Source organism: Ranitomeya imitator, chromosome 1, assembly GCF_032444005.1.
Source record: "Ranitomeya imitator isolate aRanImi1 chromosome 1, aRanImi1.pri, whole genome shotgun sequence".
NCBI classification, from domain to species: domain Eukaryota; kingdom Metazoa; phylum Chordata; class Amphibia; order Anura; family Dendrobatidae; genus Ranitomeya; species Ranitomeya imitator.
Window position 1 is genome coordinate 266989387 of NC_091282.1, and position 72089 is coordinate 267061475.

Sequence of the window (72089 nt, forward strand, 5' to 3'; positions counted from 1 at the left end):
GTGATTCTGCTCATGCTATTTCTGATTGCCCTAAGCATACTAGGAGGGTCCCTGGGCCTGTTACTATTAGTACTGTACAGCCTAAATTTCTCTTGTCTGTTACCCTGATCTGCTCATTGTCGTCCTTTTCTGTTATGGCATTTGTGGATTCTGGCGCTGCCCTGAACTTAATGGACTTAGAATTTGCCAAGCGCTGTGGTTTTTCCTTGGAGCCTTTGCAGAGTCCTATTCCCTTAAGGGGGATTGATGCTACGCCATTGGCCAAGAATAAACCTCAGTATTGGACTCAGTTAACCATGTACATGGCTCCAGCACATCAGGAAAATATTCGCTTTTTGGTGTTGCATAATTTGCATGATGTTGTTGTGCTGGGTTTTTCCATGGTTACAGGTACATAATCCAGTGCTGGATTGGAGATCTATGTCTGTAACTGGTTGGGGTTATCAGGGAATACATAGTGATATTCCTTTGAGGTCCATTTCCTCATCCCCTTCTTCTGAAGTTCCTGAGTTTTTGTCGGATTTCCAGGATGTATTTGATGAGCCCAAGTCCAGTTCCCTGCCTCCTCATAGGGACTGCGATTGTGCCATTAATTTGATTCCTGGCTGTAAGTTCCCTAAGGGCCGACTTTTCAATCTGTCTGTGCCAGAGCATGCCGCTATGCGGAGTTATGTAAAGGAGTCCTTGGAGAAGGGGCATATTCGCCCGTCTTCGTCACCGTTGGGAGCGGGATTTTTTTTTGTTGCCAAGAAGGATGGCTCCTTGAGACCCTGTATAGATTATCGCCTTCTCAATAAGATCACTGTCAAATTCCAGTACCCTTTACCTTTACTTTCTGATTTGTTTGCTCGGATTAAGGGTGCCAGTTGGTTTACTAAAATCGACCTTCGAGGGGCGTATAATCTCGTGCGTATTAAACAAGGTGATGAATGGAAAACAGCATTTAATACGCCCGAAGGCCATTTTGAATATCTTGTGATGCCATTCGGGCTCTCTAATGCTCCATCGGTATTTCAGTCCTTTATGCATGATATCGTCCGAAATTATCTGGATAAATTCATGATTGTGTATTTGGATGATATTTTGGTTTTCTCCGATGATTGGGAGTCTCATGTGAAGCAGGTTAGGATGGTATTTCAGGTCCTTCGTGCTAATGCGTTGTTTGTGAAGGGGTCTAAGTGCCTCTTTGGAGTTCAGAAGGTTTCTTTTTTGGGTTTCATTTTTTTTCCCTTGGCTATTGAAATGGACCCTGTTAAAGTCCAGGCCATTCATGATTGGACTCAACCTACATCTGTAAAGAGCCTTCAGAAATTTTTGGGCTTTGCCAATTTTTATCGCCGCTTTATTGCTAATTTTTCTAGTGTGGTGACCTCTGACCGATTTGACGAGGAAGGGCGCTGATGTGGTGAATTGGTCCTCTGCGGCTGTTGAGGCCTTTCAGGAGCTTAAACGTCATTTTACTTCTGCCCCTGTGTTGCATCAGCCAGATGTTTCTCTCCCTTTTCAGGTTGAGGTTGATGCTTCTGAGATTGGGGCAGGGGCCGTTTTGTCTCAGAGAAATTCTGATGGCTCTTTGATGAAACCATGTGCTTTCTTCTCCAGAAAGTTTTCGCCTGCTGAGCGTAATTATGATGTCGGCAATCGGGAGTTGTTGGCTATGAAGTGGGCATTTGAGGAGTGGCGACATTGGCTTGAGGGAGCCAAGCATCGCGTGGTGGTCTTGACTGATCACAAGAATCTGATTTACCTTGAGTCTGCTACGCGGTTGAATCCTAGACAGGCTCGGTGGTCTCTGTTTTTCTCACGTTTTGATTTTGTGGTCTCGTATATTCCGGGATCTAAGAATGTGAAGGCTGATGCCCTTTCTAGGAGTTTCTTGCCTGATTCTCCGGGAGTTCTTGAGCCGGCTGGGATCCTCAAGGAGGGGGTGATTCTTTCTGCCATCTCCCCTGATTTGCGGCGGGTACTTCAGGAGTTTCAGGCTGATAAACCTGACCGCTGTCCTGTGAGGAAACTGTTTGTTCCTGATAGATGGACTAGTAGGGTAATTTCTGAGGTTCATTGTTCGGTGTTGGCTGGTCATCCTGGGATTTTCGGTACCAGAGATTTGGTGGCTAGGTCCTTTTGGTGGCCTTCCTTGTCGCGGGATGTGCGTTCATTTGTGCAGTCCTGTGGGACCTGTGCTCGGGCTAAGCCTTCCTGTTCCCGTGCCAGCGGGTTGCTTTTGCCTTTGCCTATTCCTGAGAGGCCCTGGACGCATATTTCCATGGATTTTATTTCTGATCTTCCTGTTTCTCAGAAGATGTCTGTCATCTGGGTGGTTTGTGACCGGTTTTCTAAGATGGTCCATTTGGTGCCATTGCCTAAGTTGCCTTCCTCCTCTGATTTGGTTCCATTATTTTTTCAGCATGTGGTTCGTTTGCATGGTATTCCAGATAATATTGTGTCTGACAGAGGTTCCCAGTTCGTTTCTAGGTTTTGGCGGTCCTTTTGTGCAAAAATGGGCATTGATTTGTCTTTTTCTTCAGCATTCCATCCTCAGACAAATGGCCAAACGAAGCGAACCAATCAGACCTTGGAAACCTATTTGAGATGCTTCGTGTCTGCTGATCAGGATGATTGGGTGACCTTTTTGCCGTTGGCCGAGTTTGCCCTTAATAATCGGGCTAGTTCGGCTACCTTGGTTTTGCCTTTCTTTTGTAACTTTGGTTTTCATCCTCGTTTTTCTTCAGGGCAACTTGAGCCTTCTGACTGTCCTGGTGTGGATTCCGTGGTGGACAGGTTGCAGCAAATTTGGACTCATGTGGTGGACAATTTGACGTTGTCTCAGGAAAAGGCTCAACGTTTTGCTAACCGTCGTCGGTGTGTTGGTCCCCGGCTTCGTGTTGGTGATTTGGTCTGGTTGTCTTCTCGTCATGTTCCTATGAAGGTTTCTTCCCCTAAGTTCAAGCCTCGCTTTATTGGGCCTTATAAGATTTCTGAAATTATCAATCCAGTGTCTTTTCGTTTTGCCCTTCCAGCTTCCTTTTCCATTCATAATGTGTTCCATAGATCCTTGTTGCGGAGATATGTGGTACCTATGGTTCCCTCCGTTGATCCTCCTGCTCCGGTGTTGGTTGAGGGGGAATTGGAATATGTGGTGGAGAAGATTTTGGATTCTCGTTTTTCGAGGCGGAAGCTTCAGTATCTGGTCAAGTGGAAGGGTTATGGCCAGGAGGATAATTCTTGGGTTGTTGCCTCCGATGTTCATGCTGCCGATTTGGTTCGTGCTTTCCATTTGGCTCGTCCTGATCGGCCTGGGAGCTCTGGTGAGGGTTCGGTGACCCCTCCTCAAGGGGGGGTACTGTTGTGAATTCCGTTCTGTAGCTCCCTCCTGTGGTTGCTAATGGTATTTTTGTGAGTTCTGCCCTTGGGCTCCCTTTGGTGGTTTCGAGTGGAACTGCTGCTCCTTTAGGTAGCTGTAGCAGCTGCCTTCACTAATCGCCTTGCCTGGGTTTGTTATTTAAACCTGCTCTGGGCTTTAGTTCATGCCTGCTGTCAATGTTCTTGGCTGGATTTGGTTCTCTCCTTGGATTTCTCATATGGCCAGTCCTTGTCAGCAAAAGATAAGTTTTTGCTAGTTTTTGTTTGTCCATTTGTTTGGACTCTATTGCTTTGCATATTTGTCTCTTTTTGTCCAGCTTGTCACTATGTCTTATTCAGGCTAGCTGGAAGCTCTGGGAAAGCAGATTTGCCCCTCCACACCGTGAGTCGGTGTGGAGTTCATTTTTGTAAACTCTGCGTGGATTTTGTAGTTTTTAATACTGACCGCACAGTATCCTTTTCTCTCTGTCTATCAAGTTTAGCCTCCTTTGCTGAATTCTTATTTCATTTCTGTGTCCATCATTTCCCTCTCCATTCACAGCCAATATTTGTGGGGGGCTGTCTTTCCTTTTGGGGGTTTCTCTGAGGCAAGATAGCTTTCTATTTCCTTCTTTAGGGGTAGTTATTTCTTAGGCTGTGAAGAGGTGTCTAGGGAGAGTCAGGAACATCCCACGGCTATTTCTAGTGTTGTTGTTAGGATTAGGGACTGCGGTCAGTAGAGATACCACCTTCTCAGAGCTCGTCCCATGTTGCGTTTTAGCCACCAGGTCATATCAGTGTGGCCTCTTAACCACCAGGTCATAACAGAGGTCCTCATTAAATCTTCAATTCCAAGCTGTAAATGCTGGGCCAGAGCCTGATACCTCATGCATGGCCCATGGATGACTGCTTGTGTGCCATTATAATAGGTTCTACTGTGAGTCAAATGATCAGTCAACTAACTGTGTTACTATTCTTACATTTTTCATTCAATAGTATTCTCTAAAATTGATGTTTGTGACTTTTGAGTGTCAGTCCAGGGCTGACTGCTGCTATGCCATTTGCATATTTTAACTGTGGGTCAATTGATGTCACTTATCATGGTCTTTGCCCCTAATTTTAGCTGGTTGGGATGCTTTTTGTCACCCCTTAAGGTGTTGTCTATGCATTTATTTTTGCCTTCCATGGAATCTAATGGTGTGTTGGTACCTTCATCGAATCTTTCGGCAAACTGTTCGGCGAATGGTGGTCCAGAGTGGAGGAAATGTTAGATGCAGAAGTTTGTCCTGCAAACCACAGCGATTCCAAGACTTGAGGAACAGCCCCTTGACCACCTGCCCCCACAGCCAAAAGAGTCACCCAGTGCACAGTCAGTGAGATGTAGCGCCCCAGCCCATGTTTGCTTGTGCAGGTTTTCAATGGTGAAAAGCACTCTGTTAGGCATAGATTGTTTTATGAAATGGGTGATGCTGTCTGTGACATGCTAGCATAGCAAAGGCACAGCTTTCTTAGAGAAGTAATTGTGACCGGGCAACTTGGTACTGGGGGACTGTGGCAGTAATCAACTTTTGGAATTTGTCTGTAACCACCAGGTGGAAAGTCAGCATTTCCATGACCAACACATTGAAGATGGTGGAGTTCAAGCTCTTAGTTTTGGTATGTGTAGGAAGGAATATTCTTTTAAGTGACCACAACGGCGGGACCGAGGGCTGGCTGATGTGCTGACAGAGGGCAGAGTAGGGTAAACAGGACAAACTGATGGACTGTGAGTGAGGTGCAGGCGGAGATGTTAGGGTGGATTGAGAAACATGTGCTGTGCTAAGTGGCACAAAAATAGCAGTCATCTCCACTTCTGTAACAGCTCTCACTCACCTTACCTGTAGGAGGTAAACAAGTGGAGTTTCTATGGCCAGAAACCTGTATGAGAACACTTGGGATGGTGACAGAGGAGGAAGAAGCAGCATATGTGGTTGATGGGACAGCCTGTGGTTGGCAAGACCCGCTAGTCTACATTTTAGCACAGTGAGATTCCCAGATAGGGTATGTTGATTGCGCATGTGCCCGTTTTATGCATGTAGTAGTCAAATTATTGCAATTTTTGCCTCTGCTGAATCTTTTTTTGCAAACTTGGCAGATATCGTGACTCGGGTCATCCTTTGGGGTCTCAAATAAGTCTCAGGTTTCAAATTTGATCATCGGCTAATGATTGCCAAGTGCTGAGCACCCAAATACTGAAGTGATATCTGAGTATCAACGAGCATGTTCGCTCATCCCTAGTTTCCATATCACAAATGCATATAAATGCACACAGCTTTTATAAAACTGTAATACTGTTAAATTAGTTGAAGCTAAGTGGAATAAAAAACAGTCAATTAAAGAGCAAGTTAAAGCAACTATATACGAGTTTATTTAAAAAAAAAACAGTTTTACATATATGAAAAAAACTGATTTTCATTATTGTTTTTAATCAGATTTTCACATGAGTTTAGTCAGAGAGTTAGTTTCTGTCCTCATTTGAGGGAGAGAAAGTGGTGGGTTGTGACTCGGCTACATCCATATGTTGAATTCATGAAAAATGACAGCGTTTCTTACACCAGAAATGTTACTCCAGCTTCTGACAGATATAACATTTCTGACGAAATGCACGGAAGTGCTCAACAATGGTAAAACTGTACACCGAATTCTTTAAGTGGTGTGCGCCTCTTAATGAAATTAACGCATCTTATTTCTCCACGCCCCTCATTAAGACTGGCGTATGAAACACCAATCTTAATGAATTAGGGCTTTAGTAAGATAAGTATAGAGGTTTTAATTTAGCATTTAAGTTGTGAACTTGGATCTTTTCTTGTCCATATTTCTCTCTCTTGGATACCAAATTTAAGGGTAGACTTCTGGACTTCACTACTGAAACTAGTAGTAGTTGTAGCTGTATAGATCTTAGCACGATAATAAAATTGCTACCAATTATGTGATATTCACATGCGCCTGTGATGGCACATTAGATTGCTGCAAAACAGATATCTTTATTTTTGTACTAGGACCTATATAGTCATAGAACATTTTTTTGCAGTATAATCTCCTAGTCGGTCAATCTTAGCTGTGCACACTGTATGCGCCTGGCAATGTGGACAGACGTTTTGTGGACTGAGCCTTACTGATTCATAAAACTATTTAATCATACACAAGAAATGGAAAATGTTTAAGAACATCCTAAATAGGCACTGTAAGCGGTTTATACCTTGTGGGAATAAAAGGACTAGAAATAGGAAAAACCCAATGTGGCTAAACAAAGAAGTAAGACAGGCAATTAACAGTAAAAAGAAAGCATTTGCACTACTAAAGCAGGATGGCACCATTGAAGCTCTAAAAAACTATAGGGAGAAAAATACTTTATCTAAAAAACTACTTAAAGCTGCCAAAAAGGAAACAGAGAAGCACATTGCTAAGGAGAGTAAAACTAATCCCAAACTGTTCTTCAACTATATCAATAGTAAAAGAATAAAAACTGAAAATGTACGCCCCTTAAAAAATAGTGAGGAAAGAATGGTTGTAGATGACGAGGAAAAAGCTAACATATTAAACACCTTCTTCTCCACGGTATTCACGGTGGAAAATGAAATGCTAGGTGAAATCCCAAGAAACAATGAAAACCCTATATTAAGGGTCACCAATCTAACCCAAGAAGAGGTGCGAAACCGGCTAAATAAGATTAAAATAGATAAATCTCCGGGTCCGGATGGCATACACCCACGAGTACTAAGAGAACTAAGTAATGTAATAGATAAACCATTATTTCTTATTTTTAGGGACTCTATAGCGACAGGGTCTGTTCCGCAGGATTGGCGCATAGCAAATGTGGTGCCAATATTCAAAAAGGGCTCTAAAAGTGAACCTGGAAATTATAGGCCAGTAAGTCTAACCTCTATTGTTGGTAAAATATTTGAAGGGTTTCTGAGGGATGTTATTCTGGATTATCTCAATGAGAATAACTGTGTAACTCCATATCAGCATGGGTTTATGAGAAATCGCTCCTGTCAAACCAATCTAATCAGTTTTTATGAAGAGGTAAGCTATAGGCTGGACCACGGTGAGTCATTGGACGTTTATACCAAGGAAGGTGACGGGCACAAGGGGGCCTTCTTTGCGTCTGGAGGAAAGAAGGTTTTTCCACCAACATAGAAGAGGATTCTTTACTGTTAGGGCAGTGAGAATCTGGAATTGCTTGCCTGAGGAGGTGGTGATGGCGAACTCAGTCGAGGGGTTCAAGAGAGGCCTGGATGTCTTCCTGGAGCAGAACAATATTGTATCATACAATTATTAGGTTCTGTAGAAGGACGTAGATCTGGGGATTTATTATGATGGAATATAGGCTGAACTGGATGGACAAATGTCTTTTTTCGGCCTTACTAACTATGTTACTATGTTACTATGTAAGATCAACTTGAATCCATTTTTTATTTGATTGTATATGGAATGAAATACTATATTGTGTGCCTGGGTTGCAGTCACTCCCCAGCTCTGCAGCCTGTGGAGCCAAAAAAGTTGCTTTGGTCCATAGGAGAAGACCAATACTATTAAAGACCCGTAATGGTTAGCGGCTCGGTGGTAAACTTTACATTGGGTCTGCGACCTTCAACTTACGCCTGTGAAAGGAATGTTAGAGACATATTTACAACTCGTGTCTATTTTACACAGAGTTTGGAAGTAATTACATTCATTATCCACAGCAGAACCGCTCCTGACTTTTATTGAAAAAAACCTGAAACATTTACAAAATATCATCCTCTGTAGTTAGTATATTCAAGGCAATTTGTGACTTCAGGGCTCTTACCCAATGTCATGCAAATATGTACTAGAATGTTGGCAGACATGGCCTTGTTCTGTCTGAATAAATATCTGGAGTTCTAGCTTTCGATGTTGTTCCCCACAGCTGTACTATAACATGCATCAGATGTAGCTAATATGCTAATGACAGCGTTTAAGGCCATTGGCTAATAATTATTCACCTGGCTAGTGCACTAGATTTCCTATAGCTGAATTTGGAAACACTTGTCATAAAATTCAGAACTAAAACTTAAAACAAGGTATTTCTGCATAGCAATTGTCACTTCAAATTACATTCCCAGTACCAGCATAGGCATGCTCGTGTGCGAGGTTTCTTTCATTTCTCATTTATTGTTTATGCAACACTTTTCTGCAGGTTTAGCTACCACAAGCAGAAAAAATAAAGCCCATACACACAGGAGGGGAAACAAACAGAAAAGGTCTCTGTGCTGCAGCCCCCGGCTGTCAGCTTTATATTGGCTGGTTATCAAAAATAGAGGGGGCCCATGACTTTTTTTTAATTAAGGGGAGGAATACTCAGATTTTTTTATTTTTAAATTAATAAATTGGTAAAAGTGGGTCAGAGCGTGTTTATTTCAATTAAAGGACTTTTTCCTGTGTGTGGGTCTTTCTTACTTTTGATTTCGGGGTTAGTAATCGGGGTTCTTATAGATGCCTCTCCATTACTAACCCCTAGGATTGGTGTCAGTGGGCATAAAACAGCTGACATAAACCCCAAAACTATTACCCCAGTTGCTACCTCACCAGGGCAACTGGGAAGAGCTGGACAAAGCATCAGAAATGGCGAATCTAAAAGAATTTAAAAAGGCATGGGACCCATCTGTTTTTGATTACCAGCCAAAATAACACTGAGCTGAGGGCTGCAGCCTGCAGCTGTCAGCTTTACCTGCTCTAGTTATCAAGATTAGAGGGAACCTCACTCCATTTTCTTAAATTATTTATTTAGTGCCAGCTGGTGAATACTCTCATTATCGTATGCACGCCACATCTTGCTATATGCAAGATGTGGTGTTAGATAATGAGAGTAGTACTCTCATCAACCAATGTCTGAGACCAGAGGAGGGAACTGCAGCGCTTCGAACAGCGGTAACAAACTTACCACCAATCAGAGCTGGTGTTTTTTGCCCATGTCATAGAGATGACAGCGTGGTAAACTCCGGGGTCCAGGTTTGAGTTCAGGAACCCATCCTGATACCCAAACTGAACTTTTTTTTGATGACCTGAATATCCAAGGGTCCACCCATTTCTGTTCATCTTCCAACAAGACAATGATCTAAACAATACTGCTAAAGCAACACTGGAGTGATTTAAGTGGAAATGTGTAAAAATTCTCAGTGGCATGATGTGGGATGCTCATAGAGACTTGTCCAAAGTGAATTCCAGCTGTAATTGCCACAAAAAAGGCTCTACAAATTACTTACTTTATGGGGGTGATTAGTTATGGGCACTGAAGTTTTCATTTATTTTGTTGTTTGTTTCACAATAAAAAGAAAACCAGATGTTCACAGTTGTAGGCATGATCTTTACATGAACTAATGCAAACCGTTAAAAAAAAAATTAAAATTAAATTCCAGGTTGTGAGGTAGCAGAACACGAAAAATGCCAAGGGGGTGAATTGTTATGATCTGGTGGTTTAGGAACAACATGGAACGAGCTCTGAAGGACATGGTAACTGTACTGACTGCAGTCCCTAAGCTCAACACAACACTAGAAGTAGCCGTGGAATGCTCCTAACTCTCCCTAGGCATCACGTCACAGCCTAAGAGCTAACTACCCCTAAAGATAGAAGCAGGAAAGCTATCTTGCCTCAGAGAAAATCCCCAAAGGATAGATTAGCCCCCCACAAATAATGACTGTGAGTGGAGAGGGAAAAGACATACACAGAATGAAACCAGGATGAGCACAGGAGGCCAGTCTAGCTAAATAGATAGGACAGGATGGAATACTGTGCGGTCAGTATAAAACACTACAAAAAATCCACGCAGAGTTTACAAAAATCTCCACACCTGACTAAAGGTGTGGAGGGTAAATCTGCTTCCCAAAGCTTCCAGCAAGACAGAATTAATTCATACTGATAAGCTGGACAAACAAAGAAAGCACAGAACGGAAAAGTCCACAATCTATGGACAGAAAAGAGCAAGCAAAAACTTAGCTTTGCAGAACTGGTCAGGACAACAGGGAAATCCAAAGAGATGTGAATCCAACCAGGAACCATTTACAAGTGGCACTGGCTGAAGGAAAGAGCCAGGCCTAAATAGCAGAGCAGAAGAGACGATAAGTGGAGGCAGCTGATGACAGCTAACTCCAAGGAGCAGTCATACCACTTGAAACCACAAGAGGGAGCCCAAGAGCAGAACTCACAAAAGTGCCACTTACAACCACCGGAGGGAGCCCAAGAGCGGAATTCACAACAGTGAATACTTTCACAAGCCACTGTAAGGCAGAGTCAGTACCTGTAAGCTCTATGCGACAGTATTCTAGAATGGTATCTATATATCCACCATGTGTTCTCCTTTAGCCAAAAATAGCCTTTATTATACTCACCTGGGGGCAGACCGATCTTATGGGTGTTGCTGGTTTTAATACATTGCTTTCTCTCCCCTTGCTTCATGTGAATGAAGCTTTTATGATAGGACAGCAACTCACGTGGAAAAATAGGTAACACATTAAAACTGCAACTGACCCTGCTTGTTCCTGTACAGACTAGAGAGCCTGACCCCGCAGTTCTTAGTGGTTCCTGTGAGAGCTGAGATAGCCCTAATCATAGACTAGACAATGAGAAGTCAGACCGATGCTGCCTGAAAGGCTCTTAAGCTCTTTATAGAGCATAGTGGAAATTACCTAAATAAATAAATAATAAATAATCCTTATTTTTATATAGCGCTAACATATTCCGCAGCACTTTACAGTTTGCACACATTATAATCGCTGTGCCCGATGGGGCTCACAATCTAAATTCCCTATCAGTAGTTCTTTAGAATGTGGGAGGAAACTGAAGAACCTGGAGGAAACCCACGCAAACGAGAGGAGAACATACAAACTCCCGCCTAGAGTAAAGTGTGCTAAAATAGAAAGAGCTCCTAGATTGAGTAAAGCAAACAATGAAATACAAATTAAGTATGTACTGTTAGAGAATATGCTGCCTACTTCATAAAAAGAAACAGAGGATAGGTGCAGGGTAATGAACATAAACAACAGAGAGATAAACCCAAGCTCATCTTTAACTGACTGGCTTAAACTACAGCAGAATGGCTGGGCGTCCAAATGAGACTATCATCAACAGGAAATACCAGCAGGGGAAAGTATATAAAGCCACTTCTGAAAGGTGATAGGACAAATGAGTAAATGAAAGCACCTGTTGCCCTAAAAAGACTGCAGCAAGGATAACATAAAGTAATCACCCAGAGAAAAGGTATATCGGCCATGGCACCGCAGACAGAGAAGCCACCCATAAGCTCAAGGGTTTGAACCTAGAACCATGACAGTCGAATTCTACATCATCATCCTCACTGTGTCCTCTGCATCGTGCTCCAGCACAGGCACACTTCTCTGCTCTGTTTAAACACTACATTTGCAATTTTCACAAGAGGAAATAGGAAGAAGAGGAAACTAATTTTTGTATGTAGTTTCTCCCAAATGCAGTGATACCCCACATGTCAAAAACTAAAGTTTGGGCACATTGCATATTTTTAAAGCAAAAAGCGCTATTTAATTTTTGAGCACGTGTTTGGTAATTGTGTTATATTTATAGAACACCTGAGGTGCCAAGAAAGCATAAACACCCAAAAGTGACTTCATTTGGGAAACTTGTTTTTGTTTTTTTACTTGTTGTTTTAAGTGTGATTTTAAAGTTATTTAATAAAGATAAATTTTTATCTCATATATAGTTCTCTTCTATCGGCAAAAAAGGAATGTAAGTCCAAATCTGGTTATATGTTATTGGAAGTGCCATCGCATTCTAAGATATGGACACCATTGGATAAACTAAGGAAAAATGTTCGCCTTTTGCAATGGCCAAGCCAATCACCTGATTTAAACCCTCTAGAGCCTTTTTTGGAGGAATTAGGGTGACAGGTTGGGGCCCGTGCACATAGCAAAAAAGATGAATTGTTTGCGGATTTGCAAATGCAATGGAGCAAGATCTACCCTAGTGGCTTCAATGCCCTGTTGGTGCAGTGCAGTAATTAAACAGGTAATGCTACAAAATACTAAGTTAAACAAGACCCCAGTCCAAAGCCTCTCACCTAGCCAAATTAGTTCTCATGCTTCGCACTGATGAGGGCCAACAGCCCGAAACACCATGTCTGCGAATTGAGATACTGATTTGGCTTTTATCCTAAGTCATATTGCACGACTCGTTAAAGGGTTGATTGTGACTTGTAGGATCGCTACTTCCAACAGGTGGCGCTATAGAGTTTAAGTCCTCTTTTTCTCAGAAGAGGCAATTTGCATATTATATTTCCCAGAGGAGCATTGCATGGCAAATAAGCCTCCTTACCTTGACAAGCCAGAGATGGTATGTCAATGACAGAATAAAGATACCAGCGCAGTACTAGTAATATACCATATTTAAGAGGGGTGCAGAAGAGTGGTAATATACAAGAGCGAAAAAAGGGAGGAAAGACCCACTCTAAAACACTGCACACCACAAGACGTATATAGAATATATCAAAAAGGCAAACTTTTATTGATGCATAGATAAAAACATTTAAAACAAGTGAAAAACACCAAAAATCCCCACAATGATCCGCCAAAGTAGTAGTGGACAAAACAGGGGCATGTATCCTACAGGTAATACAGAGGTGATTGTTATGTTTGCTAATGACAGGTGTTATGAAGGCAATCCAGAAACACAGTGTGCTTAGCGATCAGAGCGCACACAGTGATCTGACAAATACCCAAAAATACAAGAACGAGCTCTGAGACGTGGAAACTCTGTAGACTGCACACCTGATCCTATCCTAAACACAACTAAAAGCGGCTGTGGATTGCGCCTAACAACTACCTAGGCAACTCGGCACAGCCTAAGAAACTACCTAGCCTGAAGATAGAAAAATAGGCCTGACTTGCCCCAGAGAAATTCCCCAAAGGAAAAGGCAGCCCCCCACATATAATGACTGTGAGTAAGATGAAAAGACAAAACGTAGGGATGAAATAGATTCAGCAAAGTGGGGCCCGATATTCTAGGACAGAGCGAGCATAGTAAAGCGAACTTTGCAGTCTACAAAAAACCCTAAAGCAAAACCACGCAAAGGGGGCAAAAAAACCCACCGTGCCGAACTAACGGCACGTCGGTACACCCTTTGCGTCTCAGAGCTTCCAGCAAAACAAAAGACAAGCTGGACAGAAAAAAAACAACAAAAAAGCAAAAGCACTTAGCTATACAGAGCAGCAGGTCACAGGAACAATCAGGAGAAGCTCAGATCCAACACTGAAACATTGACAAGGAGCAAGGATAGCAGCATCAGGCGGAGTTAAGTAATGAAGCAGTTAACGAGCTCACCAGAACACCTGAGGGAGGAAGCTCAGAAGCTGCAGTACCACTTGTGACCACAGGAGTGAATTCAGCCACAGAATTCACAACAGGTGATATGTTATAAATCCCAAACAACATACATATCTAAGCGGTAAGTCAATGTAATGAGCATACACTGGATACAATGCATAAAGATAACCCTGTATAGCCACGCCTCCAGACCACACACACACTCCCAGAGTAACAAATGTATAGCAATGTACATAGAGGTCAAGATGAAAAAGAGACCCTATCCAAGAGCATAAGAAAAAATGACAAAAAAGGTCAGTACCTGTATGTCAGCAAAACCACCCAAATGAGGCAGGGCAAAAGAAGGGTCAAAAGATAGAGGCGGAAGCGCCAAGTGCTCTACATATAGGGCTGCAGTGGCCATATGCCTAAAGCATGCAGGAAGGTCCCAGGTCCAGCCATATGGAGCAGTAGGAGCAAAACCGCCAGGAAGGCAAATAGTAAGGAGTCAGGGATCAGTGTGGGGAAAGACCCCACGCGTATCGCTGTTACAGGGACGGCTTCGTCAGGGGAAGGGTGTCACTCTCCATAAGGAGAAACGATACCCCTTAGACCCCAGTCCAGAGCCTCTCACCTAGCCAAATTAGTTCTCAGGCTTCGCACTGACGAGGGCCAACAGCCCGAAACACCGTGTCTGCGAATTGAGATACTGATTTGGCTTTTATTCTAAGTCATATTGCACGACTCGTTAAAGGGTTGATTGTGACTTGTAGGATCGCTACTTCCAACAGGTGGTGCTATAGAGTTTAAGTCCTCTTTTTCCCGGAAGAGGCAATTTGCATATTATAAGTAAAACAATGAATTAGTCTCTATGTAGTGATCAATAAATAGTATAAACAAAACTTTTGGCAGTCAGTTTTCTTTAATTAAATGACCATACCTATATTCTAAAGCATTTTGATTCAAATTAAGGTCTTGCATGATGACAACTTCATGCACTTTCAATTCATCATCAAGAAAATGGCAGCACAACAACCAGACAGAAGTAATCACATTTTTTTTTTTTAAATGCAAACGTTTAGGTCACCACTGTACAACTATTTCTTTACTTTTCTTAGCATATGTCATCCACATTACATTGTTACAGCCATTTTCTTTTTTTTTGTTTTACCTTGTCAGCTCTGTCTCTGTTCTTCTTTTTAAGTGGTTTTAGTTAATAAATTAATTAATTCAATAAAGGATATATTTATATTTTGTATTAGTGTTTGATATTTTCCAGCCCCTTTTTTGCAATCCAGAGCTCAAGGAAATTGAAATTCATATAGGGGGATAGTGATTATTTTGAACCCACAGATGTCTCACAGAATTTTATAACATTGGAGGTGGATATGATGTATAATATTTTAGTGGTAATAATATATTTTTTATTAGCTGCAAATTTTTCATTTACTCAGCAATTATAATAAGTGAACATTGAGTCCATAATTTGTTGCCCTATTTCCCCGAATGCGGTGATCTGTCGTCGGAAACAACTGTTCGGCTACATGGACATGGCTTTGGAGTTAAAAGCGTTATTTGTCCTTTAGAGTACAGATTTTGCGACATTTGTAGAGCCCCGTAGGTGCAAGAAAAGCTGAAAGCTCCCAAAAGTGATCACATTTTAGATATTATACCTCTCAATATACATATTTCAGATACAAAAGACTAAGCTCACATTCATGTGCTCAAACCTTATTCCCATTTTTGGGAAGCAAAATGAACACATAAACAGCTGCCAAAAATTAGTTTTATTTTTATGCCATTCACTGTGCATTATAAGTTATTAGACAACTTTATTTTTCAGGTCAGAATGATTACAGTGATACCAGATTTTCATTTTTTTGTACTCCAGCTTTTCCACACTAATAACCCTTTTTATTTAAAAAAAGTGATTTTTTTTTCATGGTCATATTTTGAGTACTTTATCTTCTTTAGTTTTGGCAAACAGAGCTCCATGAGGACTTATTTTTTAACAGGACTAGTTAAAGCATTTATTGGTACAATTTTGAGGTACAGTTGAAACCAGAAGTTAACATACGCTATATAAAAAGACATATATGCATGTTTTCTCAATATCTGACATGAAATCAGAATAAACCTTTCCCAGCACCTTCCATCTTCTTATGATCGCTGCCCTCCTGCTTGCTTCATGGCTCCCCAGCATTGTGCTCCTGCGCAGGCGTACTTATCTGCCCTGTTGAAGGCAGAGGAAAGTACTGCAGTGCGCAGGCGCTGGGAAAGGTCAGAGAGGCCCGGCGCATGCGCATTGCAGTACTTTGCCCTCAACAGGGCAGATAGGTATGCCTGCACAGTGTCGGGGAGCCATGATGCAAGCAGAAGGGCAGCGATCATAAGAAGATGGGAGGAGCTGGAACCGGACCTGTGATACCCATCGGACTGTACTGCCCCCGGGTGAGCATATTAAAACGTATTTTTCTTGTCTTTCAGGTTGGATTGAGGGCTTATCTACAGCATTATAGAACACTGTAGATAAGCCCTGAGAGGCGGTGGCCGTATCTTATGTTGGCCAAGCCTAGTGACAGGTTCACTTTAATTTAGGTAATGTTTTTTATTTTTTAGTTTTCATGCTGTTTACTGTGCGGTGAAAGTGATAACACAGATTTATTCTATGGATCAGTACAGTACAGTTATAATGATACCAGATTTGTATATATATTTTTAATGTTTTTCTATTGTTACACACTAAAAACAATATTTTACAGAAGTATTTTTTTTATGCATTGCCATATTCTGAGAACTGTAATTTTTTTTATTTCTTTCTCTGACAGACATATGAGTACTTGTCTTTTGCCAGACTGTTTGACATTTTCATTTATACCATTTTTTTAACATCTGACTTTTTATTTTTTAGGCTATTTTCCCACAATTAACTTTTGGTGAGTTTTTCATGTTGCAGATTTTCTGAATAATTTCTGCACCTATTAAGTAAATGATATTACTTGCATTTTTATTGTGTTTTTGAATGCGTATTATTTACATGCATTTTATCAAGTTTTTGATGCTGCATTTTTCATAGTTTATTTTGTGTGTTACATTTTAAACAAATCTGCCTTGTTTTTGATACTTCTTGATATTTAGCCTTGACAAAACTATTGATACAGTCATGTCTGGATTACATGTGTGCTTGATGCGATTCCGCAGTTGAAACATAGATACAAATGTGCATTTTTTATCTGTGGATGTTCTGTATCTAATGTGAGGTACTGCAGGGCATGAGACCTGTCTGTTTTTCACTGACACAGCCTAGTAAACCTTCCTGAAGGCAAGAGGCCACTGTATCATGAGGTCACCTGCGCTCACAATTTAACCATCTAATGCCATTGTGGCATTTGACAGTGGCAGCCAAGGCATACCTACCAACTTTTGAAGTTCAGAAAGAGGGACAGATAATGTGGTGCGCCATGTGCACTGCGCCAAATTTTGGCCACACCCCAATCCACACCAATCTACCATTTCTTTTTCCCATGGCAGGAGCCAGGTATGGACTGAGGCTGAAATTCAGTCTTGGCATTTGATATTACAGAGGCCCATGTTGTCCCCATTCCAATGAACCAGATGGGATATATTACTAATATTACCCTGGATGGAGGAAAAGGAGATTTACTACCAATATTTCTAATGATACCCGAGGCCTGCTGGAGTAAGTGATGGAGTCAGCAACTTTGTGCTCCATCACAACTCTTAACAGTGTGGGTATCTTGAGAACACCGATTCTATTAACACTATAGGAGACAAGGCAGCCCATGACCAACCAGGCCCTTCTGGCATTTGCCAGAATTGCCAGATGGCCAGTCCAGCCCTGCTGGCACCTTTTAAGATTGTGCCAGATTGTGATGTTCTAGGGTGAGGCATCTTGTGTCAGTGGTTTGTACCAATGAAATTTAAAATAAGGAAATACAATTGGTAAACTGGCAACCAAAGATCATAGACATGTGAAGGCTGAATATAAATCACTGCTGAGTAAGACAAAAAAAATTGGCAGCATATACACTACATGTAAAGTTTCTTCATATAGAGTCCCTAATCAGGCTGCTCATGATGACAGTGAAGGATGGTGGTGCAAGCATCGTGATATGAGCATGTTTCTCTTACTATGGTGCCGGGCCAGACCTATTTGCTGCATACCAGCGATCATGGACCATTTTGCATATATAAAAATACTCGAAGAGGTCATGTTGCCCTATGCTGAAAAGGTTATACCCTTGAAATGGGTGTTTCAACAAGACAACGACCCTAAACACACCAGTAAACAAGTAAAATCTTGGTTCCAGTCCAACAAAATTGAGGTTATGGAGTGGCCAGCCCAATTCCTGGACCTTAATCCGATACACCACTTGTGGGATGACATAAAAAATTCAGTTTCTGAGGCAATATCAACAAATGCCCCAAAAAAGTGGGATGTAGCCAAGCATCCTGGGCAGGAATAACAGTTGACAGGTTCCAGAAGTTGGTTGACTCTGTGCAACAAAGTTCTAAAAACTGTGGGTATATACAACTAAACATTAGGTTAGTGATTCACTAAATGCTAAATCCTCAGAAATGTACATATTGTGAGTTTGTGAGACAAATGCAGACACTGCCGGAGCCATCTTGGAGGAGGAAAAATATTTTTTCTCTAGCAAGATGGCGCAGCCGGTGCTTGTGCAATAGTAGCTCCTGGCGATTGCCAATAGGTGCTACTGCGCAGGCTCCATCTTGGAGGATGATTTTTTTCTCTCTATGAAGATGACGCTAGATGCTATTGCACCATTTTCAAACAGATTTTATTTATGACTATCAGGAGAACAGAAACAAATTAATCATATACACAGTACATATGCGATCATGCTACAGCGCAGGCGCCTGACCGCAGAAGAGTTTTTTCTTTTCCCAAGATAAATAGAATATTCATTATGCAAACTAGGGGGCAGGTCACTGAGGGATCAGAAGCCATACTGATGAACACCTAATCAGAGCACCACATGAAGACTGAAAATAAAGATTAAACAACAACCACAAGACGGATTCCATCAACCCAGGTATCATTTTAATCAGTATAACAGTGCCGACCTGACACTGTCTGTAGGTTACTCTACACATTATTGCTGACAGCTTCCCTTTAAATCATGTTTTTTTAACACACTGCTATTATTTTGAGCACTACTGTATGTACCTAGGTTAGTTTTATACATATGTACATTTATTTTGAAATTAGTACAAAAACTATTTAAAGATTTAAAGGGAACCTGTCACCATGAAAATCCAGTGCAATCTGCAGGGGAGCTGAGCACATTTATATATAGTTTTGTGAGAAAACATTTAGTGTGACCTGAGTTTTCATCACGTACCTATGGTTTGTGTTGGATATTTTGGTCCAGTTGGCGGTCCCATCAGCTATTAGTCACGGGACCGAAAATTCCCAAAAGAGCAGAGGTTTAAATGAATATAACACAGATTATACTGAATTTTTTCCCACAAATCTATATATGCCCTCAGATTGCATTTTCAGGTTCCCTATAAGACCAGGGTCAAATAAACATATGAGAAATCGTTCGTGTTTAAGCCAGAAAACTCAGACGATTTTCATCCAAATTGTCATCCCCAAGTCATCCGTGTATCCTTTTTTAATGTCCATGTGACATCCATTTTATACATCAACATTTTAAAAAGTTCATGATCAAATACAGTTTTCTAGCTTAAGAAAGGCAACGTGTCTGAAAAAATCGGATCAGATCCATATGGGATCTGATTTTTCTTGCCCACCTTTTGTAAGTAAATAATGTAGGCTATAATTTTTTTTTCACATGGACACTTACATCTAATCAGACCTGTTCATTTATATTGGTCAGTAGGCTGTCCGATCTTGGTACGTGTCTGTAAAACACGCTCTTCTGAGCACACCCTATTAGCTACTGTTCTTGAAGCTCTGGTCCCTTTTTTCTCCGTCCCGTTGGACTGCTGTATTCTCTGCAGTTTCCTAATACTGCTGAATTTTAGCCACTTCTTTGACCCGTCCTTTTGACTACACCTTGGCAAACTGACATAGAAGTTTAATACGAATGCGTGAATGCGATCTATGAATGTGGACAAATACATCTGGTATTGAGAAAGTATTTACATTATTTAATATTCTCCACTGAAGTGGCCGCCCCGGACCACAGTGTTTGCCAAGTCCCCAATGCTATTATCGCAGTTCTTTGCTAATAAATATAGTCAATATTTGGACAATTCAGAACAAACACCAAACTATTTTCTGTTCTTATTCGCTATCGCTGCCAGTTAGATGGTGATCTATTTGCCTCGTACAAAGATTCTCCCTTCAGAGGCCTTGCTTTAGTTAAAGTGAGCTATTATCAAAATGAAAAACTGAAGAGAATTCCCAGCTCCGGGCGGCTGTGGCATCAAGCTAACAAATCTTCTTCGCTGCCTCTAACAGGATTACCCATCGGTTTTCGCACCCAGCCCTCTGAAGTGAGTTACATGAGCACAAATAATTCTCCTTGCTGAAAATAGGTCCCCTATAGGGGGGCCAATGATGTGGCAGGCTGTATACATCTTAAATTGGGCACATCAATCAGGTGTTTTGGACACGTTTCGCAATCTTCGCAATCAGCATGAAAGACTAAAATAGACTGTAAAAAAAAAAAGAAAAGAACATTTATTTGCACAGAGCACAGATAGAGCGTATTCATATGGTGAACAGGAACTATCAAAAAGATAATTGCGGTTTGTGGATTATTGATGGCTTTTTAACCCTTTCCCATCACAACCATTTTTTGTGCTTGTGCTTTCATAACTTATTTTGATTTTTCCTTTTACATAGCCATAAATGTGCAACGTGATTTCCCTGGTCAGTTCAATTACAGCAACACCATAAATTTTTTTTTCTATTTAAATCAGGAAAAAACTGCAGAATATTGTAAAAAAAAAATTGTGGCTTGTGTCACCATTTTCTCATAACTGTAATTATTGTGAGGTCATATTTCTATCTAGACCATTTTGGAGAACTTGCAACATATTTATCACTTTCATTGCATTATTAGGGTGGTGTGGTGACCGAAAAACGAAAAAAAAAAAAAAATTAATATTTTTTTAATCTCCTTATGGCCTTTACTGTGTGGTTTAATTCATTTTATGGTTCCAGCAGATTTTTACATTCTGTCAAATCCAGATGCCGGTAACACAGTTAGCAACTGATGGTATCTCGTATGGACTCAGCTACTGAGTCCGCTCCATACATAGGGATCCCATGTAGAATGTACTATTGCAACTAAAAGCTTGGTGATTGTAGTCATAAAATCATAGAATATTAGAGTTGGAAGGGATTCACTGCAGGATTCACTAAACAGTCTCAGACAGATGTCTGGCAAGCCTTTGCTTGAGGAGAACTCACCACCTATCATGGCAGCTTGTTCCACTCATTGATCACCCTCACTGTCAAAAAGTTTTTCTAATATGTAATCTGTATCTTCTACCTATCAGTTTCATTCCATTGCCATTGTAGAAGATATTTTTTTCAGAGAGAAATATACATGATTCAATAACAGTAACAGAGTTTATTCAAAAGCTGGCAAGTTCTGCAATAGTGATGAGTGATCGTGTTTCCAACTGCTCAATACTCGATTTAGCATGATGAAGATCTGGCATGCTTGTTACTCGATCGAGTATCATGGATGTTTGAGTCCCTGCCCTCATGTTAGGTGCCTGTTAGCCAATGAACATGCGGGGCTTGGCTGTCATGCATGTTGGCTACTGGCACTATTGTGATTGGCAGGCCACATCGTGCCATAGGGAAGCAGGTCAGGGAGAGTTGTTATAGGAGGGAGAGAGTAGTTTAGAGCAACGATAGAGTTAGGGTTTAATGATATTGCTATTGCATTATTTATGTACTGCTCCTGCAGCATTAAAACAACAGTCCATTTCAGGGCTAAATATTTTCCTTTCTGTAGTAAAACCACTGCATTCAATAGAGGGAAAATTTAGGATTAGAGGCATCTAGGCAGGGTTTAATTTTGCTACTGCAGTACTTGTATACTCATCCTGCAGCTTTAAAACAACAGTCCGTTTCAGGGCTAAATATTTTCCTTTGTGTAGTAAAACTGCTGTTGCCTGCATTCAGTGGAGGTAAAGGAAAGTTTGGGGTTAAAGGCATCTAGGCAGGTTTTAATATCGCTATTGCAGCACTTGTGTACCGCTGCTGCTGCACCATTAAAACAACAGTGCTAAATATTTTTTTCTCTTTAAATACTGGAAACTTTGCAGGCTTGGAAACCTACTTTAAAATGTGTAAGCTACGAGGAAGTATACGTGCTGCTGATGGTGCACACAGAGGTCAAGGCCGCTGGCCAGGTGAAACTGTTCCTGCTGCGGGAGCACAACAAACACGCTCATCCATGAGACCTAACTTTCTGTCCCACTTTGCAGGGAGGTGTGACACACCACTCTTGAAGTCAGAATTGTGCGAACATTTGGTCGGTAGGATGGCAGATAATGCTTAAAGTATGTTTCCTAGCATCACCCGGTCTTCCATATAGTCCAGACTCACTAGCCAAGAGTCTGGACTACATAATCCTCACCCTGATACTCCTTCCTACCACCATAGCAACTCCCATAACACAAGTGATGTCACACTCGGAGCTCTTTGCATTTCCATTTAATAATTCTGACCTCTTGCCCTGCATGTTTCAAGAGGGACATGAGGAACTCATGTGTAGTGATGCCAAAATATTTGAGCAGCCACATGCAGAAGATGGGGAACAGCAATTAGTGTCTCAAGAGGTAAATGATGATGAGACACACTTACCAACAAGTGATGTTGCTACATCAACAAGTCAGTAGGACCAGAGTGCAGAAGTAGAAGATAAAGTAGTTGGTGGTTGATGAAGTTACGGACCCAACCTGGAAAGGAGCCATACAGAACAAAGACAGCAGTGCAGAGGGAGAGGTTTAACAGACAACACAGATCTGTACTGTACCAGAAGTCCGCTGCCTCAGAGTAACCCTTGACTCTGCCCTGTCCTTCAAACCGCACATCCAAGCTCTTTCCACCTCCTGTCGCCTACAGCTCAAAAATATCTCCAGAATCAGTCCTTTCCTCAACTGTCAATCTACTAAAATGCTTCTGCATGCCCTCATCATCTCCTGCCTTGACTACTGCTATTGCAAAAAAATGGGGAGACAAATAACGCAATAGGGTCTTATCCACGTTACACAGAAGAGAATATACACCAAATTTGCTCACCTGGTTAGGATGAGATAAGAGCATAAAGATAGCGGCTGCTTCATCAGGATATTCCACACAGTATATACAGGCATCACAAGCATATATAGTTTTGAAAGGATGCTAAGTTACAAAAAATGAGTGCCAACTAGTGATGAACATTCCGATACCGCAAGTATCGGGTATCGGACGATATTTGCGGTATTGGAATTCCAATACCGATTTCCGATACTCACCGCATATCGGATACCGGAATCGGAAGTTCCCAGAATTCAAACTACACGCAGCAGGCAATGAGGAATGAATGGAAGTGTGGGCACATCCTGTTTAGCATGGTGGGCATGAAGTGACCGAGGGCAAGGTCGCCCACGTATATCCATGATCTGGCCCAGCAAAACTTCCACACTCAGATTCTATTTTAACAACCGTATCTTTACTGTTATACATTTTCTTTAACACAGCGGAACACAATAATATACAGTACAAAATATGCCTATTCACAGAGATAACGTGTAATAACAAACTGTCCCTCACTTTCCCTATCAACACGTTACCAGTTCCTTTGTTCCAAGAGGTTATCTTCCCACGTCGCAGGCCTGTCTGTCACTGCAGGGGGACGCTCCAGCCGAAGAGAAAAACAACAGGGATTGAACAAAACTCCGTCTCTCAGGTCCAGACTGTAGTCCTTGGGGTTCAACAGGTAAGGGTGGAATGTTCGGCCTCTCAACAGAGGACCCGCTTACAGTTCATGGGCTCCAGGATCTGTGAAGATGTCACCGTTGGGTGCTCCGCAGTGTTGGAGCTGGGAACAATCTGGATGTCGGCTTCCAAGAGATAGCGGTCATCCAGGCAATCTTCTATATCGCATCTACAGGAGGACGCCAGCAGACACAGACCTCTCTCTGCACACACCAGTTTCCCGGGCTTTCTCTTTTCCTCCCCTTCCTGTTCACATGACATCACAGGGGGAAGTTCTGCCAATACAGGTTGTTTCTCTGTAATCACATTCAGCATAGGTATAACTTCTGGCCACACGGGGGCAGTGTCTGTCACAGATTCTATGTCAATGATAATAGAACAGTCACAGCCGGCCAGCTCACTACACGCCCCCCCGCTTAAAGGTTGGCAGTCCCTGTCAACGACTGTCTCCAGGGCGGCGATGGCTGTGGAGGTTGTAGGACCCGGCTGCGGAAAAGGCCATACATATTGGTCTCTATAGGACTGTCCCGGGGGCACTCCGGCGGTAGTCCTCGTTGTCCACCTAACGGGTGCCAGCCCCTCCCCCCGATCAGTCACCCCAGTCGGTAAGTCAGTCGAGGAGGTAAGGGGTTCAGACGCGTCAGTCAGGCGAGCAGGGGTAGGGATGTCTTCCACCTCTACATCCCCGGTATCGGTGTCTCCCACAGCATTAGTGATATCCATCTCTCCAGGTATTACAGGAGGGACATCAGGCTGAGAACGACAGGGGCGCAACATGTTGCGGTGCAGGGTGCGGAGGCTGCCGCTGTCTTCGCCTTGTACTTGGTAGACGGGTCCACCAGGGTACGGGTGTCCAATTATTCGATAGACTTCGGTCTCCCACTTGGGCCGGAGTTTTCCTTGTGGTTTCTTTATACGAACTAGGACCAGTTGACCCACACTCAGTAGGTCTTCTTGTACTGGAAGTGGGTCAGCGTGGACCTGGTCCTGGATCTGCTGTTCCACCAGCCGGTAGACAGTTTCCATCCTTTGACGGTGTGCTTGTAGCCAGGAAGGATAGGTACCACATGTGTCTTCATCAGAGTTAGACAGGTGTAGCTCATGGATGCCTTTGCCTGGGCGGCCAAAAAGGAGGGTGTAAGGCGTGTATCCGGTGACAGAATGGACTTGATTGTTATAGGCCCACAGCAGTTCTGGGAGGAATCGAGGCCAGTCGGGCTTTTTGTCTTCTGCTAAGGTTCGGATCAGTTGTAAGAGGGTCCGGTTGAAATGTTCACACGCGCCATTCCCTTGCGGATGATACGGGGTGGTCCTGGACTTCTTGATTCCATACATCTGCTGGAGTTCTTCAATGACTCGCCCTTCAAAACACGCCCCCTGATCAGAGTGTAGCCGCTCCGGACACCCGTAGACCCGAACGAAGTGCTGACAGATGGCCTGTGCAGCTGATTGGGCAGTCTGATCTTTGGTAGCAACAGCGACGGCGAATTTCGTGAAGTGGTCTACCATCACCAGACAGTACTGGTAGCCACTATTCGCCGTTCCAATCAACAGATAGTCCACCATCAACAATTCGAGGGGCCTGGATGTGCTAATAGTCTGGACGGGTGCACGCTGCTCAGTAGACTTGTGGAGTTCACATGTACGACATCCTAGGCAGACGTTTTCAACCAGCTTACGGAGTCCTGGGCAAAAAATGAATTGCTGGGTCCACCGGAGGGTCTTGTCTATGCCGAAGTGGCCGTTCCTTCTGTGGGCTTCAGCCACCATCTCATGGGCCAGCTGCACCGGGACGACAATCTGCAAACATTCTTCCAGCATATGGGATAAAAGGGCCCTGCGATACAAGACTCCATCCTTCACGATCAGCCGATCCCATTGGGCAAGTAGGGCAGAGTTCCTGGTTGATAGTCGGGCTCTTACTTCGGAGGGTGGTTTCTTTTGTGTCTTCACGTACTGTTTCAGTAAGACGTGTTCAGGGTCTCGATCTTGAAGCTTGGCCCATTCTTGTTGGGACAGGGGGGACCCCACTATGGCTTCGATCCCGCCTACAGCATACTGGCGGCTATCTTCTATTTGTTTAGCTAGCCGGGCAAAGTCGGGCAGTTCATCTTCCTCCAACTCTTCATCCCGGTCCCCCACTGGCGAGGATGATGTCACTCTGGAAAGGCTGTCAGCATTCTGATTCTCCTTCCCCGCTCTGTATTTAATTTTGTATTGGAATCTAGAGAGCCTTGCCATCCAGCGCTGTTCCATTGCCCCTAGTTTGGCATTTTCTAGGTGGGCAAGAGGATTGTTGTCTGTCACGACCAGCACCTCCGCCCCTGTCAGGTAGCCAGCAAATTTCTCTGTCATAGCCCAGGTCAGGGCCAGGAGTTCCAGGCGGAAAGAGCTGTAGTTGACGGGGTTCTTTTCGGTGTCACGGAGGGATCTACTGGCATAGGCTATTACGCGTTCCTTGTTATCTTGGACTTGGGAGAGGACCGCCCCGAGACCTTGAAGGCTGGCGTCGGTGTATAACTGGAACGGCAGGGTGTAATCTGCAAATGCCAGAATAGGGGGCGATGTCAAAGCAGCTTGAAGCGCCCGGAAGGATTTTTCTTGGTCGGGCCCCCAGCTGATGCGTCGTCCTCTGGGACTGTTCGCGGTCCCTCGGAGAGTCTCATGCAGTGGTTCCGCAAGCCGGGCAAAGTCCTTGACAAATCGGCGGTAATAGCCCGGTAGTCCCAGGAAAGCCTGGACTTCTTTGATGGTAGTTGGTTGTGGCCACTCTCAGACAGCTGCTATCTTCTCTGGAGAGGGTTGGACACCTTCAGCTGAGATCCGGTGTCCCAGGTAATCGATCTCCTGCTGGAATAGACGGCACTTGCTGGGCTTCAACTTCAAGCCGTGTCTCTTCAAGCGCTGGAGCACTTTGCCAAGCTTGTGAAGATGATCCTCAAAGGTGGCGGAGTATACCACGATGTCATCAAGGTATATCAGCGTGAATTCGAAGTTGAAATCTCCCAGACAGCGTTCCATCAGTCTCTGAAAGGTCCCTGGTGCGTTACTCAAGCCGAATGGCATCCGGTCAAACTCGTACAGGCCCATGGGAAGGATGAAGGCGGTCTTTTCTCTGTCCTTCTCACTCATGGGGACCTGCCAATATCCACTGGCCAAGTCTAGAGACGAAAAATATTTGGCCTTCTTCAGAGCGGTCAGTGACTCTTCGATCCGAGGGAGTGGATAGGAATCCCGGATCGTGCACGCGTTCAGCCGACGGTAGTCTACGCAAAATCTCAGGGATCCATCTTTCTTTTTGACTATCACCACGGGTGCAGCCCATGGGCTCTGGCTCTCCCGCACCACTCCAGCGTGTAGCATAGATTCTAAGAGGCTTTTCACCTCCTGGTATTGTTGAGGTGGTATTTGTCGGTACCTCTCGCGAATAGGGGCAGTATCGTCCGTGGGAATCTCGTGTTGGATACTGGTGGTGTACCCGAAGTCGGTGTCATGCTTTGCAAAGGAGTCTTGGTGTTCTCGCAGTAGTCCCTCCACTTGAGACACTTCCTGTTTGGTGTACTGGGACGGGTCCAGTTGCACTTTTTCCAGTAATTTTCGCCCAATATCTTCATCATCTGCTTGAGCATTTATGGCTGAGACAGTTACCGTCCAGCCATCTTCTGTAGACGGGTTGAATTGTAAGGGCCCCATGGGGTTCACTTCTGTGGGTAGAGCATATACTCTGGCAAGTTGCGTGCCAGCTTCGAGGGCTACACCTACATCTGCGGTGTTGTTCAGCCGGACAGGGACTCTTCCGTTCCTCACGACGGCTAGGGTGCGGGCGACCAGTGGGTTTAGCTTACCCCCACTTGGAGCCCTCGGCTCGATTAACACTTCAACTCCTTCAAGCTGTCGGTTGGTGTTAAGAGGCAGGGAAATGACTGTCTCTTTTTCAGCGGGCAAAGTAATCCGGGTACAGCGGGGCACCTTAATGGCTGCTAGGGGTAGTTGTTCCTTTGCCATCTGTTGAAGTCCAACGGTCCGGATTACGCGCTGGAACGCCAGACGAGTCGGTTTATGTTTCGTAACCTCCTGCCAGTACTTGGGCCCTTTTCTTGTCAACAGCATAAGATCCAGGTCTTTCAAGATATTCATTCCGATTATTACTGGGGTCTCGGAGCCGAAGCCTTCCTTGATAATGACGATTCCTCGTTTCCCTAGGTCTTGTCCGCAGGCCCTCGTATCCATCCAGGCGACTCCGGTTACTGGAATGGGTAGGTTATTAGCCGCAATTATCTTAATGGTGGTATCTGGATCACAAGCAGTTCTTGGTTTGAGGTACTCTTCATAAAACTGTTCAGAGATCGTGGTCACTTGCGACCCAGTGTCCATCAATCCTTGTACTGCAACTCCCTCCAGAATAACTTCAAGTGTAGGACTACTCGAGGCAAGAGTACTCCGTTGCTGGCTCTGTTTTTCTACACCCCATTCTCTATCCCCCCCCTGCTGCTCGAACCTCAGCTGCAGGGGTGTCTAGTTTAACAGCGGCCATTGTGGTGAGACCTGGCGTGGCGGCTCTGCTCGTGGATGTAGCTGATATTCCGTTCGTCGTGGTAACTGATGGTTTGTTCGTTGAGGACAACGGTTCGCCCTATGACGAGGATCACCACATGACCAACACGGTCCTGCGGGACGGCTAGGTTGCATCCGCTGGTCTCTCTGTCGTTCTAGTGTTAACTGTGACACCTGTTGCTGTAAATCTGCTACCATCTGTTTCAGCTCCTCAGTGTCACTGTTGGGCTGTTTAATGTCTAATATGGATCTGCACGCAGCGCTTTGAGTCCCCACATCCATGACGGGTCCCCTAGAACGTTCTATGGCTTCCTGCTTGACTTCAGCGAAGGTGAGAGTCGGCGTCATCCGAATCAAGTCCTGTAGCGTACGGTTAAGATACTGGTCTCTCAGCCCTATAACGAATTGGTCTCTCAGTACCAGGTCACGAGGAGCTATAGTAGTCAGTTGTTCCCCTTTTGCACAGACTTGTTCAAGGAGTACCTGAAGGGCATTTGCATATTGGGGGATGTCTTCCCATTCAAACTGTGTCCGTCTAAAGAACAGGTATCGCAGTGTTCCCTGGTACGTAGTAGGTCCATAGGTCTTTTCCAGCACCCGCACCAAGTCCTCCAACGTACGCTGCCCCCTGACCGTCTCCAGTCTGACTGTCGTCCATGCCTCCCCCTCTAGCGTCAGTACCGCCATTTCTGCCAAGGTCTTAGGGTCAATATTATACATTTCTCCCAGTATCCGCACTTGTTCCGCCCATTCTGGTACGGGGTAGTTTCGCCCGCCAAACTTCCTGACCTGGTTTACAATGGACACCGGCGGCGGTTTCTGACTGTACACTGGGTGGGAATCTTGCTGGGCACAGATCCTGCCGACTACGCCAGATGAAGTGACCGAGGGCAAGGTCGCCCATGTATATCCATGATCTGGCCCAGCAAAACTTCCACACTCAGATTCTATTTTAACAACCGTATCTTTACTGTTATACATTTTCTTTAACACAGCGGAACACAATAATATACAGTACAAAATATGCCTATTCACAGAGATAACGTGTAATAACAAACTGTCCCTCACTTTCCCTATCCACACGTTACCAGTTCCTTTGTTCCAAGAGGTTATCTTCCCACGTCGCAGGCCTGTCTGTCACTGCAGGGGGACGCTCCAGCCGAAGAGAAAAACAACAGGGATTGAACAAAACTCCGTCTCTCAGGTCCAGACTGTAGTCCTTGGGGTTCAACAGGTAAGTGTGGAATGTTCGGCCTCTCAACAGAGGACCCGCTTACAGTTCATGGGCTCCAGGATCTGTGAAGATGTCACCATTGGGTGCTCCGCAGTGTGGGAGCTGGGAACAATCTGGATGTCGGCTTCCAAGAGATAGCGGTCATCCAGGCAATCTTCTATATCGCATCTACAGGAGGACGCCAGCAGACACAGACCTCTCTCTGCACACACCAGTTTCCCGGGCTTTCTCGTTCCTCCCCTACCTGTTCACATGACATCACAGGGGGAAGTTCTGCCAATACAGGTTGTTTCTCTGTAATCACATTCGGCATAGGTGTAACTTCTGGCCACACGGGGGCAGTGTCTGTCACAGATTCTATGTCAATGATAATAGAACAGTCACAGCCGGCCAGCTCACTACACGCATGTAACTACTGGCAAGGCTGTGATTGGCTGCTGAAATGATGTCATGATGCACTATAAAAAACGCTGCCGCCATTTTGCGCTCACTCTGCTGTGATTTCAGTTAGGGAAAGGACGCTGTGTTCTAACTGAGGGCCAGTTGAGATAGCGAATTGCTTCATTGTGCTTTTCCCAGGCTAATTTAGCAACCGCTGTGTTTTCACCTTGCTCTTGCCTTGCAGCGCTGTTTTAACAGCGTTTTGCAAGGTCTCTGTGTGTGTGTGTGTGTGTGTGTGTGTGCAGCTCACTCTGTAGTCTGTGTGCAGCCATAGCCGGTTGTATTCAGCTCAGGGGGGGGTTCACACTGCCTCATACTGTTCTATCCATTGTCCTTTTTTGCTAATAGTGCAGCTTGCTGCACCTTTTTTCTAAAATTTCCTATTAGTGTCTTTCCACCCGTCTCCAGCTAAATTGTGGAAAAACACTACATAGGATAACCTAGAGGAGGGTTTTTTGGCCTTGCAGCGCCGTTTACGGCTGTCTGCACGGTCTCCGTGTGAGTGCAGTTCGCCCTGTAGTCTGTGTGCAGCCACAGCCGGTTGTATTCAGCTCAGGGTGCGTCACTGCCTCATACCGTAAAATAAATTGTCCTTTTTTGCTAATAGTGCAGCCTGCTGCACCTTTTTTCTAAAATTTCCTATTAGTGGCTTTCCACCCGTCTCCTGCTAAATTGTGGAAAAACACTACATAGGATAACCTAGAGGAGTGTTTTTGGGCCTTGCAGCGCCGTTTACGGCTGTCTGCACAGTCTCCGTGTGAGTGAAACTCGCTCTGTAGTCCCATCTGCCCAAAAAAAAAAACTAAGTAAAGTTCACCAAACACCACTTAACAGTTGTGTAGGCCACATTAACTAATAATAAAGTCTAGTCCACACTTTAGAAAATTAGTGTTTATTATACCTGTTAGGAGGAGCTGTTCAGGAATAAGCACACTAAGCCTTTAGTACTTTTAGTACTTTTCTGCTTATCTTTATCTGTCAACCAAGATGAAGAGGGCAGGGAGTAAGGCACGTGTGCGTGGAGCAGGGAGAGGACGTGGTGATTCTGTGCCTGCTGCGGGCACCGGTGACTCGTCATCACCCAGTTTCAGCAGGGAACAGTCCTTCATGCGCAGCTTTGTAGGAGAGCGCCGTACACCGCTGCTGCGTGAAGATCAAATTGAAGCCGTTGTCGGATGGATGGCAGCTAACGCATCGGCATCGACTTCAATTAGTGCCACATCCTCTCAGGCACAGACCACTGGAGACCAGCCATCTGTCTCTTCACCACCTGCCAAATTGGCCAGGCAGTCAGAGAGCCCAGGACAGGAGCCGTCTCTACTTCTGTTCTCTGAATCTCTTGGCTTGGAAACAGGGGGCCAGCCAAGCAGTATTGGAGAAATGGAAGAAGAGGCAGTGTGCAGTGATGCCCAACAGCTTTGTCTCTCTGACTCTGACGAGGCGGGTGGGTCAGTGCGTGCTGTGACCACAGCGCAGTACGCATCTGATGATGAAAATCAGGTGCCGCTTTCTGGTGCGTACTGTGCTGCCGAGACTACCCAGGAGGAGCAGTTGGTGGCAGAGGGTAGTGGAGATGATGAGGTCCTTGACCCATCGTGGCGTGAGGAACAGGAAGGTGGTGGGAGCAGCTCAGAGGAAGAGATTCCCCTAACGGGCCAAAGAGGGAGAGGGAGGGGGAAGACTGCGGAGCCTGTAGCCTCCACTTTGGCACCCGTTAGGAGCCTGTCTCTTTCAAAAGCCAAAAAGGGCGCTCCCAAGACTTGCAGTGCCTGGTCCTTTTTTGACACAGTTGCAGATGACATTTGTTTTGTCAAATGCAAGCTGTGTCATCAGAAAGTCTAAAGAGGTAAAAGTGTCAGCAACCTCAATACCACAAATATGTGGAAACATGTGTGGACCAGGCACGCGGTGGAGTTACAAAAACACACTGAAGACCTAGGCCAACCAACAGCGGCAGCTACCACCTCTTCAGCTCGTGTTGCCTCTTCCTCCAGCTCACGCACAGCTGGTTTGGCATCCTCCCCGGATCGCCATGGAAGAACCTCTGGCACTGTTGTCCAGAGACCTAGTGTAATTCCACCCACAGCACCACATTCCCAGTCATCCTCAGACTCCCAGCCTAGTCTACAGCCATCGGTAGTACAGGCACGGGAGAAAAGGCGGGCATTCTCGGCAAACCACCCCCGAGTACAGGCTCTGAATGCAGGCATTGCCAAACTTCTGTCGCTGGAAATACTCTCATTCAGGCTGGTGGAGACTGACAGCTTCCGTGACTTGATGGCATTGGCAGTCCCACAGTACAAGGTGCCCAGCCGCTTTTACTTCAGCAGGCAAGCTGTCCCTGCCCTGCACAAGCATGTGGAAGGACAAATAAAACACGCGCTACTGAACGCCATCAGTAGCAAGGTCCACCTCACCACCGATGTGTGGACCAGTCAACATGGACAGGGGCGATACCTTTCCGTCACTGCCCATTGGGTTAATGTTGTTGAGTCGGGTACAGACCGTGCGAGTGGCGCAGGACGTGTCCTGCCCACTCCAAGGATTGCAGGAATCCAGTCTGTACGCATTGACTCCTCCTCTTACACAAGTTCCTCAGATTCATCGCTGCAGGATCCGTCACAGTCCACCTCCACATGGACCCGTGAACGTTTACCTGTTACGACTGACATGAGCACAGCCGTGGCCAAACGTCAGCAGGCCGTCTTGAAATTAGTTTCTTTGGGGAATCGAAGCCACACAGCGCAGGAGCTCTGGAATGTCCTAAAGCAGGAGAGCGATGTGTGGTTTGTGCCAGCGAATCTCCAGCCAGGCATGGTAGTGTGTGACAATGGCCGAAATCTGGTGGCAGCTTTAGCCCTTGGCAACCTCACTCACATCTCATGTCTGGCACATGTGCTCAATTTGGTTGTGCAGAGTTTTCTGAGGGACTATCCGGATCTTGATGCACTTCTGCACCAGGCCCGCCTAGAGTGTGCTCACTTGCGGCGTTCCAGCTTGGCAAGATCCCGCATTGCTGCTCTGCAGCGTCGGTTTCGCCTTCCTGAACATCGCATCATATGTGACCTACCTACCAGGTGGAATTCCACGTTACATATGTTGGAGCAGTTGTGTGAGCAGCAGCAAGCAGTAATGGAGTACCAGCTGCATCAGGCGCAAAAAAGTCGCAGTCAGCGCCGATCAGACTTCACAACCACAGAGTGGGCCACTATGAAGGACGTCAGCCAGGTTTTGCGTCCTTTCGATTATTTCACGCGGATGGCAAGTGCAGATGATGCACTAGTCAGCATGACTGTCCCCCTGATCTGCTTGCTTCAAGAAACCCTGCAAGGGATAAGGGATGATGTGGAAGAGGTGGAGGATGAGGAGTCACCTTTTCCATCAGCTTCTGGACAGAGAGCGCCACGTGGTTCCTCACAAAGGGGTCGGCAGGGGACCCTTTGTGAGGAGGATGAGGAGGAGTCAATGGACGAGGAAGAGCTACGTCCAGAGGAGGGAGTTACACCATTGTCCAGTGGTCAGTGTGTACAGCGAGGGTGGGGTGATGAAGGGCGGGCAGAGATCATGTCTCAAGCAGGGGACAGCGTTTCTGGGCCAGTTGGCAGTCTGCAGCACATGGTTGATTTCATGTTGCAGTGCCTGAGAGACGACCGCCGCATCGACCACATTCTCAGCGTGCCTGATTATTGGGTGTACGCCCTCCTCGATCCTCGTTACCGTGACAATGTCCAAAACCTCATCCCGGCGTTGACACGGGAGCGTAAAATGCGGGAGTACCACGACACACTGGTGAATTCCATCATCTTCTCCAGTCCAACTGAGAGAAGTGCTGCTAGTGCTTTACAAAGCAGCTCAGTGCGTCGAGGCAGTGGAGGAGGAGGCTCTGCACAAAGAGGGAGCAGAAGCAGTGCCTCTGCCCGAAGCAAGCCCAGTATGGCACAACTGTGGAAAACTTTTGTGTGCCCGCCCCAAATGTCTACACCATCACCGGCGGCTCCAGTCAGCAGGAGGCAACGGTTCCGTCAGATGGTGACAGACTACATGGCTTGCCCTCTTAGTGTACTCCCAGACGGCTCTTCCCCGTTCAAGTTTTGGGTCTCTAAGCTGGATACATGGCCAGAGCTAAGCCAGTATGCATTGGAGGTGCTGTCTTGCCCTGCGGCTAGTGTCTTATCGGAACGTGTCTTTAGTGCCGCAGGTGGTGTACTAACAGACCGTCGCATGCGACTATCCTCCGATAACATTGACCCCCCCCTAGGCGTTTGTTACTGAAAGAGCCACCTTGTGCAGCACTAATACTGCACAAGGGAAAGGTCGCTCTTGAAATTATGCTCCTTGGAAACGCTGAACTACACACTCATGTAATGTGTCCCCTCACACCGTCCAACCGTCCCGGAGGTGGGACTTTCCTTTGTAATGTGACGCAGCACAGCCATCATTCCTACCCCCTTGGCACCGTGCGCTGCCTCCTTAGCGTTGTTTGATTCCGTCATGGACCCTGCGCTGTTATGTTATCCCTTGGCCATGCACAGTTTGCGCTGCCCGTCCTCTGACATCATTTGTTGTCGTCCTGGCTGCGCCTGTGCGTCCACGCTGCCCGAAATGACACTTCGCAGTGTCGAGCTGGCTGAAGAAAGAGCCAGGCCTAAATAGCCGAGCAGAAGAGACGATAAGTGGAGGCAGCTGATGACAGCTAACTCCAAGGAGCAGCCATACCACTTGAAACCATAAGAGGGAGCCCAAGAGCAGAACTCACAAAAGTGCCACTTACAACCACCAGAGGGAGCCCAAGAGCGGAATTCACAACAGTACCCCCCCCCCCCTTGAGGAGGAGTCACCGAACCCTCACCAGAGCCCCCAGGCCGATCAGGACGAGCCAAATGAAAAGCACGAACCAAATCGGTGGCATGGACATCGGAGGCAACAACCCAAGAATTATCCTCCTGGCCATAACCCTTCCACTTGACAAGATACTGAAGCCTCCGCTTCGAAAAACGAGAATCCAGAATCTTCTCAACCTCATATTCCAACTCTCCCTCAACCAACACCGGGGCAGGAGGGTCAACCGAGGGAACAACGGGCACCACATATCTCCGCAACAAAGATCTATGGAAAACATTATGAATGGCAAAAGAGGCTGGAAGAGCCAAACGAAAAGACACCGGATTAATAATTTCAGAAATTTTATAAGGACCAATAAACCGAGGCTTAAACTTAGGGGAAGAAACCTTCATAGGAACATGACGAGAAGACAACCAAACCAAATCCCCCACACGAAGCCGGGGACCAAAACACCGACGGCGGTTAGCAAAAAGTTGAGCCCTTTCCTGAGACAACGTCAAATTGTCTACCACATGAGTCCAAATCTGCTGCAGCCTGTCCACCACAGAATCAACACCAGGACAATCAGAAGGCTCAACCTGCCCAGAAGAAAAACGAGGATGAAAACCAAAATTACTAGGGTTGAGCGAAACGGGTCGTTCATTTTCAAAAGTCGCCGACTTTTGGCAAAGTCGGGTTTCATGAAACCCGATCCGACCCCTGTGCGGGGTCGGCCATGCGGTACGCGACTTTCGCGCCAAAGTCGCGTTTCAATGACGCGAAAAGCGCCATTTCTCAGCCAATGAAGGTAAACGCAGAGTGTGGGCAGCGTGATGACATAGGTCCTGGTCCCCACCATCTTAGAGAAGGGCATTGCAGTGATTGGCTTGCTGTCTGCGGCGTAACAGGGGCTATAAAGGGGCGTTCCCGCCGACCGCCATGTTACTGCTGCTGATCTGAGCTGAGGGAGAGGTTGCTGCCGCTTCGTCAGAAGCAGGGATAGCGTTAGGCAGGGTCCATTAACCACCAAACCGCTTGTGCTGTAGCGATTTCCACTGCCCAACACCACCTTCGGTGTGCAGGGACAGTGGAAGCTACATTTTTTTTTTTTTTTCCCTCAGCGCTGTAGCTCATTGGGCTGCCCTAGAAGGCTCCCTGATAGCTGCATTGCTGTGTGTACGCCGCTGTGCAAACCAACTGCTTTTTTCAAAGCACAAATCCTCTTGTTCCTTCCTTTCTGCACAGCTATCTTTTTTGTTTGTCCACACTTTTTATTTAATTTGTGCATCAGTCCACTCCTTATTGCTGCCTGCCATACCTGGCTGAGATTACTGCAGGGAGATAGTAATTGTTGGACACTCCCTGTTTTTTTTTTTTTTTTGTGGGAGATTAAGATTGACATTTCTGCTAGAGTGCCATCCCTGTGTGTGCCATCTCTCACTCAGTGGGCCATAGAAAGCCTATTTATTTTTTTGCTTGATTTGGGTTATAAAATCTACCTGAAAAAATCACTACATCAATCAGTGGGAGAAAAATATTGGCCTCAGGGCTTGTGTGCCACTCCTGACTCCTGTGTGCATCATCACTCACTCAGTGGGCCATAGAAAGCCTATTTTTTTTTTTTTTGCTTTATTTGGGTTCTAAATTCTACCTGAAAAAATCAATAGATCAATCAGTGGGAGATTAATATTGGCCTTTGGGCTTGTGTGCCAGTCCTAAGCGTGCCATCTCTCTCTCTCAGATAGTGGGCCATAGAAAGCCTATTTATTATTTTTTTTATTGGGTTTATAAATTTTCCCTGGAACAAAAAAAAAAAAGTGGGAGATTAATATTGGCCTCTGGGCTTGTGTGCCAGTCCTGAGCGTGCCATCTCTCTCATAAATAGTGGGCCATAGAAAGCCTATTTATTTTTATTTTTTTGGTTTTATAAATTCTCCCTGAAAAAAAAAAGGGAGATTAATATTGGCCTTTGGGCTTGTGTGCCAGTCCTAAGCGTGCCATCTCTCTCTCTCAGATAGTGGGCCATAGAAAGCCTATTTATTATTTTATTTGTTTTCTAAATTCTCCCTGAAAAATCATTTTATTTTATTTGGTTTCTAAATTCTTCCTGAAAAAATCTTTTTTTTTTATAATTTTTTTTTTCTAAAGTCTCCCTGGAAAAAAAAAAAAAAATCAAATCAGTGGGAGATTAATATTGCCCTTTCTGCTTGTGTGCCAGTCTTGACTCCTGGGTGTGCCATCTCTCTCTCTCTCTCTCCAATTGTGGGCCATAGAAAGCCTATTTTTTTTTTTAGGTTGATTTGGGTTCCAAAATCTACCTGAAAAAATCACTACATCAATCATTGGGAGAACAATATTGGCCTCTGGGCTTGTGTGCCACTCCTGACTCCTGTGTGCGTCATCTGTCACTCAGTGGGCCATAGAAAGCCTATTTTTTGTTTTATTTGTTTTATAAATTCTCCCTGAAAAAATCATTTTATTTTATTTGGTTTCTAAATTCTTCCTGAAAAAATCTTTTTTTTTTATAATTTTTTTTTTCTAAAGTCTCCCTGGAAAAAAAAAAAAATCAAATCAGTGGGAGATTAATATTGTCCTTTCTGCTTGTGTGCCAGTCTTGACTCCTGGGTGTGCCATCTCTCTCTCTCTCTCCAATTGTGGGCCATAGAAAGCCTATTATTTTTTTAGCTTGATTTGGGTTCCAAAATCTACCTGAAAAAATCACTACATCAATCAGTGGGAGATAAATATTGGCCTCTGGGCTTGTGTGCCACTCCTGACTCCTGTGTGCGTCATCTCTCAGTCAGTGGGCCATAGAAAGCCTTTTTTTGTTTTATTTGTTTTCTAAATTCTCCCTGAAAAAATCATTTTATTTTATTTGGTTTCTAAATTCTTCCTGAAAAAATCATTTTATTCTATTATTTTTTTTTTCCTAAAGTATCCCTGAAAAAAAAAAAAAATCAAATCAGTGGGAGATTAATATTTACATTTGTGCTTCAGTGACAGTCCTGCGTGTGTGGCATCTCTCTCATTTGTTGCCACCAACAACAGAGTGTGTAACATTGTGCCTGATTTTCGTTGTGGTCTCACTCACCTGTAAAGGGGTAGCTAAATCATACTGAAGTTATAGCTCACCGTGTAAGTTGTGTGACAGCAACAAATACCGTTAGTTTGGTTACGTTTTTAAAACAATGAGGAAGTCTGGTGGAAGAGGTCGTGGCCGGGGGCGTTCATTGTCAGCTGGTAATGAGGGTAGTGGTAGTGGTGGAGCATCAGCTGGTCGTGGGAAAAAAAATATTGCACCTAAGTCTGGAGCTGTGGAGCCAGGTTCGTCGTCTGGCTACACAAGGCCTCGAACGCTCCCTTTTCTGGGAGTAGGAAAACCGCTTTTAAAGCCGGAGCAGCAAGAGCAAGTTTTGGCTTATCTTGCTGACTCAGCCTCTAGCTCTTTTGCCTCCTCTCGTGAAACTGGTAAATGTCAAAGCAGCGCGTCGTTAGTGGATGTTCACGGTCAGGGACAAGTCGCTTCCTTGTCCTCTTCAGCAAAAACAACAACAGAGAAGAATGCAGCAGGCGACACAACGGGTTACTCCATGGAGCTCTTTACACATACCGTCCCTGGCTTAGAAAGTGAAGCAGTTAACAGTCCATGCCCATTACAAGTTGAATCTGACATGGAGTGCACTGATGCACAGCCACAGCCAGACTACTATGCTGGTCCTTTGACTCAGACCACAACATTGCCCTCGCAGGGTAATGATCAAGAATCAGACCCTGATGAGACTATGTTGCCCCATCACGAACGCTATACCACCGACTGACACGGTGACACAGACGAAGTTGCACACGAGCTACAAGAAGAGGTAATAGATGACCCAGTTCTTGACCCCGATTGGCAGCCATTGGGGGAACAGGGTGCAGGCGGCAGCAGTTCTGAAGCGGAGGAGGAGGGGCCGCAGCAGGCATCAACATCGCAACAGGTTCCATCTGCCGGGCCCGTATCTTGCCCAAAACGCGTGGCAAAGCCAAAACCTGTTGGAGGACAGCGTGGCCATCCGGTTAAAGCTCAGTCTGCAATGCCTGAAAAGGTATCCGATGCTAGAAAGAGTGCAGTCTGGCATTTTTTTAAACAACATCCAATTGATCAGCGCAAAGTCATCTGTCAAAAATGTTCAACTACCTTAAGCAGAGGACAGAATCTGAAAAGTCTCAATACAAGTTGCATGCATAGACATTTAACCACCATGCATTTGCAAGCCTGGACTAACTACCAAACGTCCCTTAAGGTTGTAGCACCGTCGGCCAATGAAGCTAGTCAGCAACGCAACATCCCTTCCGGCAGTGTAGGGCCACCATTTTCCGCACCACCTGCAGTATCTGTGCAGGTTTCTTTGCCAGGCCAAAGCAGTCAGGGTCAGGGAATCACCAGTTTCGTAGTAGGAAACACTGCATCTAGGGCACCGGCGGCAACAATACCATCTCCCACCGTCTCTCAGTCTGCCATGTCCACCGGCACCCCCGCTAGTTCCACGATCTCCAGCTCTCCAGTCCAGCTCACCCTACATGAGACTATGGTTAGAAAAAGGAAGTACTTAGCCTCGCATCCGCGTACACAGGGTTTGAACGCCCACATAGCTAGACTAATCTCGTTAGAGATGATGCCCTACCGGTTAGTTGAAAGCGAAGCTTTCAAAGCCCTGATGGACTACGCTGTACCACGCTACGAGCTACCCAGTCGACACTTTTTTTCCAGAAAAGCCATCCCAGCCCTCCACCAGCATGTTAAAGAGCGCATCGTCCATGCACTCAGGCAATCTGTGAGCACAAAGGTGCACCTGACAACAGATGCATGGACCAGTAGGCATGGCCAGTGACGTTACGTGTCCATCACGGCACACTGGGTGAATGTTGTGGATGCAGGGTCCACAGGGGACAGCAAGTTTGGGACAGTTCTGCCTAGCCCACGGTCTAGGAAACAGTTGGCTGTAGCCGTTCGCACTCCCTCCTCCTCCTCTTCGTCCTCCTGCAGAAGCGAGAGCTCGTCCACAGACCGCAGTCGCACAACCACTCCATCCGCAGCTGCCACTCTTGCACACCAGGTCTCCCATTATGGGGCAGCTACTGGCAAACGTCAGCAGGCTGTATTGGCTATGAAGTGTTTGGGCGACAACAGACACACCGCGGAAGTTCTGTCCGAGTTCTTGCAGAAAGAAACGCAGTCGTGGCTGGGCACTGTAGATCTTGAGGCAGGCAAGGTAGTGAGTGATAACGGAAGGAATTTCATGGCTGCCATCTCCCTTTCCCAACTGAAACACATTCCTTGCCTGGCTCACACCTTAAACCTGGTGGTGCAGTGCTTCCTGAAAAGTTATCCGGGGTTATCCGACCTGCTCCTCAAAGTGCGTGGACTTTGCTCACATATCCGCCGTTCGCCCGTACACTCCAGCCGTATGCAGACCTATCAGCGTTCTTTGAACCTTCCCCAGCATCGCCTAATCATAGACGTTGCAACAAGGTGGAACTCAACACTGCACATGCTTCAGAGACTGTGCGAACAGAGGCGGGCTGTTATGTTTTTGTGGGAGGATACACATACACGGGCAGGCAGTAGGATGGCAGACATGGAGTTGTCAGGTATGCAGTGGTCGAAGACTCAAGACATGTGTCAAGTCCTTCAGTGTTTTGAGGAATGCACACGGCTGGTTAGTGCAGACAACGCCATAATAAGCATGAGCATCCCCCTAATGCGTCTGCTGATGCAAAGTTTGACGCACATAAAGGATCAGGCGTCTGCAGCTGAGGAAGAGGAAAGCCTTGATGACAGTCAGCCATTGTCTGGCCAGGGCAGTGTACAAGACGAGTTAGCGGGCGAAGAGGAGGAGGAGGACGAGGAGGATGATGGGGATGATTATATTTTTAATGAGGAAGCTTTTCCGGGGCCACTGGAAATTGGTGGCGCGGCAAGGCCGGGTTCTGGTTTTTGGAGGGACACATGTGACGTGGATTTGCCTGAAACTGCCCCTCAACCAAGCACAACCGCAGATTTGAGAACTGGAACTTTGGCCCACATGGCGGATTATGCCTTACGTATCCTCAAAAGGGACACACGCATAACTAAAATGATGAACGATGACGATTACTGGTTGGCCTGCCTCCTTGATCCTCGCTATAAAGGCAAATTGCAAAATATAATGCCACATGAGAACTTGGAACTAATATTAGCAACCAAACAATCAACTCTTGTTGACCGTTTGCTTCTGGCATTCCCTGCACACAGCGCCCGTGATCGTTCTCACACGAGCTGCAGGGGCCAGCAGACCAGAGGAGTTAGAGGGGCAGAAATCAGAAGTGGCGTTGGCCAGAGGGGTTTTCTGACCAGGTTGTGGAGTGATTTTGCTATGACCGCAGACAGGATAGGTACTGCAGCATCAATTCAAAGTGACAGGAGACAACATTTGTCCAGTATGGTTACAAACTATTTTTCATCCCTTATCGATGTTCTCCTTCAACCGTCATTCCCATTTGATTACTGGGCATCAAAATTAGACACCTGGCCAGAATTGGCAGAATATGCATTGCAGGAGCTTGCTTGCCCGGCAGCTAGTGTCCTATCAGAAAGAGTATTCAGTGCTGCAGGTTCAATACTAACAGAAAAAAGGACTCGTCTGGCTACCCAAAATGTAGATGATCTAACCTTCATTAAAATGAACCACAACTGGATTTCGAAATCTTTTGCCCCACCTTGCCCGGCTGACACCTAGCTTTCCTATGAAAAGGTCTTGCCTGTGGACTATTCTGAATGCCTTTTCCAATCTCGTAATTTTCTGCACCTGATTGTCCAGCATACGACATGTTTACACCTCACTAAATGGCCAAACTCCCCACACGGGGCCGTGGTATCGACACTTGGCGCCAGTACCCGTGAGAGTGCTGTTTGTCTGAAGAAGTGGGTGTGCCCGCTTTTGGTCGACGGCACTGCCACTGGGTCCCTCCTAGTACAATAAAGTGTCTCTGGCGGTGGTGGTGCGCACCCAACGTCAGACACACCGTTGTAATATGAGGGGCCCTGGGCCTGTACCACCGGCCACAAGACAGTTCCCCCCCCCAGCTCAAACAGTGCTCTACCACTTGCAAAATTATCTCACAGCTCCACCAATGTTTAGTCTATGCGCTGACATCCTTCAATGCCTGCCACTGACAATACCATTGTATTGACATTTTTGTTATGTTAGGCCTTCGAAGCCTGTCTGCGGTCACTCCTTCCACTATGCCTCCACTGACCACACCACTGCTGCCCGTGTACCCCTGGAACCAATTTAAAATTGCCTACAGCCATGTGTTATTATTTTAGGCCTTCGATGCCTGTCTGCGGTCACTCCTTACAATATGCCTCCACTGACCACACCACTGCTGCCCGTGTACCCCTGGAACCAATTTAAAATTGCCTACAGCCAGCCCAATTTTTTTATTTTAGGCCTTCGATGCCTGTCTGCGGTCCGTTCTTTCTACTACTACTACACTGACCAGGCCACTGCTGCCCGAGTTCCCCTGGAACCAATTTAAAATTGCCTACAGCCATGTGTTATTATTTTAGGCCTTCGATGCCTGTCTGCGGTCACTCCTTCCACTAGGCCTCCACTGACCACACCACTGCTGCCCGTGTACCCCTGGAACCAATTTAAAATTGCCTACAGCCAGCCCAATTTTTTTATTTTAGGCCTTCGATGCCTGTCTGCGGTCCGTTCTTTCTACTACTACTACACTGACCAGGCCACTGCTGCCCGTGTTCCCCTGGAACCAATTTAAAATTTCCTACAGCCATGTGTTATTATTTTAGGCCTTCGATGCCTGTCTGCGGTCACTCCTTCCACTAGGCCTCCACTGACCACACCACTGCTGCCCGTGTACCCCTGGAACCTATTTATAATTGCATAGAGCATCCTTTTTTTAATAGTAGGCGTACAAAGTCTGTCTGCGGTTCACTATTGAAATTGTCCTCCACTGCCCAGAGCACTGCAGCTTGTGTACCCCTGTAACTTTTTTCTGCTGCAGTGAGCCACATTTTTGGTTTGAGTCCTACTACCTGTGTCTGTCTGCGTCACTCAATTCAGCTGTGTTCCTTTGAAAAAAGCTGAGCGTCAATAGTCTTGTTTTCAGCCTCTAGGAATTTTAAAACTTCATTGGGTGTACAACTTTGGTAGGGCCTACTAACGGTGTCTGCCTCCCCAAGGTGTTCCCCAGGTTTCCTCTCCATTGCTTCAATCTTCATGCTCTCGTTTAGTAGTTGTTGGAAACTACGCTGCATTAGGCCTACAAATTGGGTATGGGGTGTAGAGAGATGGGGTGTTCCACTCCAAGGTGTTCTCCAGGTTGCCTTTCCTGAGCTTCAATCTTCATGCTCTCGTTTAGTAGTTGTTGGAAACTACACTGCATTAGGCCTACAAATTGGGTATGGGGTGTAGAGAGATGGTGTGTTCCACTCCAAGGTGTTCTCCAGGTTGCCTTTCCTGAGCTTCAATCTTCATGCTCTCGTTTAGTAGTTGTTGGAAACTACGCTGCATTAGGCCTACAAATTGAGTATGGGGTGTAGAGAGATGGTGTGTTCCACTCCAAGGTGTTCCCCAGGTTTCCTCGCCATTGCTTCGATCTTCATGCTCTCGTTTAGTAGTTGTTGGAAACTACGCTGCATTAGGCCTACAAATTGGGTATGGGGTGTAGAGAGATGGTGTGTTCCACTCCAAGGTGTTCCCCAGGTTCCCTCTCCATTGCTTCGATCTTCATGCTCTCGTTTAGTAGTTGTTGGAAACTACGCTGCATTAGGCCTACAAATTGGGTATGGGGTGTAGAGAGATGGTGTGTTCCACTCCAAGGTATTCTCCAGGTTGCCTTTCCTGAGCTTCGATCTTCATGCTCTCGTTTAGTAGTTGTTGAAAACTACGCTGCATTAGGCCTACAAATTGGGTATGGGGTGTAGAGAGATGGTGTGTTCCACTCCAAGGTGTTCCCCAGGTTTCCTCGCCATTGCTTCGATCTTCATGCTCTCGTTTAGTAGTTGTTGGAAACTACGCTGCATTAGGCCTACAAATTGGGTATGGGGTGTAGAGAGATGGTGTGTTCCACTCCAAGGTGTTCTCCAGGTTGCCTTTCCTGAGCTTCGATCTTCATGCTCTCGTTTAGTAGTTGTTGGAAACTACGCTGCATTAGGCCTACAAATTGGGTATGGGGTGTAGAGAGATGGTGTGTTCCACTCCAAGGTGTTCTCCAGGTTGCCTTTCCTGAGCTTCGATCTTCATGCTCTCGTTTAGTAGTTGTTGGAAACTACGCTGCATTAGGCCTACAAATTGGGTATGGGGTGTAGAGAGATGGTATGTTCCACTCCAAGGTGTTCTCCAGGTTGCCTTTCCTGAGCTTCGATCTTCATGCTCTTGTTTAGTAGTTGTTGGAAACTACGCTGCATTAGGCCTACAAATTGGGTATGGGGTGTAGAGAGATGGTGTGTTCCACTCCAAGGTGTTCTCCAGGTTGCCTTTCCTGAGCTTCAATCTTCATGCTCTCGTTTAGTAGTTGTTGGAAACTACGCTGCATTAGGCCTACAAATTGGGTATGGGGTGTAGAGAGATGGTGTGTTCCACTCCAAGGTGTTCCCCAGGTTTCCTCGCCATTGCTTCGATCTTCATGCTCTCGTTTAGTAGTTGTTGGAAACTACGCTGCATTAGGCCTACAAATTGGGTATGGGGTGTAGAGAGATGGTGTGTTCCACTCCAAGGTGTTCTCCAGGTTGCCTTTCCTGAGCTTCGATCTTCATGCTCTCGTTTAGTAGTTGTTGTAAACTACGCTGCATTAGGCCTACAAATTGGGTATGGGGTGTAGAGAGATGGTGTGTTTCACTCCAAGGTGTTCCCCAGGTTTCCTCGCCATTGCTTCGATCTTCATGCTCTCGTTTAGTAGTTGTTGGAAACTACGCTGCATTAGGCCTACAAATTGGGTATGGGGTGTAGAGAGATGGTGTGTTCCACTCCAAGGTGTTCTCCAGGTTTCCTCTCCATTGCTTCGATCTTCATGCTCTCGTTTAGTAGTTGTAGAAAACTACACTGCATTAGGCCTACAAATTGGGTATGGGGTGTAGAGAGACGGTGTGTTACACTCCAAGGTGTTCCCCAGGTTTCGTCCACATTGCTTCGATCTTCCGACTCTCGTTTAGTAGTTGTTGAAAACTGCACTGCATTAGGCCTACAAATTGGGTATGGGGTGTAGAGAGATGGTGTGTTACACTCCAAGGTGTTCTCTAGGTTGCCTTTCCTGAACTTCTATCTTCAGGCTCTCATTAAATTGTAGTTAAATGGAACAACTGCATTTGGCGTACTAGTTGGTTTGGGGCCTACTATCGGTGTCTGCCACTCCTTGCTGTTCTCCTGGTTTCCTGTCCTGAAATTCCATTTTCAGGCTCTTGTTAAGTAGTTGTTAATGTTAGACTGCATTTGGCCTACTAGTTGGGTTGGGGCCTACTATCGGTGTCTGCCACTCCTTGCTGTTCTCCTCAACTGAACAAAGCTGGGCCGCCTGTTTACTACGGTTGCCAATTTTGAACTGCATGTCGACTACTTACTGATGTGGGCCTACTCTCTGTGTCAGCCTCTCATTCCAGTTGTCCTCCACTGCAATGTCCCCTGGTTAGTCCTGTGTTACCAATTTTGAACTGCATTTAGCCCACTTTATTCTTTGGGCCTATATCTGTGTTTCCTCCTCATCCTGCCCATTGCCCAGCCAGTGATAGATGAGTCTGCTGGTACATTGACCCATAACGCAAAATTCCCCGTGCACGCTACACAGCAAGATTGTGACCCTGCTGAAAGTCAGGTTCCTCTTCACGCATACCATACCACCTTACACGGGGACAAAGAGGAAGGTGCAGATGAAAGTGCAGGTTCCTTCATCAGGTGGGGGGAGGAATACTAGTTGGCGACGTCACTGGCACAGGGCCTCTCATAGTACGCAAAAGTGTTGCTGCCGGTGGGAGGCGCCCCCGCCGTGCAAACACACCGCTGTACTTTGAGGGGCCCTGTGCCAGTGCCAATGCCAACGAGTGGGCCCCCCCTGCTTGCTCAGGATCACAGCACTTGCAAAGTTGAAATACTTACCTCTCCCTGCTCCACTGCCGTGACGTGGTCCAGATTTACTGGGCCCACTAATTACTTGAACCAGCCCTACCCCCCACAACTTTAGCCAAATGACCCCCAATTTCAAATGCCTTCCAATTATTATAAAGTAAATTACGATTGACAAGCTTCTTTAACAAGAATGGATGTTTTTGCCATTAAAATGGGCAGTGTAGGTGTTTTCCTGGCCTCCACTCACTGCCGACTATGCTCCCCCATTGACTTGCATTGGGTTTCGTGTTTCGGGCGATACCCGACTTTTCGCGATAATCGGCCGATTCCACTCGACTCGACTTCTAAGATAGTCGGGTTTCGCGAAACACGGCTCGACTCTAAAAAGGTCAAGGTCGCTCAACCCTAAAAATTACAAAAGAAAGGTGAAACCAAAGTAGCCGAACTAGCCCGATTATTAAGGGCAAACTCGGCCAACGGCAAGAAAGACACCCAATCATCCTGATCAGCAGACACAAAGCATCTCAAAAAGGTCTCCAAGGTCTGATTAGTTCGCTCAGTTTGGCCATTAGTCTGAGGATGAAACGCCGAAGAAAAAGACAAATCAATGCCCATCCTAGCACAAAAGGCCCGCCAAAATCTAGAGACAAACTGAGAACCTCTGTCAGACACAATATTCTCCGGAATGCCATGCAAACGAACCACATGCTGAAAAAAATAATGGAACCAGATCTGAGGAGGAAGGCAACTTAGGCAAAGGTACCAGATGGACCATTTTAGAGAACTGGTCACAAACAACCCAGATAACAGACATCTTCTGGGAAACAGGAAGATCCGAAATAAAATCCGTGGAAATATGCATCAGGGACCGGCAAAGGCAAAAGCAACCCACTAGCGCGGGAACAGCAAGGCTTGGCCCGGGCGCAAGTCCCACAGTACTGCACAAAAGCACGCACATCGCGCGACAAGGAAGGCCACCAAAATGACCTAGCAACCAAATCTCTGGTACCAAAAATCCCAGGATGACCAGCCAATACTGAACAATGAACCTCAGAAATTACCTTACTTGTCCATCTATCAGGAACAAACAGCTTCCCCACTGGACAGCGGTCAGGCCTATCAGCCTGAAATTCCTGAAGCACCCGCCGCAAATCAGGGGAGATAGCAGAAAGAATCACCCCCTCCTTAAGAATGCCAACCGGCTCAAGGACTCCAGGAGAATCAGGCGAAAAACTCCTAGATAGGGCATCAGCCTTAACATGCTTAGATCCCGGAAGATACGAGACCACAAAATCAAAACGGGAGAAAAACAGAGACCATCGAGCCTGTCTAGGATTCAGCCGCTCGGCCGACTCGAGGTAAATCAGATTCTTATGATCGGTCAGGACCACAACGCGGTGTTTAGCTCCCTCAAGCCAATGTCGCCACTCCTCAAACGCTCACTTCATAGCCAACAACTCCCGAGTGCCGACATCATAATTGCGTTCCGCAGGCGAAAACTTTCTGGAAAAAAAAAACACACGGTTTAATCAAAGAACCATCAGACTCCCTCTGAGACAAATGGCCCCTGCCCCAATCTCAGAAGCGTCGACCTCAACCTGAAAAGGAAGAGAAACATCCGGCTGACGCAACAGAGGGGCAGAAGTAAATCGGCGTTTAAGCTCCTGAAAGGCCTCAACAGACTCAGAGGACCAATTCGTCACATCAGCGCCTTTCTTTGTCAAATCAGTAAGGGGCTTAACCACACTGGAAAAGTTGGCAATGAAATGGCGATAGAAATTAGCAAAGCCCAAACATTTTTGAAGGCCCTTCACAGATGTGGGTTGGATCCAGTTATGAATAGCTTGGACCTTAACAGGATCCATTTCTATAGACGAGGGAGAAAAAATAAAACCCAAAAAAGAGACCTTCTGAACTCCGAATAGGCACTTAGACCCCTTCACAAACAAAGCATTATCACGAAGGATCTGGAACACCATCCTGACCTGCTTCACATGAGACTCCCAATCATTGGAAAAAATCAAAATATCATCCAAATATACGACCATGAATTTATCAAGATAATTGCGGAAAATATCATGCATGAAAGACTGGAACACAGATGGAGCATTAGAGAGCCCAAATGGCATCACGAGGTATTCAAAATGGTCTTCGGACGTATTAAATGCAGTTTTCCATTCGTCACCCTGTTTAATAAGAACAAGATTATATGCCCCTCGGAGGTCAATCTTAGTAAACCAACTAGCCCCCTTAATCTGAGCAAACAAATCAGTAAGCAAAGGCAAGGGGTATTGGAATTTGACCGTGATCTTATTAAGAAGACGATAATCAATACAGAGTCTCAAGGAGCCATCTTTCTTAGCAACAAAAAAGAAACCCGCTCCCAATAGTGACGAAGAGGGCCGAATATGCCCCTTCTCCAAAGACTCCTTAACATAACTCCGCTTGGTGGCAAAAAACATTCTCTATTTTTTAACAAACAAACTAATTTAACTACGCCTGCTTGGGGTAGACTGACGGAAATGGGGTGTGTGTAGCTGTGAGACCTGGCTTAATGTAGACGACGCAGGGGTGGCAGGAGAAGGGGCAATTAAAGTAGTGGGGTCTGTGAGTTCGGCGATGGGGCTTGATGCACGAGAGGGCAGAGACATACTGGGAGGGTCAGACAAACCTGACATTATAGACACATTGGGAGGTGAGGGGGGAGGAATTGATATCATCCTTTGCTTTTTATTTTATTTTGTTTCCCTTTTTGGGATCGGCGCTGCGGTCTGGGGAGCCTCGGTGGGCTCATTTGTTGCGGCCGGGTCGTGGTGGCCGATCTGTCAGAGTCCGTGTGCCGCTGCATGGTAGTGGTGTTGGGGAAGGGTCTGGGTGCTGCTGCACCCAGGTGGTGGTGAAAGCTATTCCAGGGTCCGGGTGCTGCTGCATGCTGGTGCTGAAAAGCATGCCAGGATCCGGTTTCTGCTGCTGCAGGCTGGTGCTGAAAAGCATGCCAGGATCCGGGTGCTGCTGCTGCTGCAGCTGGGACCTGGTGATGGTGGCCGACCTGTCCTGCTCCGGGTGCTGCTGCTGCATGGTGGTGGCAGTGGAGGAGGTCCAAGCAGGAGCAGCAGTTGACGTGGTGGTGGTGGGCTGTCCAACAGCACTCGGCATGGTGGTGGTGCTGTAGTGGTGTCCAGCAGTGCTTGGAATGTAGGTGGCTGTGCAGTAGTATGCAGCAGATCTTGGCATTGTCAAGCATGACAGTGTAGGCACAGGTGGATATGCCGCCACTGTCTGCTGAAAATACTGACTCTGCTGCATAGCCTGCACGTAAGCAGCATTGCAGGCCTGCATGACACTAATCTGGAGATCAGGAGTAAGGTAAGTAAGGGGAACATCTGATGGACCAGCTTCCTGGTCTCCAGTCTGTGTGGCAGGCCCACTGGCTGCAGCACTGCTGGATGGCTGGGACGGGTCCGTGGCTGTTGGATGAAGGACCGCTCCAGAACCAGGGTCAAGAGTGCTGCTCCATGTGCTGTGAAAAAAGAAGAAAAAAACACATTACTACCAAACATTTACAATAGTAAAGCGCCAACTCCTGTGAAATAGAAAAATACAGATTAGGCAATCCAAAAACCCATTACGAAGCGATCCTTCATCGAACGCCAACGTGTTTTGACTTTGAGCACTGTTGAAAAACATAAATAATGGTTATACAATGCATTTTTGACCGTGATCACACAACTGTGTGTGATGAGAGAAACTCCTGAGAGTTTCTTTCATCACACACAGTTGTGTGATCACGGCCAAGGTCACTGCTGCAGCACACCGCATTGCAATACTTACAAAATGCATTTCGGACCCGAGTCGGGGCATTGTCCCAGCCATCCCACATCTCTTTGGCCACCTCATTCCATAGCCGCCGGATCGTTACGTTGTCCGAGTGCTGCGGAACCCGGGTGTCCCACAACGGGACTCGCTCATGTACCAGGGAGATTAGGAGGTCATTTTCAATGAGGTCCTCATCCCGTTCTGGAACCTAAAAAATAAATAAAGACATTAATATAGCAGACATTAACATAAGGAAAAGAAAGAAAACAGAGACAGAAAACTGGCATGAAAATAAAGAAAAGAACATTCAAGAATAGTAAAGTCAGGATACAATAGTCAGCCAGGTATACTTTCACGCTGCCGCCTTGCCACCCGAGCGTGACCCTGCTGCTCCTGCTCAGCCTCTGCCACACTGGAAGAAGTGCTCTAAAAAAAGGAAAAAAAAATTGTCATATGTGTAAATGTTCAAAAGATCAAGCTCTTCACATGGCAAAAAGATCCAAAAATCAATCAAGACAAGAATATAATCGAATAAAATATTATTTTATTGAATACCACACATAAAATTACATAATAAAATCGATAAATCCAATATATATGTAATCAAATTATTATTACGTGCCCCTATCAGACTGGCTAATATAGTTTGGATCTCCACAAGGTCCCTATTTAAACCCACTAAAAACGCTGAAAAATATTAATAAAAAATGTGCATAAATATATGTGAGAAAAAATTAAATTTAGTAGGGAATTGAGATAAAAAAAGTGCCGCAATGTGCTTATAAAGTGCCGCAAAGTGCATATAAAATGGCAAATATAGATGCAATACTTTGCATAAGAAACTAAAGTGCTGCAAACTAAGTGCAAATACAAGGAAGGTAGGTAAAGTAGGGAAACACTTACTTTGATCGATTCGTATATAAACCACTATGGGTAGCCAGGACAATCTGGGGCACCCCGACGCACGTTTCGGACGCACTGTTCCTTCGTCAGGGGGTGTGTATCTTATGATTATTGTGACCGTATTATATAGGGCCCCAATTAAATATGGCGCCGATAATCACAGCCCCAGTATGATCGGCGCATGCGCCGCCAAGGTGACCCGGAAGACCAAAGCTAGCCGCACCATGTGACCGGATGCACGGGTTACATTCCCGGCGTTGCCAAGGACACCATGACGCACCGGCCGTGATCGTCGGACCCTAGCGGCGCATGCGCACCACTGAGGACGCGACATGGGCGCCATAGGAACAAGCGATACATTAAATATCAAAATAATAAAGCGGTAAGTATATAAGGGGTGTATATTAAGGAAAGGAGGGTTAAGGTAGAAAATAGCTGCATAGAAATATTACAGATAAAAAAGTGAGATGTGATCACTGATTCTGGAGCATACCAGATATCCCGCAATACTATGGTATTATTATTATTATTATTATTATTTATTATTATAGCGCCATTTATTCCATGGCGCTTTACATGTGAGGAGGGGTATACATAATAAACAAGTACAATAATCTTGAACAATACAAGTCACAACTGGTACAGGAGGAGAGAGGACCCTGCCCGCGAGGGCTCACAATCTACAAGGGATGGGTGAGGATACAGTAGGTAGGGTAGAGCTGGCCGTGCAGCGGTTTGGTCGATCGGTGGTTACTGCAGGTTGTAGGCTAATGGTTGTAGGCTTCCAATGGTATCACCATTGGAAGATACCACACAGATTAATATATATATATATATATATATATATATATATATATATATATATATATATACCTGATTGTGTTCTGGATGTCATAATAGTGTTAATATATAACACAAATCATAAAATCAATCAGTCCATGCCATATATAGAATACTGTTATTTGTGTTTAAGTTGGTAATGGTATATATGTTCATGGAAATCTCCAGCGGGGGTTTCCAATGAAAGAGGGAGTAACACAATTTATTTCATATGTGCACCATAATTACCAATGTATACTAATGGTGCACAAGGAAATTATGTATAATTTATAAGATTCATGACAAACAACATAGTATAATGACCAGCAAAAGAGTATATATATTATATCATAATTGTTACATACAGTTAGGTCCATATATATTTGGACAGAGACAATATTTTTCCACTTTTGGTTATAGACATTACCACAATGAATTTTAAACAAAACAATTAAGATGCAGTTGAAGTTCAGACTTTCAGCTTTCATTTGAGGGTATCCACATTAAAATTGGATGAAGGGTTTAGGAGTTTCAGCTCCTTAACATGTGCCACCCTGTTTTTAAAGGGACCAAAAGTAATTGGACAGATTCAATAATTTTAAATAAAATGTTAATTTTTAGTACTTGGTTGAAAATCCTTTGTTGGCAATGGCTGCCTGAAGTCTTGAACTCATGGACATCACCAGACGCTGTGTTTCCTCCTTTTTGATGCTCTGCCAGGCCTTCACTGCGGTGGTTTTCAGTTGCTGTTTATTTGTGGGAGTTTCTGTCTGAAGTTTAGTCTTTAACAAGTGAAATGCATGCTCAATTGGGTTGAGATCAGGTGACTGACTTGGCCATTCAAGAATATTCCACTTCTTTGCTTTAATAAACTCCTGGGTTGCTTTGGCTTTATGTGTTGGGTCATTGTACATCTGTAGTATGAAACGACGACCAATCAGTTTGGCTGCATTTGGCTAGATGTGAGCACACAGTATGTCTCTGAATACCGAAGAATTCATTCGGCTGCTTCTGTCCTGTGTCACATCATCAATAAACACTAGTGACCCCGTGCCACTGGCAGCCATGCATGCCCAAGCAATCACACTGCCTCCTCTGTGTTTTACAGATGATGTGGTATGCTTTGGATCATGAGCTGTACCACGCCTTCGCCATACTTTTCTCTTTCCATCATTCTGGTAGAGTTTGATCTTGGTTTCATCTGTCCAAAGAATGTTCTTCCAGAACTGTGCTGGCTTTTTTAGATGTTTTTTGGCAAAGTCCAGTGTAGCCTTTTTATTCTTAATGCTTATGAGTGGCTTGCACCGTGCAGTGAACCCCCTGTATTTACTTTCATGCAGTCTTCTTTTTATGGTAGATGTGGATATTGATACGCCTACCTCCTGGAGAGTGTTGTTCACTTGGTTGGCTGTTGTGAAGGGGTTTCTCTTCACCATGGAGATTATTCTGCGATCATCCACCACATGTCTTCCGTGGGCGCCCAGGTCTTCTTGCATTAATGAGTTCACCAGTGCTTTCTTTCTTTCTCAGGATGTACCAAACTGTAGATTTTGCCACTCCTAATATTGTAACAATTGCTCGGATGGGTTTTTTTCTGTTTTCGCAGCTTAAGGATGGCTTGTTTCACCTACATGGAGAGCTCCTTTGACCGCATGTTTACCTCACAGCAAAACCTTCCAAATGCAAGCACCACACCTCCAATCAACTGCAGCCCTTTTATCTGCTTAATTGAGAATGACATAACGAAGGGATTCCCCACACCTGTCCATGAAATAGCCTTGGAGTCAATTGTCCAATTACTTTTGGTCCCTTTAAAAACAGGGTGGCAAATGTTAAAGAGCTGAAACTCCTAAACCTTTCATCCAATTTTAATGTGCATACCCTCAAATGAAAGCTGAAAGTCTGACCTTCAACTGCATCTGAACTGTTTAGTTTAAAATTCATTGTGGTAATGTCTATAACCAAAATTAGAAAAATGTTGTCTCTGTCCAAATATATATGGACCTAACTGTATATAGAGCAATCGATACAAAAAATGTGATTATATAACAACATAATTGATAGTAATACTGTATTTTACAGACAGAAAAAACCCGCAAAGTGTGCATAAAAAAATGCACGAAAAAGAAAAAAACATCCAAGAACCTTCCATACGAGCATCCATGGCTGTATCCAGACGAGAACGTATACCAGACCACTCATACATAAAGAACAAGTCCGTCACGTGGTCTTGGCCACCAAGCGGTGCGTGGGAAACAAACTTCATGTATGTAAGTCCCTGGATGACATCAAGCTCAGAAGGAAAGTATCAGGTAAGTCATATCAATATAGCCTATAAATAAATATAAACAAAATTAATACCCAAAATTGTATACTTACAATAGCCATTAGTTAAAATACACTAAAAAATAATACTTTACAATATTAAAATATTGAGATTACATATACAGATTACAAAAACATACAAGAGATCAGAAACAAGCTCAAGGTTTACAGGAATGGGGCAAAGCTTAAGTTCTCATTGAGGCCATTCGGGGACACTGTATCAAGTAGCCATATCTATTTGGCTTCAAGTTTCGCCAGAGGTACATTGATTTTGCCCCCCCTCTCATTCAATTCAATTTTATCAATACCAAATATTTGTAGGAGGGAGGCATCACAATTGTGGTATATTTTAAAATGTTTTGGTATTGTTTTGAGTAAATTAACATCGTCAGTGTCTCTGGCAGCCTGTATTCCCCGTACATGTTCGCGAACGCAAATTTTTGATTGGCGAGTCATCATGCCTATGTATTTTAAAGAGCAGGGGCACTGGGCAAAATAAATTACAGCTTTGGATGTGCATGAGATAGAATGTCTAATCTGGTAAGTGGTGGTGCCCTTAGTATTAGTAAATGACTGCGATCTAATAACATTTGGACATGCCACAAACTTACCGCATGGTCTACATCCACATGATGGTTTAGTTTTGGTTAAAAATGAGACCGATGATTTGGGATCACCCACATAGTGGCTCTTTACTAGGGTTGAGCGAAATGGATCGTTCATTTTCAAAAGTCGCCGACTTTTTGCAAAATCGGGTTTCATGAAACCCGACCCGATCCCTGTGTGGGGTCGGCCATGCGGTACGCGACTTTCGCGCCAAAGTCTCGTTTCAATGACGCAAAAAGCGCCATTTCTCAGCCAATGAAGGTGGAAGCAGAGTGTGGGCAGCGTGATGACATAGGTCCTGGTCCCCACCATCTTAGAGAAGGGCATTGCAGTGATTGGCTTGCTGTCTGCGGCATCACAGGGGTTATAAAGGGGTGTTCCCGCTGACCGCCATCTTACTGCTGCTGATCTGAGCGTAGGGAGAGGTTGCTGCCGCTTCGTCAGAAGCAGGGATAGCGTTAGGCAGGGTCCATTAACCACCAAACCGCTTGTGCTGTAGCGATTTCCACTGTCCAACACCACCTTTGTTTGCAGGGACAGTGGAAGCTACATTTTTTTTTCCTCAGCGCTGTAGCTCATTGGGCTGCCCTAGAAGGCTCCCTGATAGCTGCATTGCTGTGTGTACGCCGCTGTGCAAACCAACTGCTTTTTTAAAAGCACAAATCCTGCTGTTCCTTCCTTTCTGCACAGCTATCTTGTTTGTTTGTCTACACTTTTTATTTAATTTGTGCATCAGTCCACTCCTTATTGCTGCCTGCCATACCTGGCTGAGATTACTGCAGGGAGATAGTAATTGTAGGACAGTCCCTGTTTTTTTTTTGTTTGTTTTTAATTCTCCCTAAAAAAATAAGTTGTGGGAGATTAAGATTGGCATTTCTGCTAGAGTGCCATCCCTGTGTGTGCCATCTCTCTCACATAGTGGGCCATAGAAAGCCTTTTCATTTTTATGTTTTTTTTTGTGGGGTTTATAAATTCTCCCTGAAAAAAAAAAAAAACAGTGGGAGATTAATATTGGCCTTTGGGCTTGTGTGCCAGTCCTGAGTGTGCCATCTCTCTCTCAAATAGTGAGCCATAGAAAGCCTACTAATTTTTTTTTATTGGGTTTCTAAATTCTCCCTGAAAAAATCAAAAAAAATCAGTGGGAGATTAATATTGCCCTTTCTGCTTGTGTGCCACTCCTGACTCCTGGGTGTGCCATCTCTCTCTCAACTAGTGGGCCATAGAAAGCCTATTTTTTTTTTTATTGGGTTTCTAAATTCTCCCTGAAAAAAAAAAAATCAGTGGGAGATAAATATTGCCCTTTCTGCTTGTGTGCCACTCCTGACTCCTGGGTGTGCTATCTCTCTCTCAAATAGTGGGCCATAGAAAGCCTATTTTTTTTTATTGGGTTTCTAAATTCTCCCTGAAAAAATAAAATAAAAAATCAGTGGGAGATTAATATTGCCCTTTCTGCTTGTGTGCCACTCCTGACTCCTGGGTGTGCCATCTCTCTCTCTCTCTCAAATAGTGGGCCATAGAAAGCCTATTTTTTTTTTTTATTTGGTTTCTAAATTCTTCCTGAAAAAATCATTTTTTTTATTTGGTTTCTAAATTCTTCCTGAAAAAATCATTTTTTTTTATTTGTTTCTAAATTCTCCCTGAAAAAATAAAAAAAAATCAGTGGGAGATTAATATTGCCCTTTCTGCTTGTGTGCCACTCCTGACTCCTGGGTGTGCCATCTCTCTCTCTCAACTAGTGGGCCATAGAAAGCCTATTTTTTTTTTATTTGGTTTCTAAGTTTTCCCTGAAAAAATCATTTTTTTAATTTGGTTTCTAAATTCTTCCTGAAAAAATCATTTTTTTAAATTTTATTTCTAAAGTCTCCCTGAAAAAATAAAAAAAAAATCAGTGGGAGATTAATATTGCCCTTTCTGCTTGTGTGCCAGTCTTGACTCCTGGGTGTGCCATCTCTCTCTCTCTCAAATAGTGGGCCATAGAAAGCCTTTTTTTTGTTTTTTTGATTGGGTTTCTAAATTCTCCCTGAAAAAATAAAAAAAAAATCAGTGGGAGATTAATGTTGCCCTTTCTGCTTGTGTGCCACTCCTGACTCCTGGGTGTGCCATCTCTCTCTCTCAACTAGTGGGCCATAGAAAGCCTATTTTTTTTTTATTGGGTTTCTAAATTCTCCCTGAAAAAATCATTTTTTTTTAATTTGGTTTCTAAATTATTCCTGAAAAAATCATTTTTTTTTTATTTTGCTTCTAAAGTCTCCCTGAAAAAATCAAAAAATAAAATGGGAGATCAATATTGACATTTGTGCTTGAGTGACAGTCCTGCGTGTGTGGCATCTCTCTCATTTGGTGCCACCGAAAACAGAGTGTGTAACATTGTGCCTGATTTTCCTTGCGGTCTCACTCACCTGTAAAGGGATATCTAAATCATACTGAAGTTATAGCTCACCATGTAAGTTGTTTGACAGCAACAAATACCGTTACTTTGGTTACGTTTTTAAAACAATGAGGAAGTCTGGTGGAAGAGGTCGTGGCCGTGGGCGTTCATTGTCAGCTGGTAATGATGGTAGTGGTAGTGGAGCATCAGGTGGTCGTGGGAAAAAAAATATTGCACCTAAGTCTGGAGCTGTGGAGCCAGGTTCGTCGTCTGGCTACAGAAGGCCTCGAACGCTCCCTTTTCTGGGAGTAGGAAAACCGCTTTTAAAGCCGGAGCAGCAAGAGCAAGTTTTGGCTTACCTTGCAGACTCAGCCTCTAGCTCTTTTGCCTCCTCTTTTGAAACTGGTAAATGTAAAAGCAGCGCGTCGTTAGTGGATGTTCACGGTCAGGGACAAATCGCTTCCTTGTCCTCTTCAGCAAAAACAACAACAGAGAAGGATGCAGCAGGCGACACAACGGGTTACTCCATGGAGCTCTTTACACATACCGTCCCTGGCTTAGAAAGTGAAGCAGTTAACAGGCCATACCCATTACAAGTTGAATCTGACATAGAGTGCACTGATGCACAGCCACAGCCAGACTACTATGCTGGTCCTTTGACTCAGACCACAACATTGCCCTCGCAGGGTACTGATCCAGAATCAGACCCTGATGAGACTATGTTGCCCCGTCACGAACGCTCTACCACCGACTTACACGGTGACACAGACGAAGTTGCGCACGAGCTAGAAGACGAGGTTATAGATGAGCCAGTTGTTGACCCAGATTGGCAGCCATTGGGGGAACAGGGTGCAGGCGGCAGTAGTTCTAAAGCGGAGGAGGAGGGGCCGCAGCAGGCATCAACATCGCAACAGGTTCCATCTGCCGTGCCCGTAGATGGGACAAAACGTGTGGCAAAGCCAAAAACTGTTGGAGGACAGCGTGGCCATCCGGTTAAAGCTCAGTCTGCAATGCCTGAAAAGGGATCCGAGGCTCGAAAGAGTGCAGTCTGGCATTTTTTTAAACAACATCCAATTGATCCGCACAAAGTCATCTGTCAAAAATGTTCAACTACCTTAAGCAGAGGTCAGAATCTGAAAAGTCTGAATACAAGTTGCATGCATAGACATTTAACCACCATGCATTTGCAAGCCTGGACTAACTACCAAACGTCCCTTAAGGTTGTAGCACCCTCGGCCAATGAAGCTAGTCACCAACGCTACATCCCTGCCGTCACTGTAAGGCCACCATTTTCCGCACCACCTGCAGTATCTGTGCAGGTTTCTTTGCCAGGCCAAAGCAGTCAGGGTCAGGGAATCACCAGTTTCGTAGTTGGAAACACTGCTTCTAGGGCACAGGCGGAAACAATACCGTCTCCAACCGTCTTTCAGTCTGCCATGTCCACCGGCACACCCGCTAGTTCCACGATCTCCAGCTCTCCAGTCCAGCTCACCCTACATGAGACTCTGGTTAGAAAAAGGAAGTACTTATCCTCGCATCCGCGTACACAGGGTTTGAACGCCCACATAGCTAGACTAATCTCGTTAGAGATGATGCCCTACCGGTTAGTTGAAAGTGAAGCTTTCAAAGCCCTGATAGACTACGCTGTACCACGCTACGAGCTACCCAGTTGACACTTCTTTTCGAGAAAAGCCATCCCAGCCCTCCACCAGCATGTTAAAGAGCGCATCGTCCATGCACTCAGGCAATCTGTGAGTACAAAGTTGCACCTGACAACAGATGCATGGACCAGTAGGCATGGCCAGGGACGTTACGTGTCCATCACGGCACACTGGGTGAATGTGGTGGATGCAGGGTCCACAGGGGACATCAATTTTGGGACAGTTCTGCCTAGTCCACGGTCTAGTAAACAGTTGGCTGTAGGCGTTCGCACCCCCTCCTCCTCCTCCTCGTCCTCCTGCAGAAGCGAGAGCTCGTCCACAGATCGCAGTCGCCCAACCACTCCATCCGCAGCTGCCACTGTTGCACACCAGTTGTCCCATTATGGGGCAGCTACTGGCAAGCGTCAGCAGGCTGTATTGGCTATGAAGTGTTTGGGCGACAACAGACACACCGCGGAAGTTCTGTCCGAGTTCTTGCAGAAAGAAATGCAGTCGTGGCTGGGCACAGTAGATCTTGAGGCAGGCAAGGTAGTGAGTGATAACGGAAGGAATTTCATGGCTGCTATCTCCCTTTCCCAACTGAAACACATTCCTTGCCTGGCTCACACCTTAAACCTGGTGGTGCAGTGCTTCCTGAAAAGTTATCCGGGGTTATCCGACCTGCTCCTCAAAGTGCGCGGACTTTGCTCACATATCCGCCGTTCGCCCGTACACTCCAGCCATATGCAGACCTATCAGCGGTCTTTGAACCTTCCCCAGCATCGCCTAATCATAGACGTTGCAACAAGGTGGAACTCAACACTGCACATGCTTCAGAGACTGTGCGAACAGAGGCGGGCTGTTATGTTTTTGTGGGAGGATACACATACACGGGCAGGCAGTAGGATGGCAGACATGGAGTTGTCAGGTGTGCAGTGGTCGAAGATACAAGACATGTGTCAAGTCCTTCAGTGTTTTGAGGAATGCACACGGCTGGTTAGTGCAGACAACGACATAATAAGCATGAGCATCCCCCTAATGCATCTGCTGATGCAAAGTTTGACACACATAAAGGAGCAGGCATCTGCAGCCAAGGAAGAGGAAAGCCTTGATGACAGTCAGCCATTGTCTGGTCAGGGCAATGTACAGGACGAGGTAGCGGGCGAACAGGAGGAGGAGGACGAGGAGGATCATGGGGATGAGTATATTTTTAATGAGGAAGCTTTTCCGGGGCCACTGGAAATTGGTGGCGTGGCAAGGCCGGGTTCTGGTTTTTTGAGGGACACAAGTGACGTAGATTTGCCTGAAACTGCCCCTCAACCAAGCACAACCGCAGATTTGACAACTGGAACTTTGGCCCACATGGCGGATTATGCCTTACGTATCCTCAAAAGGAACACACGCATTACTAAAATGATGAACGATGACGATTACTGGTTGGCCTGCCTCCTTGATCCTCGCTATAAAGGCAAATTGCAAAATATAATGCCACATGACAACTTGGAACTAATATTAGCAACCAAACAATCAACTCTTGTTGACCGTTTGCTTCAGGCATTCCCAGCACACAGCGCCCGTGATCGTTCTCACACGAGCAGCAGGGGGCAGCAGAACAGAAGTGTTAGAGGTGCAGAAATCCGAAGAGGCATTGGACAGAGGGGTTTTCTGACCAGGTTGTGGAGTGATTTTGCTATGACCGCAGACAGGACAGGTACTGCTGCATCAATTCAAAGTGACAGGAGACAACATTTGTCCAGTATGGTTACTAACTATTTTTCATCTCTTATCGATGTTCTACCTCAACCGTCATTCCCATTTGATTACTGGGCATCCAAATTAGACACCTGGCCAGAATTGGCAGAATATGCATTGCAGGAGCTTGCTTGCCCGGCAGCTAGTGTCCTATCAGAAAGAGATTCAGTGCTGCAGGTTCAATATTAACCGAAAAAAGGACTCGCCTGGCCACCCAAAATGTTGATGATCTAACCTTCATTAAAATGAACCACAACTGGATTTCGAATTCTTTTGCCCCACCTTGCCCGGCCGACACCTAGCTTTCCTATGAAAAGTTATTGCCTGTGGACTACTCTGAATGACTTTACCAATACTCGTAATTTGCAGCAGCTGATTGTCCAGCATACGACATGTTTACACCTCCCTAAATGGCCAAACTCCCCACACGGGGCCGTGGTATCGCCACTTGGCGCAAGCACCCGTGAGAGTGCTGTTTGTCTGAAGAGGTGGGTGTGCCCGCTTTTGGTCTACAGCACTGCCACTGGGTCCCTCATAGTACAATAAAGTGTCTCTGGCGGTGGTGGTGCGCACCCAACGTCAGACACCCTGTTGTAACATGAGGGGCCCTGGGCATGTACCGCTGGCCACAAGAGAGTTCACCCACCCCCAGCTCAAACATTGCTCTACCACTTGCACAATTATCTCTCACAGTTACACCTATGTTTAGTCTATGCGCTGACATCTGTAAATTACTGCCACTGACAATACCATTGTGTTGACATGTATGATGGTACTTAACATAGTCAGGGGCAGTGTCCTATATTTACCCAAGTAAATACTTTGTGCCAAATTACTAGGTCTGAAACTACGCAGAGGAGCCCAACCCTGTACCTAATGATTGCACCCTTTTGGTTTTTCTTTTTGTTGTAATGCGAGACATTAACATGTATTGATTTTTTGGGACTACTAACTGGCAGACACTCATTACAATCGGCCGCCGCTGACAACACCAATGGTGCCCACTGCCTGTGTACCCCTTCAAGAGAATTCAAAGTGCCTACAGCCCAATTATATTATGTTAGGCCTTCGAAGCCTGTCTGCAGTCCCTCCTTCCACTAGGCCTCCACTGACCTGTCTACTGCTGCCCGTGTACCCCTGGAACCAATGTTAAAGTGCCTACAGCCCTAATTTATTATGTTAGGCCTTCGAAGCCTGTCTGCGGTCCCTCCTTCCACTAGGCCTCCACTGACCTGTCTACTGCTGCCCGTGTACCCCTGGAACCAATGTTAAAGTGCCTACAGCCCTAATTTATTATGTTAGGCCTTCGAAGCCTGTCTACGGTCCCTCCTTCCACTAGGCCTCCACTGACCTGTCTACTGCTGCCCGTGTACCCCTGGAACCAATGTTAAAGTGCCTACAGCCCTAATTTATTATGTTAGGCCTTCGAAGCCTGTCTGCGGTCCCTCCTTCCACTAGGCCTCCACTGACCTGTCTACTGCTGCCAGTGTACCCATGGAACTAATGTTAAAGTGCCTACAGCCCTAATTTATTATGTTAGGCCTTCAAAGCCTGTCTGCGGTCCCTCCTTGCACTAGGCCTCCACTGACCAGTCTACTGCTGCCCATGTACCCCTGGAACCAATGTTAAAGTGCCTACAGCCACAGCCCTAATTTATTATGTTAGGCCTTCGAAGCCTGTCTGCGGTCCCTCCTTCCACTAGGCCTCCACTGACCTGTCTACTGCTGCCCGTGTACCCCTGGAACCAATGTTAAAGTGCCTACAGCCCTAATTTATTATGTTAGGCCATCGAAGCCTGTCTGCGGTCCCTCCTTCCACTAGGCCTCCACTGACCTGTCTACTGCTGCCCGTGTACCCCTGGAACCAATGTTAAAGTGCCTACAGCCCTAATTTATTATGTTAGGCCTTCGAAGCCTGTCTGCGGTCCCTCCTTCCACTAGGCCTCCACTGACCTGTCTACTGCTGCCCGTGTACCCCTGGAACCAATGTTAAAGTGCCTACAGCCCTAATTCATTATGTTAGGCCTTCGAAGCCTGTCTGCAGTCCCTCCTTCCAATAGTTCTCCACTGACCAGACCAATGCTGGCCGTGTACCCCTGGAACCCAGCTGAAAGTGCATGGAGCCTCCTTTTTTTCTTTGTTTTATATTTAGAAAGCCCAGATGAACTACGCTGTACCACGGTTCAAGCTACCCAGTCGACATTTCTTTTGCGAGAAAAGCCATCCCAGCCCTCCACGGGCGTGAAAAAGTCTGCATTGTCATAGCACTCAGGCAATCAATCAGTAGAAAGGTGCACCTGACAAGAGACGCATGGACCAGTAGGCATGTCCACAAAAAGTTACGTGTCCATTACGGCGCACTGGGTTAATGTGTTGGATGCATGGTCCACAGGGGACAGCCTACAAAGTCTGTCTGCAGTCCCTAATTCAAATTGTCCTCCGCTGACCACACCACTGCTGCACGTGTACCCCTGGAACCAATTTTAAAGTGCCTACAACCTAATTTTGTAATGTTAGGCCTACTACGCCTGTCTGCGGTCCCTCCTTCCAATACTCGTCCACTGACCACACCACTGCTGCCCGTGTACCCCTGAAACCTATTTTTAATTGCATAGAGCATCCTTTTTTTAATTGTAGGCGTACAAAGTCTGTCTGCGGTACACTATTGAAATTGTCCTCCACTGACCAGAGCAATGCTGCCTGTGTACCCCTGTAACCTTTTTTAAACTGCAGTGAGCCACATTTTTGGTTTAAGGCCTACTACCTGTGTCTGTCTGCGCCACTCAATACAGCTGTTCTCCTTTGAAAAAAGCAGAGTGTCAATAGTCTTGTTTTCAGCCTCTAGGAATTTGAAAACTGCATTGGGGCTACTACTTTGGTAGGGCCTACTAAAGGTGTCTGCCGCTCCAAGGTGTGCCCCAGGTTTCCTCTCCATTGCTTCGATCTTCCGACTCTCGTTTAGTAGTTGTTGAAAACTACACTGCATTAGGCCTACAAATTGGGTATGGGGTGTAGAGACGGTATGTTCCACTCCAAGGTGTTCCCCAGGTTTCCTCTCCATTGCTTGGGTCTTCCGACTCTCGTTTAGTAGTTGTTGAAAACTACACTGCATTAGGCCTACAAATTGGGTATGGGGTGTAGAGAGACGGTGTGTTCCACTCCAAGGTGTTCCCCAGGTTTCGTTCACATTGCTTCGATCTTCCGACTCTCGTTTAGTAGTTGTAGAAAACTACACTGCATTAGGCCTACAAATTGGGTATGGGGTGTAGAGACGGTGTGTTCCACTCCAAGGTGTTCCCCAGGTTTCCTCTCCATTGCTTGGGTCTTCCGACTCTCGTTTAGTAGTTGTTGAAAACTACACTGCATTAGGCCTACAAATTGGGTATGGGGTGTAGAGACGGTATGTTCCACTCCAAGGTGTTCCCCAGGTTTCCTCTCCATTGCTTCGGTCTTCCGACTCTCGTTTAGCAGTTGTTGAAAACTACACTGCATTAGGCCTACAAATTGGGCATGGGGTGTAGAGACGGTGTGTTCCACTCCAAGGTGTTCCCCAGGTTTCGTCCACATTGCTTCAATCTTCCGACTCTCGTTTAGTAGTTGTAGAAAACTACACTGCATTAGGCCTACAAATTGGGTATGGGGTGTAGAGAAGACGGTGTGTTACACTCCAAGGTGTTCCCCAGGTTTCCTCTACATTGCTTCGGTCTTCCGACTCTCGTTTAGTAGTTGTTGAAAACTACACTGCATTAGACCTACAAATTGGGTATGGGGTGTAGAGACGGTGTGTTCCACTCCAAGGTGTTCCCCAGGTTTACTCTCCATTGCTTCGGTCTTCCGACTCTCGTTTAGTAGTTGTTGAAAACAACACTGCATTCGGCCTACAAGTTGGGTCTGGGGTGTACAGACGGTGTCTTCCACTCCAAGGTGTTCCCCAGGTTTCCTCTCCATTGCTTCGATCTTCTGGCTCTCGTTTAGTAGTTGTTGAAAACAACACTGCATTAGGCCTACTAGTTGGGTTGGGGCCATCTATCTGTGTCTGCCGCTCCTTGCTGTTCTCCTCCAGTGAACAAAGCTGTGCCGCCGGTTTACTACTGTTGCCAATTTTGAACTGCATTTAGAATACTTACTGATTTGGGCCTACTCTCTGTGTCAGCCTCTCATTCCAGTTGTCCTCCACTGAACAAAACAATGCCCCCTGGTTAGTCCTGTTACCAATTTTGAACTGCATTTAGCCCACTTTATTCTTTGGGCCCATATCTGTTTCCCCCTCATCCTGCCCATTGCCCAGGCAGTGATAGATGAGTCTGCTGGTATATTGACCCATAATGCAACATTCACCGTGCACGCTACACTGCAAGATTGTGACCCTGCTGAAAGTCAGGTCCCCCTTCCCGCATACCATACCACCTTACACGGGGACAAAGAGGAGGGTGCAGATGAAGGTGCAGGTTCCTTCATCGGGTGGGGGGAGGAATACTCGTTGGCGACGTCACTGGCACAGGGCCCCTCATAGTACGCAAAAGTGTTGCTGCCGGTGGGAGGCGCCCCCGCCGTGCAAACACACCGCTGCACTTTGAGGAGCCCTGTGCCAGTGCCAATGCCAACGAGTGGGCCCCCCCTGCTTGCTCAGGATCACAGCACTTGCAAAGTTGAAATACTTACCTCTCCCTGCTCCACTGCCTTGACATGGTCCAGATTTACTGGGCCCACTAATTACTTGAACCAGCCCTACCCCCCACAACTTTAGCCAAATGACCCCCAATTTCCAATGCCTTCCAATTATTATAAGCTAAATTACGATTGACAAGCTTCTGTAACAAGAATGGGTGTTTTTGCCATTAAAATGGGCAGTGTAGGTGTTTTCCTGGCCTCCACTCACTGCCGACTATGCTCCCCATTGACTTGCATTGGGTTTCGTGTTTCCGTCGATCCCCGACTTTTCACGATAATCGGCCGATTCCACTCGACTCGACTTTTGAGATAGTCGGGTTTCGCGAAACCCGGCTCGACTCTAAAAAGGTCAAGGTCGCTCAACTCTACTCTTTACTAATGTAGATTGTAGATTGCGTGATCTTCTAAATGTGATATTGGGACGCTCACCAATAAATTGTGCTAAAATTGGATCACTTTGGAGGATCGGCCATGATTTGGTCAGAAGTTCTAACATTAGTTCCGATTGACCGTGGAATTGAGTTATATACCTAACTGGTTGTAATGCCGATTTTGTTTGTGTGGAATAGAGGGTGTTGTGAATTCTGTGGCAGAGCTCCCTCCTGTGGTCACAAGTGGTACTTCGGCTGATTCTCTCTGTGAGCTTCCGTTGGTGGAGGAAAGTGGTACTGCGGTTTCTGAGTTTCCTTCCTCAGGTGATGTGGGGAAGTCGTTAGGTGCTGCTCTATTTAACTCCACCTAGTGCTTTGATCCTGGCCTCCAGTCAATGTTCTAGTATTGGACCTGTTTCCTCCTGGATCGTTCCTGTGGCCTGCTGCTCTGCATAGCTAAGTTCCTCTTTGCTATTTTGTTTGCTGTTTTTTTCTGTCCAGCTTGTATTTTTGTTTCTACCTGCTTGCTGGAAGCTCTGGGACGCAGAGGGTGTACCTCCGTGCCGTTAGTTCGGTACGGAGGGTCTTTTTGCCCCCCTTGCGTGGTTTTTGTAGGGTTTTGTGTTGACCGCAAAGTTATCTTTCCTATCTTCGGTCTGTTCAGAAAGTCAGGCCTCACTTTGCTAAATCTATTTCATCTCTACGTTTGTCTTTTCATCTTAACTCACAGTCATTATATGTGGGGGCTGCCTTTTCCTTTGGGGTATTTCTCTGAGGCAAGGTAGGCTATTTTTCTATCTTCAGGCTAGCTAGTTTCTCAGGCTGTGCCGAGTTGCATAGGGAGCGTTAGGCGCAATCCACGACTGCCTTTAGTGTGGTTGGAGAGGATTAGGGATTGCGGTCAACAGAGTTCCCACGTCTCAGAGCTCGTTCTTTATTTTTGGGTTATTGTGAGGTCACTGTATGTGCGCTGACCTCTATGTCCATTGTAGTACAGAATTACCTTTCATAACAAGAGGGCCTGATGACGTGTAATATGTTTAGCTCTATTCAGGGCCTTTTTAATTGATCTATGACTGTAGCCCTGCTCTAAAAATCTGGCCTTAAGGTCAATCGATTGTTTCATAAAGCCCTCTTCATTGGAACATATCCTTCTGAGCCACAAAAATTGACCAATAGGTATAGACCTGATCATAGCCTTTGGATGTGATGATGTGGCATGTAGGGATGAATTTACAGATGTAGGTTTGCGGTATAGGTCTGTTTACAAAAAATTGTCATTTCCTCTCTTAACACATACATCCAAGAATTCCATGTAATTAGGGTCACTTTTATGCGTCAAATGTATATTACATGGATTTTGGTTAAGCTGGCACATGAAGCTATGGAGTTGTTCACTTGACCCCTGCCAAATAAAGAAAATGTCATCAATGAAGCGCACCCACAAGGGGATACGCTCCATTGATGACATGAGGTCAAACATAAGGAGGTCCCTCTCCCACAGCCCCAGGAATAGATTTGCATACGCAGGCGCAAATGATGCGCCCATGGCGGTGCCCTGGAGCTGTAGGTAGAGGGACCCCTTAAAAAGAAAAAAATTGTGAGACAATGAGAATTGTAAGAGTTCTAAAATGAAATTACTCATATTGTCAGATTTTGTAGAAGAGTTTAAAAAATACCACACTGCCTTTAAACCATCATTGTGACGGATGTTCACGTAGAGTGACTCTACGTCACAGGATACTAATAGTGTGTCACCATCGATGTGTAGTCCATCCACTTTTTTCAAAAAATCGTTAGTATCCTTCACAAATGAAGGTAATTCCTCAACCAATGGTTTCAATTTGAAATCAATAAATTTATTCACATTTTCCATAAAATTGCCACATCCGGATATGATCAGTCTACCTGGGGGTACCTTATTATTTTTGTGGACTTTGGGTAATAAATATAGTGTTGGTATCACTGGTTCAGAGACCTGTAGGGCCAAAAATACCTCTTTTGTGATTATTCCATAATCCTTGGCCTCAGTTAGAATAACCATAAGTTCCCTACAAATTTTCTCAAGGGGGTTGAGGGTTAATTTCTTATAACACACCTCCACCCTCAGTTGTTTAAATGCCTCTGCCTCATACAATACTTTAGGCCAAATAACTATATTCCCACCCTTGTCTGCAGGTTTGATAAGAATATCACTCATACCCCGTAGTTTTGCCAGACTTTTCTTTTCCTTACTATTTAAGTTATCTATTTTTGGGTAGCAAGGAATTTTATCAAATTCCCTGCATACAGTCTGAACAAATATCTCCACGGTGGGACAAGCAGACAAGGGTGGGAATCTACGGGACCGTGACCGCAATGTATCTGGGATCTTACCTTCCTCAGTCTCAATATGTTCACGTGCTAGCTCCTCTAAGGCAGTGTTCCCCAAGTCCAGTCCTCAAGGCCCACCAACAGATCATGTTTTCAGGTTTTCCTTTGTTTTGCACAGGTAATGCAATTATCACCTGGGCAATACTAAGGAAATCCTGAAAACATGACCTGTTGGTGGGCCTTGAGGACTGGAGTTGGGGACCCCTGCTCTAAGGTACTCAGTGCCTCCTGCTCCGTCTCTGTTGGAAATAGTCTCATTAGGTCCTCATTATGAAAATGACGTTTAAAAATAAGCTTCCTCGCAAATAAATGCAAGTCTTTGACAGCAGTGAATTTGTCAAATTTTGCTACAGGACAAAACATCAAACCTCTATTTAATACATCAATTTCTGTTTGAGAGAAACAGTGGGAACTCAGATTAATTACCTTATTGTTGTTTCTATAATTGTCAGGAGAGTATCTGAGATTCCTTTTTGCCGACATAAAGCGAGGTTCGCGTTTTCGTTTTGGCGTAGGATTGATTGAAGTTGATGTGGAGACGGAAGAGGAGGCACATGAGACGTCACCGTTGGCTACATCAGATGTCACGGACATTGTTCGTTCCCGATTCTCCTCTGTATTAGGAGGCTTCCGCCATCTGTACATTCTACCACTACTGAGGTCCCTTTGGTCTCTCTGAAGTTTATTAGTTTGTTTGCCTTGTATATTTTTTACCCAATAATCCACTAGTTTGTCCAATTGAGGATTTATTGACTCATATTGGTCAGCCATTAGATTATTTTTTGCTTTGGTAAAGGCCTCCTCTAGTAATCTATCAATTTCAGTGAGGGTTTTAAGGTTATACTGTATCAGTAACTCCATCAATTTAGTTGATGTTTCATTACATATTGTTTCCCATTTACTTATAAAATCATTATCCTCAACCGGGAATGATGGTGTAATTTGAATCCGTAAACCCCTAGGGATAAGGTGTCTCTGCACATAGTTCTCCAAAAAGGCCCGATTCCCCCATGAGCGTGTTCTCCTGTATGTTAAGTTCTTAATGGTATAAAAATAGTCATTAAAGTGTGGACCAACGGCAGTAGTAGTAGTCCCGCCGTTTATCCCAAATACCATATTCACTTGTCCCTACCAGGATTGTTCCCTGGTCTTAAAATCCATATTCTGGGCAAGAGGATAGCCTGTGCAGAACACAGTAATTGAAGATTAATAAAAATACACCAATGTTATCCGGGTAGCAATAAATAAATGATAGTAAAAACACTTATAAAATTTATCTATAAAAATCTATTAATAGAGAAGACCCTGAAAACACCCAGTGTACTAGTGGTGTAGTGAAGCACTACAAAAGATTAAAAGATTATTATTATTATTATTATTTATTGTTATAGCGCCATTTGTTCCATGGCGCTTTACATGTGAAAAGATCAAGCTCTTCACATGGTAAAAAGATCCAAAAATCAATCAAGACAAAAATATAATCAAATAAAATATTATTTTATTGAATACCACACATAAAATTACATAATAAAATCGATAAATCCAATATATATGAATTGATATAAAAAAAAGTGCCGCAATGTGCATATAAAGTGCCGCAACGTGCATATAAAATGGCAAATATAGATGCAATACTTTGCATAAGAAACTAAAGTGCTGCAAACTATGTGCAAATACAAGGAAGGTAGGTAAAGTAGGGAAACACTTACTTTGATCGATTCGTATATAAACCACTATGGGTAGCCAGGACAATCTGGGGCACCCCGACGCGCGTTTCGGACGCACTGTTCCTTCGTCAGGGGGTGTGTATCTTATGATTATTGTGACTGTTTTATATAGGGCTCCAATTAAATATGGCGCCGATAATCACAGCCCCAGTATGATCGGCGCATGCGCCGCCAAGGTGACCCGGAAGACCAAAGCCAGCCGCACCATGTGACCGGACGCACGGGTTACGTTCCCGGCGTTGCCAAGGACACCATGACGCACCGGCCGTGATCGTCAGACCCTAGCGGTGCATGCGCACCACTGAGGACGCGACATGGGCACCATAGGAACAAGGGATACATTAAATATCAAAATAATAAAGCGGTAAGTATATAAGGGGTGTGCATTAAGGAAAGGAGGGTTAAGGGAGAAAATAGCTGCATAGAAATATTACAGATAAAAAAGTGAGATGTGATCACTGATTCTGGAGCATACCAGATATCCCGTAATACTATGGTATCACCATTGGAAGATACCGACACAGATTAATATATATATACCTGATTGTGTTCTGGATGTCATAATAGTGTTATTTAATTTAACACTATTAATATATATACCTGATTAATATATATATATATATATATATATATATATATATACCTGATTGTGTTCTGGATGTCATAATAGTGTTATTTAAGCTGAGTCTGGAGTAGAGTAGGAGGAGGTCCATAAGCCAAAAGGCTGAGATATCGCTGCAGATGCGTGTGTCATAAGTGACTGGCAGATATCATGGAAGGGTTTCTGCCACTGGACTCCCATAGTGAGATGTTCCTCTATGGTCCACCAGACTAAGGAATCTCTTACATCCTGATGAAGACATAGATTTCCTTCCAAACGCCCTTTTAACAGTCTTTGGGCTGACAAAACTTCCCACTGTAGTTGTCTCAGGTGGAATTGTGCCCACCCTATGGCCGGAATGCAAGATGTTAACGAGCCTAGTAAGGACATCGCTTTTCTTAGGGTCATCTCAGGTTGATGTATTGCTGCAGTGGTCAAGTTGATTATTTTGGCTACTTTGTTTTCCGGGAGGAGGCAGAGCTGACGTTCTGAATCTAGTATTGACCCTTGGAAGGACTGTACCCTTACTGGAACTAATTTCGATTTGGGAACATTTATCATCCAACCCAGCTCCATTAGAGTTGATGTCACTCACTACCGTTATCTGATGGGAGCAATTGGCCTCTGTCTTCCCTATCACAAGAAAATCATCCAAATACGGGACAATCACGACATTCCGGGAACGGAGATATGACAATACCTCTGCCATCACCTTGGTGAAGACCCTGGGAGCTGTAGATAGGCCGAATGGAAGGGCTGTATATTGGTAATGTTTCACTTGGTTTTGTATGTAGAGTGCCACTCTCAAATATCTCCAGTATCCGCGATGTATTGGAATATGGTAATACGCCTCCTTCAAGTCTATTACTGCCATGAAGCAGTGAGGAAACAGAAGCTTTGTGGTTGTATTGATGGACTCCATCTTTAAGGAGTGATTGTCTATTGAATGGTTGAGTTTTCTTAGGTTGATTATGGTTCTCCATGAACCATCGGGTTTCTGTATCAGAAAGAGGGGGGAGTAGAACCCCCTTCCTATTTCCTGAACCGGGACTTTTTGCAAGACTTTTTTTGAATCAGACCAAGGACTTCTGTTTCTAGAGCTAATTGTTCCTGCCGGACTTTCCTCCGAGGAGTTATTACAAAATTGTGCATGGGTGGATGGATACATTTTATTTTTAGGCAGTCTTTTATAATATTTAGAACCCAGGTGCTCGGGGAGATGTTTATCCAGGCTGGATAGAAGAGGGAAAGTCTTCCTCCAACCTGTGATGTAATGTCATTGGGGGGATTTTTTTGCTGAGGTAGAGGGCCCTTTAAACATATTGCCCAATCTCCTTTTATCTTTGAACTCCCAATTTCTCCTATCTCCTGGAGGTCTGCCTCTATTATATCTTCTCCGAAAAAAAGGTTTTTTAGGATCCTTAGGGAAGGTTGGAAAGGCTTTATTTTTGTCTCCTGCCTGTTCCAATATCTCTTCTAACTTTTTCCCAAAGAGGAGTTGACCGTCGCATGGGATGGAGCAAAGCTTATGTTTTGATGGCAAATCTCCCGGACACCCTTTGAGCCATAAGGCTCTCCTGGCCGCGTTGGACAGGCCCGCTGCTCTAGCCGTTAACTTTGCAGAGTCTATAGAGGAATCTGCCAAGAAGGCTGCTGCCCCTTGAACTAGGGATATGTTTGCAAGAATGTCATTCCTAGGAACTTTATTCCTTAGCTGGTCTTCAATTTGTTGTAACCAGACCATAAGGGCGCGAGCTGTACAAGTTCCAGCTATAGCTGGTTTCAGGCCTCCTGTTGCAGCTTCCCAGATGTGTTTCAAGAACCCATCTGCTTTTTTGTCTAGTGGATCTTTTAGGACCCCTGAATCTTCTAACGGAAGGGATGATCTCCTCAAGGATTTGGCTACCGCACCGTCAATCTTAGGGATTTTCTCCCATGATTCTGAGTCTTTTTCTTCAAAAGGATATCTCCTTTTTGATGAAGAAGGTAGGGTACCCATTTTTTCAGGTTTCTTCCATTCTTTTTCGATCAATGCCTTAATTTTTGCATTGACCGGAAATGTTCGCTTCCTTTTTTCATCTAAACCGCCAAACATGACATCCTCAAGTGACCTAGGCGTTTTTTCCTCTTTAAGACCCATAGCAGATCTGACCGCTTTAACTAATTTTTCTACATCCTCAGTTGGGAAACATGGACGCCCCCCTGTATCACTATCTGAGGAGGAATCTGAGGACTGGACAGAGGCGGAAGAGGTAGAGGGAGACCGGGATGATTTTTGACTCCCTTGTTTCTGAGAGGCCTCCGAATCCGTAGACACTTTACGGCTTTTCCTC